The sequence below is a fragment of the Coffea arabica genome, chromosome 1e, assembly GCF_036785885.1.
Source record: "Coffea arabica cultivar ET-39 chromosome 1e, Coffea Arabica ET-39 HiFi, whole genome shotgun sequence".
Classification (NCBI taxonomy): domain Eukaryota; kingdom Viridiplantae; phylum Streptophyta; class Magnoliopsida; order Gentianales; family Rubiaceae; genus Coffea; species Coffea arabica.
In genome coordinates this window covers 46641429-46702376 of record NC_092311.1, presented here as the reverse complement: position 1 = coordinate 46702376, position 60948 = coordinate 46641429, and the positions used below count along the sequence as shown (strand labels likewise).

Here is a 60948-nt window from a genome sequence, read left to right as displayed (position 1 = left end):
CATACATAGTAGTACAAAATTTTCATCACAATTCTAAGTCCTGATGTACAACTTCAGAAATCTTTCATATTCTTTTTTTTTTCCTTGGCCAAGTTTAGGAATGTTTAGATGAAGTCAAAGGGTTCTTGGTTTCTTTCTGAGTGATCAAGTTTTTCTTTTATTTTGGGACAACAAAAAATCGATGCCATGTCTACTAGTGTCATACGAGGCATGCATAATGGATCCTGTCCTGATTAGTGATTGCCGTTTGGTAATTCGAATAACTTTTGGTATTAGAATTTAAATTGGATTCACTTGACACCAATCAGTACAAAATTACAAATAATTGGAAGGGTTCATTTGCTAAAATTAAGAAATTTATTAGTAGATCCAAAAAGTTTCACTTGAATGTACTCGTAGATTAGAGTTTACTAGTTTTTCCCTCTTCACCAAAACTAGATAGGTACTTAAAAATCTGTGGTTATACTTAGATTAACTGTTATGCAAACTCCCTGTTTCACTCTCAATGCGTTTCTTTGCTTGTTATGTTTCATCGAAATATACAATTCTGCTAATACACTTTTAATTAAACCTGAAGCCATCAATTATGAGGCATCAAGAAGCAATCTATTGCCTTTTTTACCTCCATGGGAATGTTTCACTTTACTACATGGAAATCAACGATTCCAATTCATTCAGCGTATATGCGTGAGTAATAAGAAACATAAACTTCAATCAAAGATATCTATATAAAATTTTCATGCTAACTGAATGGAGAGGATTGTCGGTTGTTTTAAAATTTTATTCCTAGTGTGGAAATGTGAGATTTAAGAAGCGAGAAGAGAGAAGAAAGACAAAACATAAAAAAATTTTAGATTCTGAAATCTTAACCTTAACCACTAGATCAAGATCTACTTGTTGACGAATGGAGAGGATTGTCAAGCACCACATACTGTCATACACATATTGAACCATACATTCACAGGTGTAGTTACCCTTAAATCCCCCCAGCTTTGCCCGTTGGTTAAATGGGGATATTATGAAGGTAGAATTTACAATTAAGCTAAAAGCACAAGAATAATGTACCAAGCCCCAACCTAGAACAAATTTCTGCTTCTTCCTTTTTTCAGTTTTTTGGTCTAACAAATCAGTCCTCTTCGTCGCCACCATGAATACATCGCTACCGTTCTACGCCATATTTCGTTGATGAGTAGCTTAATTGTTCGATATCCCAGTTCAGTTTTGAAGCCACCATCTCATGATGGGGAAAATAATCCTGAAATTCAATTTGAAAAGAAAAGAAAAGTGGTTCATTCGAACTATTTTTCATAACCGAGTCAATAGTTATGCCCCTCAAACTGTATCTTTTTTAGTTCACCCAGTCAATAAGGAAAATAACTCCAAAAGTTGCCTCTTCAATCAAAGTTTATATACAAAAGGGAAAAAAAAATACAAAGACGAATGGAAGATTAGTTATCTTGAATTTTGGCATCAATTGATTTGTTTTATCAAAAGAAAAAGAGTGCAAAACGTAGTATACATAAAAAAGTTGAATTAATCCCTTTACACTCTGATAGTGAATACACTATCGAATCTGGATGCATGCCACATGTATAAAAGCTTGAATTCATAATTCAAATTAAGCTCAATTATCATGTATCTAAGTTCAATAATATGTATACACTATTAGAGTATAGAAGATTAATTCAAATAGTTTTTTTTTTCAAAGATGAAAGATGTAAAGCTAGCCATTAGCTTATACTCGAAAGAATAAGATTAAACAACAGGAAAACAACATTAACTTCATTCTTAGTTACTAATAAGCCTAAACTTTGTATTTGATAATAGATGGGGATGAAATCACGAATTAACCTCGTAGAATACAATAATTACCTCAAGTTTATTCATTAGCTCCCGGGCAGTGGGGGCTGATACAATAATGTGCCGTGCATTAGGACTGACAAATCCTTCCTCTACTGCTTTGTCTATAAATGACAACAAGCAGTTGTAGTAACCATCCACATTTAATAATCCAACCTGCGTAATATTATGTCCCAAGTTAGACCGTTAATGATCTTGGTCCCAAGACTTCAGTTGGGCATAAAAAAAAATGCAAGTATCAATTACAAAAATTACGAATTACTTATACGATACCGGTTTATCATGGATGCCAAGTTGAGCCCAAGTTATCACTTCCAAAAGCTCTTCCAATGTTCCGTATCCACCTAAATGCGCAAAAAAGATTGGTTAATATAACGGTTGAGGACAAATAATAATTGTGAATTGCAGTTTGTGCCCAATTTAATTTGTTAGATTCATGAATAAAGCATTATATCCCATATTGATTGGTTTGATTGGTTAATATATAAGTAAAGGTCCGAAACATAATAATTTAAACTTTTGGATTAGATTTGAATTCTTGACTTACAGATTGGACTTTTTGATGGGTTCTCTTGAGGTGTTTCTCCCTAATAAGTGTTATCAGAATTTTAGATTGAGAAACTGGATTACTTATGAAAAAGTGAATTTTTTTCGAAATTGGATCGGTGAAAATTATCTTCTTGATGGTGGACCGAAATATCAAGAAGTTTGGCTGATTTTAGACCAAAAAGTCAAGGGTTGATAGGGGTTCAGAATCCAATTTGGATGTTGAAAAAAAGTAGGTCCAAAATTAGAAGAAAAGGAGACTTTAGGTGTTAAGATGGGTTTAAAGTGGATTCGAAGAAGAGTTTGTAAATTTGGATCTAATGTAAGGGTTTACTCATGAAGAGGAAATTTTGCCAGACTCGCCTACTCATGGGTAAGTGAATGCTTCTCAGAGTTGGGTGGTGAAAATTTTCTTCTTGATGGTGGACCAAAATCTCAAGGAGTTTGGCTGGTATTAGACTAAAGAGTTAAGGGTTGGTAAGGATCTAGAATCTAATATGGATGTTGAAGAAGAGTGTGTATTAGAGTTTCAAATTGCGAAAACTGGGCTACTCATGGGCAAGTAAATTCTTTTCGGAGTTGGACCAGTGAAAATTTTCTTTTTAATGGTGGATCATTTGGCTAGTTTTAGACCAAAGAGCCAAAGTTAACAAGAGTTCAGAATCCAATTTGGATATTGAAGAAGAGTGGATCCATAATTGAAAGAAAATGTGATCTTAGGTGTTAAGGTGGACTTGTATTGAGTATTAAAATGGATTTGAAAAAGACTTCGCAAATTTGGATTCAAAGTGAGGGGTTACTTATGAAGGGGGAGATTTGCGAGACTGAATTATTCATGGGCAAGTGAATTTTTTTCGGAATTGAATCGATGAAAATTCTCTTCTTGTTGGTGGATTGAAATGTCAAGGAGTTTGATTGCTGTTAAACAAAAGAGTCAAGGGTTGGTAAGGGTCCAAAATCCATTTTGGATATTGAAGAAGAGTGAGTTCATGATTGGGAGAAAATGTGACTTTAAGTGTTAAAGTGGAATTGCATTGAGTATTAAAGTGAATTCGAAAAAAAACTTGTAAATTTGGATTTAATGTGAGGGGTTACTCATGAAGGTGGAGATTTGTTAGATTCATAAGTAAAGAATTATATCCTACATTGGTTCGAGAGATGGAGAAAAAGCGATTAATATGTAAGTAAGGGTCTGAAACCTAATATCTTAAACTTTTGGATTAGAGTTGGGTTCTTGACTTACATATTAAATTCTTTGATAGGATATCTCGTGGTGTTTCTCCCTAACATAATCAATTGTAAATGAAATTTTGCTTGCCTCTTCATATTTGGGATCAAATTCATCTCTCTTCGTCCTAGTTTAATTAATTTGGTACTTTTTGAAAAAATTATTTATTTATAATTTGGTAATCAATCATTTAGTCACACAAGTTAGGACGTTTAAGGCTCTACTGAAATCTGGGCCAAGTAGGGATTCATTGGCCTGGTTTGAAAAAGGAGACGGACCGAATTTATTTGTCAGAACCACGGATGTTTGTGTGGTCCAATATCATATAGTACGTGTTTGGAAGGTTGTTCGGCCCGGTACTAAGAATCTATTTTTAACTTTTTTGATATAAATCACGGACCACATTTATAAAATTCAGAACGTTAAAATTCAGAACGTGTGGACCTCATTAGACTTGTAATCAATGTGGATATTGTCTAGCACAAAAATAAGGATTAATCTTAATTTGAATTTAAAATTTAAATTTTACACATGCCATGCATGTAATTATGATAATATATACACTGACAGTGTATATAAGATTAACTTAAAAAAATAAGATGCAGACCTAGGTTTGGCAAAGTCTTAAGATAATAGGCTATTGTCCAAAAGAACCTAGCTTAGCTGATACTTACATTGGCTATGTAATTTCGAGTTTCTTGATTAAATTCTTAAATCTTTTCCTTTCTTTCCTTTTTTTTCATAAAAAAGTTTGAGACCCCCTTTAAACTAAAAGAAAAAAAGGGAAATGATGAGCTACTGAACTAATGTAGACTTTTAGTGTCTCTCCAATGCATTCACTACTGCAAAATGGGTAGCTAAATAGATAAAAATGAGGCTTTAATTTAGAATGCAATTCAAATACTGTGCCAAACTGAACGTCTAAAGTTTTCTAAAATTTCCAATGTTTTGAAAATCGGATCTGATCGGCCAATTCAATCGGTTGAACTATGAACTGGCCAAGCCTCCGGTCCGGTTCAATTAAAAATCCAAAGAATTAACTGAACCGATCAAAATCCATCAAGAATCGGTTGAACCAGTAAAAATCGGGAGGTTCAACCGGTTTTTATTAAGTATTTAATTTCTAAAATAAATATTTTAGTTTTATTCAAAATTCTTAATACTAAAATGAATAAAAAAATATAAATCTTTGAACTGGGGTCGAATCGATTGAACCGTGAGCCAAAAAGTTTTCTGGTTCACTCTCCAATCCGAGTTTAAAAACATTGAAAATTTCTTGCATCTTCACTTTGGTGGTTTGGGACAAATCTATGTGGACTTCCAAGCCAATGTGGCACAAATAGGTGGAGCCCAAGAGATGCAACTCGATCTACCACATAGTGACATACATTAATTTTATCCTTGTATTTAAATATTTTTTCTCTGTTAACCATATCAAAAAATAGATACTCTTAACAAATTTCCACTAAGTACCAATTAGCCAAACCCTGTAAAATATGGAGAGGGATGAAAAAGTAAGAGTCCTCCATATCTTGATAATATTAATTGCCCATTGAGCAAGGAACCTTTTAAGTAGGAGTGTAGTCAAATTCGAGTATTGCACTATTCGAGCAGAAGAATTTTGAACTCAAACTCGATTCATAAGCTCAATTCAATATCTCGAACTTGATTGTTGATCGAACTATTGACCGAATTACTTGCGAACTCGAGTCGAGTAACTTAGAATATTCTGCACCTAATTTTGAGGGACAGTAGAAATACTAACCGGGTAATGCGATAAAGGCATCGGAATGTCTAGCCATCTCTGCTTTCCTCTGGTGCATATTTGCTACTGCCTTCACTTCTCCCACGGTTTCACCAGTTATCTGTACTACCATAAAATAAAAGTCCAATAAACACGACTGCTGCCGTTCACCAGCATTCGCAACAAACAAAGGGAAGTAACCAACTACCTGCAAGCCCCGCCCTCGCGCCACACAACTTGACACTGGGATAGGGATTCTAAGATAGATACAACGCCAAAATTCCACCATACTATCCACTGGTTATTTCAGTAACCATGCCATACCTTTTTTTTCCCTTCTTTTTGGTGTCAAATAGCAATCATGCCATACAAGAAGTTTTTTTGGAAGGCTGGCATAGCATAGGTATATGTTTTATGGGATATTTTATCTTGATTCTTTCCTTTTTTCTTTTTTCTTTTTTTCAATGAAAAAAATAAAATTTCTCTTTCTAGTACTTAATATTGCGTGATGCATAGGGAAAACAAAAATTCAGAAGTTGTTATGCTTCCAATCGAGTTAATATTTGCATTTTTTTTAACCAAAAAAAAAAAAAAACCAAGAATCGGTTTGTCACCAGACGGTAATTAAAAGTTTCCCCCAAAATGTTACAGCGTCCACCATGTTTTTGCAATTGTTTTCATTAAACATCCTAATGATTTATTACTTCGAAAATCCAGCCTATGTACTTTTCACTCTTGCAATAATCTGCCTGGTCTTCTTTTTTAGTCTGGCAACAATTTTACCTAGTCTTCAAATGTGTAAGTATCACCTAATAAGACAAGACCTTGTGAAATAATCAGAGTACGGGACTAGATGAAAGGCATTAAAAGTTCCATCAGAACATAAAGTATATGGTTAGGTGAAGAGATTCACATCATGAATAATGTACCGAGCATTCTAGTACACAACGTTCTCAATGTGTCAAGAAGATAGGAAACAAAAGTTGTTGATTTTTGGAGTGTTTTATTCTTCTGGTTTTTTTGGGGTCAAAGGCAATATGAGCAGCTACATGAAAGTGAGACAAAAGGATGATAAACTCAAGGCATATAATAAAGAACGGTGGACTCAGCTGTCTACATCGAGGGGTAAACTATTATTGGATAGTTAAGAGAGAATTCTGAAGCATGAGACAAAATGCAAGAGCATGCAGAACAGAGAGAATGTGGAAAATGGAAATCCATATAGCAGATAACAAAGGTGAGGTAGAAATTGAAGTGAGAGGGGATACCACAAGATGAAAAAGCTTCATAGAGAAAAAAAAAAATCAAGGGACATGCAGATAATGATGCTCCTTACTTACACAGCATGCACTTAAACATAACTATTAAGAAGATTAAGAATTAATAATACTATGGTAGGGTTCTCAACAAATAAATAAATTAATTAAGGTGACATTTGACATACCTCTCTAAGCATGAGGGTTCTGGGAATTACTCTGCAGACAAGAAAATGACAAAAAATTAGTTTTGAAGGTCATTACAACATACTGCTTCAACAAGGTCCAACCTTATCTACATTATTAAAATGCAGAATCATTTGGATTCAAAATTTTTGAAATTACAGAGCAAAAAAAAAAAAAAAAGGCTTGGAAATCTCTATTTCAGTTTCCAAGTCACTCGTCATCTCATTCTTTATTTTCTCATCACGTTAATTTCAGTTTGCATCACTATTGTGATATACTATGAAGATAACATCGAAATATATTCATACACGGGAAAATAGAGAACGTGATGGAGACTGGTACAAGGAAAGTGTAATGGGATTTGGAGCCCAGCAAATTTGAGAAGAAAAAAAAATGAAGGAAGAAGAAGTTTAGGATAGAAGGAACTTGCCCAAGAACATGGCAACCGCCATTGTAGACAGCTTGGGCAACTAAGCCCATCAAACCGATGCTTCCTCCTCCATAAACCAGCCCTATATTCCTTGACACCTTAATTTATAGTGAACCATGTAGAACATTAGAAAATTCTAAAATGAAAATGAGACTATAGGGTTAGAAAACTAGTGCATCTGGTCTGAAACTCGACAAATCAAGACAAGTGCACCAGATGAAAGAGAATCTTATGAAGACTGTGAATGTTCCTGCAAATTATGAACGATGGAAAGTCATTATTATTGCTGAAAGATGTCATGCATGCTCATGCACTTGTCCACCTACCAAGCTGCATGCTTACGTGCAGGAGTTTTTTTTGGGGGTGGATTGGGGGGGGGGGGGGGGGCGAGGGGTGTTTGGATTTTGGGGCTTTAGAATACGAGAAGAGAAACTACGTCTGCAACCAGTCATGGAAACGGCCGACAGAAACACGAAGCTGTAAAAACTAGAGAGTTCCAAAGAAGTTTTTGGAAACACGGCTAGAAACAGAGGAAAAACAGAGCAGAGATATCACTTCAAGAAAGCAGTGCTGTTATGGCAACATACCAATTCCTCGCCCAGCTCAGTGGCAGCGTCTTTGTAGGAAGTCTTCTTACCAGAACTACTTCCACAAAAGACGCATATCTTATTGAATTTTGATTGCTTCCTTTCCTTCATTTTCTCCACCTCTGTCTCTTTCCCTACTTCCATCTCTCTTCAGATCTGTTGGCAGCCTCTCTTCTTCTTCTTGGCTAACATTCGCCCGTTGCCTTACTGTTGTAAAAGAGCCAAAAGTAAAATTTAACGCCCTACTTCTTGGAGAAAATTTTTGCAAAAAAAAAAAAAAAAGAAATAGCCCCCCACCGCTCTCCTCCTTTTAGTATAGTACGGCCAAAGGAAATGTCTAAAATTTATGTTCTTTTCATATTGTATCTGGACGGCATTTGACTTGTGTTTTTGTGCCTTATATTGAAGCTAATATTCAGAAGCATAATACGGTAAATTTGCATTTAACTGTCGTAAAAAAGCCAATAGTCTCGGGGTTGAAAAAAATCAACTACTACTATTTTTGTCCGTGATGCTAACGTAATTTCTCTCCATCCAGTTGTGAAGGGTCGCTGAGTTTTTCTTTTGATACACAACAGGAACAGAAAAAATGCGAGATTCAATTGACAGTTTGATACAATAAAGCACTGAAGATGCTATACAATTGTCATGAGGAAGTATACTGTAAAAGCGTCTATGTTGGGAAGCATTCTTTTGAAATTTGTGCTCATCTATCTTCATTTAATTGGTTCTCTTTAGCCTTGTGAAATTTTTCTTAGTCAAAATTGCCATATTTTGGTCGCTTTAGCTATGTAAAATTAGAAAAAAAAAAAAAAGAAAAGAAAAACAAGATTCAGAAGTGTAGTATTAGCTGGTGATCTCCTGTTGTTAGTTATTTAAAAAAGAAGACAATGACTTGTGTCCAAGCCCCATGTGGTAATCGTTTCTAGATGGTTTCATTTGATTGGAGGGCAGCAAAGAAAAAAGCATCATTAAAGTTTCTGATATGAACTTCCAAATTGGACTCACTCGGGTAGCTTAGGCTGTTCCTAGCAGAACAGAACTTAATATGTAAATGTCATTCTAGCAAATGAAACTAACAATAATTGAAAAAGCAAATTATCCGGTTGGCCATTAAACTTTTGCGATCATCGAGTTTTGGTCACTCAACTTTTAAAGATCTGGTTTTGGCCACTAAATTATATAAAGGTAGGAAATGAGACCATTCTGTTACATTTAACCGTTAAGTTCTTTGATTTGTCCGTTAGCGCGGTTTTCAAAACAAAAGGCAGGGTCTTTTTAGGAAGTTCAAAATAACACTTCTTCTTCTTCTTCTTGCATAAACCTAAACAAGACAGATTCACCCGAGAAACCACAAGAGAGAAGGAAATGGAAGCTTGGAGAGCGGAACTCCGGCGATCGACATAATGCAGTATAACATTTGGGGCTCAAGGCCCATGAACTTGTTCGCATCTGCTATAGGGACTACTTCTCTAGATCAAAGACATCATCGTCATCATCAGCTGGATTCAAGACCCTGCCTTCAAAATAGCATTGAAGGTGAACGATGTCTGGATCTGATTATCTTCCCGAAACCTTAAGCAAGTCCTATTCATCCTCTCTCCTCGATCACGACTATCCATTCTATCGCTTCAAATCTTCTTTCTTATCCTCATTTCCCTCCGATCCATGCCTCTATAAATCCGCCTCCTTGAGTAAGCTCAACGCCCGTGCTCCCGAATTCATTCCTCATATCTCGATTTCGTCCGCCGCTGCTCCTTCGTCTTCGCCGTGTCACTTGTCACCCTCTGTATCTTCCCCCTCCTTGTCTTCCTTGTCGTCTTCCTGCAGGAACTTGCTGTCCTTGGTTCAGTCAGAGTAGCAGAGCGATCTCGCCGCTACTTTCGTCGTTCCCCACCCTCATGGAGTTCCCTCCTGGCTACATCATGTGTTTAATTCCAACCGGGCTTAGGGTTTCGCACTAAAAAACGCTAAATCGCAGCGATTAGATTACACCAGATCAAGGCAGTGGGTGTGCAATCAGTGGTAGGGTCCGATGGTGACTTCTACCATCCACCAGATGGTGAGATCGAGCAAGGGTCTGAGAGAAGAAAAGCTCTCCGGTAAAAAAAAACAAAAAAACAAAAACACACATAGAGACCGCGGATTTTTGAAGTTATATAAACTAGTCCCCTCTGCTCTGCCAGGTGCGTTCATATTCCAATCTCACCTTTTCATTCGTCCCGGAAGCTTTTCCGTCAACTTTGATTCCTATCCAGCCAAACAAACCTCCCACAAGGACATTTCTGATTTCTGAAGCTGAAGTTGGAATACAAACCAAAAAAAAAAAGGGAAATCAAATAATGGCAGAGGAGGAAGCTTGCTTATTCGCCATGCACCTGGCTAGTGCATCCGTACTTCCTATGGTACTCAAATTAGCCATCGAACTTGACCTCCTGGAGCTTATAGCCACGGCCTGGATGGCAGTCTTGGCATTTGCAGGTACAGCGAAGAATTTGACACTCGGAAATCTACTGGTGGCGTTGGAGGAGTGATGTCTGCGGTGGATGAAAAGGGCCTGACGAAGATTTGAGGAGGGGGAGGAAGAAGAGCAACAATTTTTGAGAGAAGCATTGAATGCTATTTTGAACTTCCTAAAAAGACCCTGCCTTTTGTCTTGAAAATCGCGCTAACGGACAGATCAAAGAACTTAACGGTCAAATGTAACAGAATGGTCTCATTTCCTACCTTTATATAATTTAGTGGCCAAAACCAGATCTTTAAAAGTTGAGTGACCAAAACTCGATGATCGCAAAAGTTTAATGGCCAACCAGATAATTTGCTCTAATTGAAAAAGAAATGGATAAGTTCTTGCTGTGGGAAGACTTCTGAACCTCAACAGTCCACACGGTTTCTCCGATTATTGGGCCTGTTTGGAAGTGAGTTTTTTGGCCAAGTTTTTTAGCTACAAGTTTTTTAACAACTTTAGCTACAGGAACCCAAAAAAACTTATCAAAATTTTTAACCTACACACTTCAAATATCTAATACTCAAAAAACTTCTATCTTTCTTCTTCTTTTCCCCCCACCCCATCCACCGTACCTTCATCGCCGGCCACCACCTCCGCTGCCGTTTCCGGCCGGCCGGCGCCGGCGTTCCCAAATTTTTTTTCCCTTCCTTTCTCCCTCCCTCTCTCCTTCCCTCCCCTCCCTGGCCAAATTCCCCCAACCTATGCAGCAGCAGCAGTTACTTTCCTCGGTGACAGGGGAACAGGGAAACAGGCAAGGGGGATGGCGGGAAACGGGAAACGGGAAGGGGAACAGGGGAGGGGGAAACGGGAGGGGGTGGCGGGGCAGAGGGGGTGGCGTGCAGAGGGGAGGGGGAAGGGCAGAGGGGGGTGGCGGGGGGAGGAGGTTGGCAGGGCAGCGGGAGAAGGGGAAGGGGCAAGGCAGAGGAGGTGGCGGGGGGAGGGGGTGGCAGGGCAGCGGGGGAAAGGGAAGGGCAGGCGGGGGAGGGGGTGGCATGCAGAGGGGAGGGGAAGGGGTAGAGGGCGAAGGGCTGGCGGGGGGAAGGGGTGGCATGCAGAATGGAGGGGGAGGGGGAAGGGGGCTGGCGGGGAAAATGCAGAGGAGAGGAGAAGGGGAAAGGGAGGGGTGGCGCAGCAGCGGGGGAAGGGCTGGCGGGGGGAGGGGGTGGCGTGCAGAGTGGAGGGGGAGGGGGAAGGGGGCTGGGGGGGAAATGCAGAGGAGAGGAGAAGGGGAAGGGGAGGGGTGGCGGGAGCGTGAAGGAAGAAGAAGAAGAAGAAGAAGAAAGAGAGGAAAGAAAATAAAAAGAAAGAGAAAGAAAAAAAGAAAGAAAGAAAAAAAAAGAAAAAGGAAAAAAAGAAAAAGAAAGAGAAAGAAAGAAAAAAAAAAAGGAAAAAAAATTCACCTTACAAAAACTTTTACAAAATTTTTTATCTTACAAAAACTTCTACAAAAAATATTTTCACCTTACAAAAACTTCTACAAAATTTTTTCAAAAACTTCTACAGTGCACTACAGTAAAGTTTTAGACAAACTCCTAAAAAACTCAGGTTCCAAACAGGCCCATTATTCTCTTTATCGATGTTTCCAATAACGCAAGTTCCTTCCAAGAGGACGACATGTACGGCATTTACACAGGAATCAAAGTACTAATTAGAAAAAAGTAAATGATACATGAGTAACACATGTGTCATATATTTAACGGTGATAGTGTATACACTGACAGTGTATACAAGATTAATCTTTCAAAAAATTCTTTACTTTAACGCTTCCAATTGGTGGTAAAAATTGTAGTTAAGCTAATTATAATTAAACTAATTAATCAATAAGCCTCCCTAATCTATCTATTTATCAGTTGAGATATTCTAGACGTTTTCTAAAATTAATAGTTTGGTATGTGTTTTACAATTTTTCTAATGCTTTAAAAATTTTAAGCTCATCACTTAACATTCTTCAATATCAAATGTGTTATGTTATATAAGGCTAACATGTCCAATTTTCATATAATTTCACTCTTTGAATTCTCTAATGATTTTCATAATCCGAATTCTAATTTAATTTGCTTTCATATTCAACAAATCAATTAAACTCTATCCCAATATTATGTTCTGTTCAAATAGTACAATCGACAGACTTATTAGTTAATACTTATTTTTACATATTTCAAATATTACTACCAAATCTAATCTACTTGTAAATCTAACAAAATCTAATCTATATTCAAATTAACAAAGCGGTTAAGTTCTATCCAAATCTTATTACTTTAAATACTGCATTAATTTAAAATAATTGGTTGAAAAATATAAGCATGTTTACAAACACGATCCAATCGCTAAGATGGAAATCCCCTTTTCCTCCCTGCTTCTTAAATATTTATAAACATAATAATGTACTAGGAGGGTTTGAAGTTATGGAGATTGTCAAATTGTTATAATAAAATAATCTAATTTAATATTTCAAATATTCAACTTATTCTTGATTTTTATTTTCTAATGAATTAAAAAAATAACTAAACCAATTTATAGTAGGTACCTTTTATGGAAAGTTTAATAAATTACAACAGATTTTGGTTTTCATCTTGATTTTAACAAATTCAATAATTGCATCCCATGTTCAAACATGGGAATAAAGCAAGTACTTATATTTTAAAGTATATATGCAAGGGCCCTGAAAAAGAGTTGTAGCTACAATTGTTGGAAATTAAATATTAGAGAAAAATATGCCTACATCTTTTAAGCATAATCATAGATTTAGATAAGAATTAATATTTATACGAGCATAAAAAATTTCATGTACTCTTAGTTTTTTTGCATTCATTGTAAGTATTTTAGGTAATTTTTGGTTAACTATTATATCTTTATTTTAAATTTTAATTAATTTTAAAAATTTACAATTCCTGTGCATAGCACTGATTATAAAGCTAGTCAATCCTTATTTGCATTTTCAATGTTCCAAATTTCGAAGGAGAAAATGCACAATTACTAGAAGCATTTTGTTGGAAACATTTCTAAGGCACCAAATGCCTTCTGCTTTTAGAGAAGACTAGCTTTATGACCTTCAACGGGTCACCCCTACAAATTTCTGAACAGCAGTGGAAATCAGAACATCTTTGTTGACGTTGTTGTAGGCTTGTAGCATCAGCAAACAATACAATCATCTCCATTCCAGGCAAAGAACAGCCTACCAAGAATCTAATCCATGGTCAACCAAAGTCCCTGTCCCCTGCAAGGTTACACCACCATAAAATTCCAAGCTCGAACACGTCCTCTGTCCTCCATTACCTTTGTTCTTCTTTACGAAAATTAGAAACACTACTATCTCATGTTCACCGTGCAAGTCCTTGTTATCTGGGTACATATTTCATGAAATTTGCTTTATTGTCATTATTGATAAAGATTACATCACTTGTCAAACAAACTTCTATTGACTGAATTGAGTGAGAGTAAAATAATTTTAAAATTTCTGTCGAAAGATCAACTTATACAAAACTTCACAGCACACAATGATATGTATTCTAGCAAGTTTTTTAGCAATGAAGATTAAGATCTTAAGAATTAGAAGAACAAAAACTTCCGAGCTTAAATTTCATCAAGTGTGAATCGATTTTACCTTTATGTTAATTCGTCTCCTATATCTCAAGTGTAAGTGTTAGTTGTTTTCTCCACTCCCTTCAAGCTTAAAATGATGACAATCATCAATTGTGTGACTAGGTAAATTGGATAATCAGATTGGTCTTATGACAAGATGTCTTCATCATATATGATGGTGCATTATATAATTTCAGAAATTTTTTTAAATATATGTTCTTTAAATCATTGATTAACACGTACGTGTTCCCACCCCAGGAAAGGGAGGGTTGCTTGCCTTACTATTTCTTGCAAGAAAGCAGTGTAATGGCATCCCCCCACTAATTTATGCTTTTCTTGTCTTCTCACTTTCTTGCCAATGATAGACAAACACACATCAGGAAAATGATCCAATCTTCTTTCACCAAAATGTCCTGATGATAAAAGTCTACATGTTTATGAAACGCCACTTTCATGAAAGATTCGTATCACCAGCATCGAATTTTTTATCCTTCATTTTTAATAAATCAACTTGGACAAAATCTTTTTCTTCTCAGAGAAACTTACAAGTCTAAGAAAAAACATTTTGATTGTTGACCGTTGTGAGAAATAAATAAAACTACAGAGTATAGAGTTTACACGACATATGAATACCCATGAAAAGTATTCGATTGGATGGTAAGATGAAAGGAATTATAAGTGGTAAGTTCTGAATTCAAAACTTTTCACAAAAAAACAAAAACTCGTGGTCCTTTTTCATTTTTTCCTAAAGCTCAAAGCATCCAAGATTAGGAATCTATCCATTTTCTGTAGACGTGGATTTATCATTACACCAGCAAAGGTCCCCTCAAAATTTAAAGCTGATCTTGATTTTTTCATGGCATTAGGAATCAAAATCTAAAGCATTTTCTGGCTTTAGTTAGCCAGAAAAACCTCTCGTTTTACACCTAAGGTAAGGGTAGTACCTTTTCCATTTTTCACGAGAAGTTGCACGGTCTGTCATGAAATTCATGTTCCAACTGATGCAACATTTATCTTTTCTTTTGCAAATCGAATCTTACCTATCCAAAATACATCTATTGAATTAACACAAAAATCTGAAAACATCACTAGGTTTTTCAAATGACGCTAATTTACAAATTAATAAGAACATTAACCTAAATTTCAGGGGCGTCGAATTCAAATCCTCCATTCCTTCTACAACGGGGAAAAAAGAGCTAGAACTTGTGATTGAGCGCATAAATCAGTACGTTGTGTGAAGAAATTTTTCTTTTTTCTTTTTTGATAAAAAACAAATTTCATTAACAGATTGCTGAAAATCATCTAATACAATTTTATCTGTGTCGCTGCTTTAATGATAGATTAAACATACACTACAGCATCATATGCAGAAAAGTTAAGTGAACATGCTTTGTTGTAAGACAAAACGATGATTAATTTGACCAAGTCCTCGAATATCAATGCCAAACAACACGTTTAAGTCAAATGAAATTTTATAACACAAGTTGCCATGACTTCATCCGAATACTCCTCGCTTATAGAAAAGCGTCTTTAACACTACTAGAAAGCGGGATTAAGCTGAGCTAGAATACTAATTAAAGAACAAATTTAACTCATGAAATTTGGAAAGAGTGATTTTTCGTGAAGCTAAATTGTGATCAGTCACCATGAGATATTGTACCAGCTTACAGCAAAAAAACGAAATTTCTTTAATTTGAACACTTTTCACGTGAAAGTTAAAAGATCTTTGGTGACAAAAAACAAAATACAGAATAATGTGCAGCTTCGATACGTATGTTTCAGCAGCTCATCTGGAAATGAAGGTGAATGAACGATGATCCGAAGCTGCAATGGCTTTCCGTAGCAGGAAATGACGGAATATTCGGCCCAAGTGATGGCTCCAACGTAAGACTCCTAAAACCAACTTGCAGTTGTGTGGTGTAATAACCTCGACTTGTTTGATCATCCACCGATCAGTATGGAATTGGCAGTTGGTTTCTTTTGCTGCTGCTGCGGCCAGCCAGTTCTTGCATCTCAACCTCTGATTAAGACTATTCAGCAGGACCAGGACCAGGAGCAGGACCACCTGCATCCCACTTTTATTCCTTGTGTTCATTCATTGAACGCTTCAGCATTTCAAATGGAAATCTAATTAATTTAGGGATCAAACCAAAATTCAAGTGTGCTTTTTTTACTATTCAAGAAATGAAGGAAAGTCGATAGAGTTGCATTTTTTTAGATCTGTTTATCATGTTTTTTCGAATTTATTGTATATGTTAAATTGCATATCTGTAATTTCTAGTACAGTTGTAACCTGCCATTAGTAGAGCAGTGATGTAAATCAAATCGTTTCAACAATTTATTAATGAAATTTGCTTTTTATCCAAAAAAAAAAAAAAGTGGGAAACCCGATAGAGTTGTGAACTAATTTATGGTTGGGATATGATGTGTACCAATAATATATTCCTTGGCGGAAAAGAAAATAGTTGAACTAAAATTTGTAGATAGATGTGCAAATTTCTTTTGAACATATAGTTAATCCACACCGACAGATGCATAAAAATTCACTTTCGCCAATAGACATAATAGAGACTTTTTGTCGTACTTCAGCAGAGTGTATATAATATAAGAGCTTTCTTGAGGTCTGGATTTTCTTAAGCTTCGTCACATCTTTCTACAGCGAAGTACTTCTTAAAGGGGGGTGAGGAGGGTATTTCCAGTTCGGCAGAGCTGGGGTCCCGCCCTATGTCTCTTAGGCTCCGACCACCTCGGCCGTTCTCCATCGCGAAAGGACTTCGGCTTAATTACAGCCTCGGCTAAGGTTTTCCTTCACTTAGCCGAGGTCAATTATGACCAGACAACCGGAGTTGTGAAACATGAGCTCTGACACCTCTGACACCTCTGACACTTCTGGCAAAGCTGCTCTGACACGCGCCGACTGACACAGCTGTCCCGGCGCACCTTTCTGCAGGGTCCATTAAGTCACTTTGATACGCTGACTCTGCCAGATCTCTAGGGACCTGTGCAAGCAGTCCCTCTCTCCTGTCCATCCTCTATAAATACTCAAGACTTCTACTGAGAAGGGGACGGCCAAATTTCTGGTAACATTAGCCATATTGCTCTTTAAAATACCGAACTAACTTAAGCTTCGGAGTTACACCGGGGACTTTAGTCCCTCTTACAATTTGAGCAGGTGACCTCGTCTGAGTCAACCACCTAGGATCAGAGGTCTTCTCCAGCTCGGGTGATCCACTCCAGCAGGACAAAAACGACCTCCTCAGGGGGTATGTGGTGGGAGAAGGGGAGGGGGGGGGGGAGTTTAACTATTTCTCGGACAAACGTAAAATCAAGGTGAGAATGTCCTGCGGATTGCCAACTTAATTTTGACGTTAATGTTCATTATGATCATTAAATCCCGAGTAATCATTAATCAACTTCTGTTTTTAGTCCGCAGCCGTTGAGTAATTTCTCTTAATTTTCACCAGTGAATTTCTTTTCCAATGCTTGAATGGCCAATTTTGACTAAAATCCAACGTGAGAAGAGAAAGTTGTAGAAAAACGAGACTAAATTCAATTCTTTTGGATCACTCAATTAAGAACATCATTACATTGCATGAGAATCTTTGAAGTATTAGTGATTGAATTCAACCCTTATTATTGCTTAATTGTACGGCGCTAAGACTCACTCACCATCATTTCTAGATACAAACATAACATTATTGATTACGAGACAAAATCTGCCAGTGAAACTTACCCAAATTACTTCTCTGGTACTACTAACTTTAGCATGACAAGATGAGAATGAGTGGGTCCTAATATGAAATACCAAACGAATCTCTGTAATTTCTTTATTTGACTGACAGATAATTTAGGAAGAGAGACGAATCTTTGTATTTTTCAGTGACAGATAATATTGGAAGAGTTCATCTACAAAAATGCAAGTTTAAAAAATCACTTCATGTCCATGCAAAGGGTACACTAATTTTTTTAAAAGAGTGTTTAATGAGCATTCGTTCATGAACTTAATTCACACATAACTTACTACTATTTAAATACACACATTACAATCATTACTCTTCTTTATATTTATACGCTTTCACTAATTTTAATTATTATTTTTTTTTTTTTGCATTTATGCACTTTTTCTAATTAATTTTATTTTTTAAAAAAATTTAACACCTAAAATACATTTTGACGAGTGTTTATCAGACATCAGTCAGGCAAACCTTTTAAAAATTTGAACAGCTGAATTACAGTTTAACAAATATTCATAAAGTACCCGTCAGACAAACCCAATTTATAAAAGGATGACATTTCCCACTACTCTTTTCCTTTCTTTTTTTAATCCTTAAATTTTTTTCATAACTATTTTTGCTATCATCATTGGTTTATTTGACTTGACTTTGTTTTGGATTATTTGTCAGTAAATTAGTTAGCCACAACAAATCCGGGGTGCAATAATTTGTTTCAAATCTATATGACTCATTTCTTGAATTTTCGCAGGTAGAATTCCAATTTGAGCATCTAAATTTGGTGATTGGAGAGCGTACACGGCTCAACCGAGATTTCTGAGATTAATATTTATTTACTTGATTTGCGGTCCCTTCTACCTTTAGTTAAGAATAACAATTAATTGAGACCCCAAAAGAAACTTGTTCTCGAGGAGAATTTGAAGTTTTAATTATATATATAAATACCTTTTTGGATGAAATATTAAAACAACTAATTATTAGGAGCGGCATGAACGAAACAAATTTCTAAAAATAGAGTATTATTTTCTTTTAGAGGAAGAGGGGTGGATCTAAGAAGTAGGAAGGGAAAGTTGAACGGGTAGAAGAAATTGAATTCAGAATCTCTAATTTCTAAATTATCAACTTTAAGTCATTATATTAAAACCTCCTCGGAATAATAATAATAATAATAATAAACAACGAATCAAACATGTCATGCATCACAATGCCTGTGGTTCTGACTTGTGGGTGGCTATTGCTCTAAGCATTACCGGCATTTACTTGATTGCATCTGGTCGACTCAGACTTCCCCACAGCCCATGAGTCAGTTTGGTCTACGGGCCAATGGACTGAACCCAACTTGAATTCCCATCATGATCCAATTTGCTCAAAGGTCCTAATTTGTGGTTTTTTTAGTATTCAAGGTTTCTGAGATTTGCTGCTGGCTCGTGTAATTCTCACAATGCAACAGGCAAATATTTTCTTACAAGCTTTATTTCCACTTTTATTCACAGCCTCAGCACAATGTACAGGTAGAAGGAGCGTTAGTAGCTCTTTCGAAGTCTTACAGAACATATTTCAAGAGTATGGAGAACAAGGTTAATGTACAGCTCACTCTTGTACCTTTATGCGCTACTATTGTCAACTTATTCCTCTTCTACAGAGAAATCAGGTTCAGCTGGTTTCTGCAGCGCACCAACTGAGCTCGAATCTGATCCTGAGTGCTTGTGAAGACCTCGTCTACTGGCCGCAAATCTTGCTGCATACACAGAGAAACCTGAACCAGGTGGAGGAGGACCATCACCGTCTGGCTGTCCATCTGATGATTCAGTTTCGGAGCTCAGGCTCTCCAGAGTCCGAAGTTCAGACAAACTCTTGCGCTTCTTGTACCTGCGCCAAGCTGCTTGGATGAAACAAGCTGCCCATGCTCGCCACTGGTGCGAGTAGAACCTGAACTTGTGCCTAAGTTGTTTACTATGCAATCTTCGAAATTGGCCTGCTACAAACTTTAGGTCCTCTGCTATGAGGGCAAAAGCCTCTACCTCGGAGATGGCTTTCACAGTGCGGGTGGAAGATGGAAGGATGACACTTGGACGCGGGTCAAGGGCCCATGTCAGCAGCTCCTCACCACAGAAATCACCCGGACCGATGCGGCATGAATTGAAGAAACCGGTACGTCCGCCATTGGTGGTGTAAGAATCAAGGTTCCCTCGAATTATGAACAGCATCTCATTAACAGGATCGCCTTCACGTACTTGACAAGTCCCTTGAGTGCAAAGAGCAGGCTTAAGCCGCTCACATATGGCATCTAACATTCTTTCATCCATTTGATCAAATAACGGCACCTGTTCATATGGTAAACCGACAATGCAAATGTCAAGTACATAAAACGATTTTAAAAGAATCTCCTCCCCTATTGTACAATTGCTTTTGTATTAATGTCCGCTATTCTTGGATCAGGAAATGACATTCAATTTTGTCCTATTTCTAGGACAATTGACAGAATTGGGCTACAGATTAACAAATTGGTAAAGATTCTAGACATGAGCCATACAATGTTTTATACAGCTCAAATGTTGAATCTGAGGTGGCTACGTGCCCTTAATGCAACCAGCAAAGTATATATGAAACTCTACACCAAATGCTGCAAAATAAGCACAAAACTAAGACTTACTCGTCGAACTAGATCATAACAAAGGTGGCGTTTAATATCTCTTCGAAGGTCCAGAGGAAGTCCTTCAAGAAGAGCCTCCTCATCAACTCCCCTTGTAGCAACCCATTTATATTGATCATACTTCCTGACGGACTGTCTCAACTCTTGAGGTAGCTGCCTGTGATGCATCCATTGCTCTGTATCAGTCCTCCTGATCCTCCATTCCTCTAATCTTACTGTTGTTGATTGGAGGTATGTCTGCCAGTGAAGGTATATCAGCATTTTAAAGTTCATAAAGGGAAAATCCATAAAGTGGTTTAAGAAACTAAACTCTAAACGGAATTTCTATCATGAATTAACCAAGAAAATGCATGTGTCCACGATAGATAGTTTGGCCTAGAGGACTTTATACGGCTACAGGTAAAAAGGTTGAGCAATCATGTAAAGAATTGAAGTAATTGAGCTGAGTGAAACCTTAATTAAACTCCAGCCCTTTTTATCCTCAAATACATGCATAGACTCTCATAGCACAAGAAGTTGAATGAACCCAATAACATATTAATTAAATAGAGAAACTTACTTGCATGTTGCCAATAAGCAAGGCAAAGAGGACTAGGCCAAGTGTTGCGACAACAATTGCAAAAAGTATTTCTCCAACATATGTGCTTGTAGAAAGATTTTGCCCTAGCGAACTGGATATAACCACAAGAGTTCGGGAACCAAATCAACATGATGACCATATCACAAATTATCAAAGAATGATGTCTCATATGCATTGAACAGATTGACAAATATAGCAGATTAGCAAAGAATCTCACCTTAGGTTCTTCAAGCCCCACCAAAGGCAGTAAAAGTACTTATGGAAGAACTTTGCAGATGTAACATCAACCGTTACTGCATCTCCATATATACCAAATGGATAAGCACTGCTGTTCGGATCACATTGGGTTGTGATGTTGCTCGACTGGAACCAGGCAGTTCTACCAGGTTCCTTAAGCCACCTGCAATCTAAATACTCATCTTGGCATATATGGTTCTCGTGACTACAGGTATTAATCCAACATGATTCTTGTCTCTCAACAGACAGAAGGTACCAGCAAGCTCCCAAAACCTAAATTTAGAACAAATTGTAGATGAAATCAATGAGCCTGCTAGGCACTAATTTTCCATCTGTTGAAAGACACAAGTTCTAATATGGAACATATCCAGAAGGCCAGTAAATTTCATCATAAAATATTTGGCAATTCCAACAGCATCATGTGATCCAGTTATTATTACATGGCTTTGCCAATCCTTACTGAGAACCAAGTATATACATTTCAAGCAAACAGGATAGTAAGAAATAAATTACAGAGTGGCTATGTGGTTGAACGTCCTGAGCAAATAAAAGAGCATGCTTATTTGAGCAGTAGTGGTCCAGCTTAATAATTATTCATGGTCAATTTGAGAATACTTTCTAATTACTTACATGGCTTGCTAACATGTAGAGCATCAAATTATAAGCCGCTCCTGCCCAAGCTGTCTCAGTGACAACCCCTGTAGCCTTAACAATTTGTGTTGACAACGGAAATATGAGAAATAGTCTTGGGAGGTACTGAAAAATAAGAATGAATCTGAGGACATTCTTGGTCTTTGTCATCGTTGAACCACTTAGATTAGGAATGACAGCCCACATTAACACCTGAAATTCAATAAAAAGGTCAGTATCATCATCAATTTCCTCGAAGGATTGAAGAAGAACATTTAACATTTCAGACCTGAGGTAGGGGCAGTGCAGCAATGACATCAATCCAAAATCCTTTGCGCAAATACCTTATTGCTATCTTTGAAGAATCTATAACGAGCTCTCCTCTCCCAAAAACGCGAGAAGAAGGAGCTACATAAGCCGTACGAAACCGCACATAAATCTGAATCATGTAAAAGATATCCGCTATTGATCTTATCACTGTAAGGGCAATTTCAAGGTGACTTCCAATTTCTATGCACACATTTTCTTTTACCACAGGCAAGTAAAAGAACAGAGGGTCAACAAACAAAGAAACTAAACAAGCTACTAAGAATATCTTATTCCATCTACGAATTGTAGGTCCTCGAGGATCCAATATTTTTCTCTGTACTCTTTCATAATCCTCTGAGAAAACTCGGGACAGAACTTTAGCTCTTAAAGATTTCCCACATTTTGCTATCTCCGTCTCCCGCTTCCTAGAGCCCAGCTCTGGTAATACCGTTCCATCAATCTTGTACTTGACCTTAATCCCATTGTCTCCGTTAGCTGTTGGGTGTCTTGCGGACTCCCAATCTTCTTGGAATCTGATAGTCATGATGCCAAGTTAGACTTGTTTCTCGAGCAGTAAACTGACCTTAACAATGCCGCTATGAATTCAAATGTTTGAAACTAGAAGCATGCATAGATCACAAATCATCCGTTGATTAAGTACTGAAAAAACTCAAGTGGGAGCAATGGACCGACCTTACAGACTTGCAACTAATATAAGCCATGTGGAATGCTCAAAACCTTCCACGGCGTTCAGGATTAGAGATATTGATCTGTGAAGCATTGAAAACCAAGAGGCAAATCAATTTTAACCAGTAATGTATGACCGGAAAATGATTGCTTATGAGTCCTAAGCCACCAAAGCAAAGAAGCCCCAGCTGTAGTTTCCTTTCCTTCAGCAGAGATCATGTGAAGAAATGAAAAGGTTATGTATCAACTTGTATATGGAGTAATAACAAAAAATCCACCATCTCCTCCTAGTTGGACCAAAGGTTCAGGTCAACCATGTGACCAAGTCCCTCGAATTTCCTATATAATTCAGTCAATTCATAAACCACTTTGGAAAAAGCCTCGGATTCGAAGTCCAGTCGAAGCAAGAACCAGTCAACCAACTATGCATCATATGCATTAGCCTAAGAACATTAAATTTGCAGTTCAAATCTATCCCCAAACCGTCCCGGGTTCAAAAATCTTTAAGCTACTGTTCTAGAAGTAATGAACCGTTTAAAGTGGAAAGGAGCATAATAACTGATTTTTCCACCATTACATGACAAAACAAATTGTGGGTTCTACTATTCAAATGATAAATATTAATATGATTCAAGTTATACCAGAAAAAACATGAAAGAATTCCCATTTAAGAGAGTAAAAAATCCAATGTAGTTAACACAAAAATCACAGTTCTTCGAACCAAATGTGTCCATGAGATGTCCATATCAAGAAACAATCTTTTCTGGAAATAGAGATTAGCAACAAAATGGAATCTACTGAAGATGCTTGTAGGGTTCAATGAAAATGCTGCAAACAAATGTACAGAAAGATATACCAGCATTTTTCTGGGATATGCAGGGATGTCAAGTGGGAGGGCAATGATCTTTTTGCAAACTGCCTTTTGTTACAAAGTCTCTTTTGCATGATTTTGTTGTGTTCTTCGTAAAGTTTGCGCTTACTAACTCACCCCATGATGATGCTTTGGCGATCAGAAGGGAATAATCAATAAAGATGGATGAATCAATTTTCTCGTTTTCACACTGGTACTTTGAAAGTCAGAGGAAAATAAAAGAAAAGACAAGTTTCCAGAAGTTTATGTCATTTGATTACCATTATCAATATGCCGAATTGCCAACCATACTAGCATCATTTTCCATCCCTATAGGCTATAATGTATGAGGCTTTGCAACTGTTGGAAAAGTACAGGTTCAAAGTTTGGAGAGGAGTTAAGGAAACTTTTCTGTTCATGTTCCTTTTTCTTTTGATATCTTTTCTTTATTTTCTTTGGAAGATGAATATATTTGGGAAACTTCACAGTCTGATTAGTTTGATACTTTATTTAAAAATATTTAAATTGTTTATTCTGCTCTTATCGGGAGGTTTCGAACCCGGTGATATACTTGATAAACCTTTCAAAGAAATTTGGAGAAGAAAAGAAAAAAAATAAAAACGGATGGGAAATTGACATGAAAGAAGTCGGATGTAAATAAAGAAGTAGCTATTTATTTGGTAAGTATGTCACCATTTTAGTGTGCAGAATACACTCTGTGGTTTTGGTTTGGAATATTTCAATATTTTACTGTGTTTTTATTTACAAATAAAGTCTTTTTTTTTTTACACAAATCCTGTCTTGCACACTATATATGCACCTAAACGTTCGACTTTATACGAAAGCACGTTCATATATTTTATTTGAATCAATGCATTGGTCCATTTTTTTTTTCTTTTAAATCTGAATTATAAGAGAAACGAAGAAAAGAGCCGAAGCAAAGAAAAAATTAGAATAGTTTTTATTTTTTTGCTTTATTATTATGTTAGTATATGAAATGAGCTATTGAAAATACAATATGCCTTTGACTCACCATTAATGAGTCCACCTCCACATACTTCGAATTTAATTGTGTATAGGGCTGTTTATATATATATATATATAAAGGCTTGGTTAATTAGGTATTTAATTGTCAATAAAAGTAAAATTAAGTTGAAAAGTGTTTAAATACAAAAGATTAATGAATATGAACACACATCTAAACAATAAAGTTGGATTCTTATGCTCCATTTAGGGTTGCGGCGCATTTACCAAAAAGCTCTTTTAAGCAGTACTAGATATAATTTTTTTTTTAAAAAAAATATTTGGTAACTAATTTTTTCGTAACTTAAGTAGCCTAGTTTTAATAACTTAGAAATACATTTTTTTTGAAAAGTATTTATATCAAAAGCGTTTATTTATAACTCATACAACTCCAAACGGGACCCTAACGAATACCTATTCTACGTTTACTAAAAAGATCCTTCTAATAATTGTTTTGTCAAGTAGCGGTGTCACTTGAAGCACAACAATTTTATAAATGATCCGAGGAGTTGACTAATTTCGAGATTTGTTCTTTTTCATTTCGAGTTGATAAATGCCCATCTGGTTTATTTCCTTTTTTTTTTTTTTGGGGGTTTGTTTCTATATACATACTTTTCTGCTTGTAGATGTATTTCGTCGAAGTGTTCAAATATTTATTTGGGGTCTGCAATATGGAAACATTTCACAGTACAGACATGAACCTTGACAGACAATAGTATGGTGTGTGGACTAATCATGTCTTTGAACCGTACGTGAAAGAGTAGAGTATCATGACTTTGAACCCTCTTTGCCTTTCAATTGATAGTCAAGCCAGAACCACTCAATAATTATTAAATCAAGACTTCAAGGCGTACGTGTATCTTATTCAAGTGTATTTAATAGGCATTTATCATCCTTTTCAACGTAGACAAAGTGGGTTGGTATCAAGAAAAAAAGAGGAAGAAGATCAAGTGGACAACCTTTAAGGGATGATGTCAATGAAATGAAATCCCAAATTTAGTTTCATTATTGTTAATTTGAAAGACATAAAGAAAAAAAATTGTTAACTAATTTTGCCTAGTTTTAGTACATCAAACTTTTGGATACACTAAAATAAAGCTTCAAAGCACAAAATTACCCAACGTAAAAGTGAACTTTGAAAGTAAAATCCATTCATGTTTAGCAACTTCTCGTGATCAATTGAACAACTGAAAAGAAAAAAAGCAAAAAAGTCTGATCACGAGTGTGGAGAAAACTATAGCATCCAAACTATCACTTTTTCTTTTTTTAAAAAAAATCTTTTTGGTGCGTGGAATATGAAACCCTAATGTCCAATTCCAAAATGGTGTCCTGGTAAATCTTTACGTAGTATACGCATAGTTTTTGGAATGTTGCAAATTTATTAGTCGGTGTGTACCAAGGAAGGAAGGAGATGCATATAATTAAATACTGGTATATAGGAAAACTTCAAGCAGGGAATTGAATTAGCATGTAATACTACTATGAAGATGGTCAGCATTGAATTCCACAAGATGTACATGTCAAACCCAAGGAGACCGGATCTATCAATCTATCTTTTTGAGTTTGTTAGTCTGGAGGCCTTGACCATGACTCAGCTGCCCCCAACCCCAAGGCCCCCCTCCCCCGTTGCCTCCACCACCCATGCTCCCTATATATGCCTGACGACGGTGACTAGAAAACTTGAACCCATGGCCCCGAGAGACAAAACTCCGAGCAACTTACCATTTACAAGACTCCCTAAGTAATTGAAGTCTGAAGTCTCCGCAACCCAAGACCGAGTGGCCAACCAAACCAAACCAAACAAAAAATAAACAAAAAAAAGTGATTCTTGAGTCACTCTTTTGGTTTCGGCAAATGCTATGCCAAGACTCAACGTACATTTTGTTATTGGAGCAAGCAACCGATCCTTCAAGCAAATTCGTGACGGCTCTCAACCAATTTGCATCCATAAAAACTGCATATTCGCAGGTCATAACTGATGATAATTTGGTAACTTGGTGGATGCAAGGTTTACGAGTGGAGGCATAGAGTAAGGGGTCGCAGTGGCTTATCAAAAAAGCACTGAATTAGTAGAGTTTTTTTTTTTTATTGAAATACTTATTAAGTGCTTAATTATATTATTTAGGTGCACACTTGCACGAGTATCGTTTTATTTGATAATTTGCAATTTCTAAAACATATTTCTTTCTTTATTTAGTTCAAAATTTTTAATGAAATTGTTAAAGTCGATTTTTTTTTTGAAACAGGAAAATTGCTCTAAAAATATCAATTTTGAGTTCATGCCAAAAATGCTTTATTGGCCAAGAACTCACTAAGGAATGATACTTATCGAACATGTTAAAAATGCTTTTGTCATCCGAAAGTATTTGCTTGACAAAAGTATCGCAATTCCAAACGAGTCCTGAGTCTGCACTAGTATTTGCCGGGCAGGGCAAAGTGTAGACATGAAGAATAAAAATAAGAGCAAGTGTAATGATGGATAAAATTATGGCTTCCCTGCAGAACCGCAATTGTCAAAGCAATTAGTTTAATACCATCAACTTTAAAAAAGAAAAACTAATTGTTAGCTGGCACAGGCAGGCCTCGGTTCGACAAAGGCGGCCAGATTTCCGCAAGTCCACGATGGAAAATTAAAGCTTCGTGGCCCCTACAACGACCGCGGAAGTGCATGCCCGTCGGGCTAAAGAAATAGTCTTGACGTACTTAAAATGGAAGTCGACCTTTTCTTCAATTTAGATTTGTCATAGAAACACAAGAAGCCATTGCTCAATGACAAGAATACACGTATGCAAGAAAAAGAATACATGCACTAAATTGTTCCGAAGATGGTCAGTCTTTTTCCTCTTTCTCAAAGCACCAATTTTTCATTGTTGTCTGAATAGGGAATAAATAAGCAACTCTTTATTCCCAGTGCCTTACTTTCATGGTAGTACTAGTTTTGGATATAAATTTATCGTTGATTGATATCAAAGAGTTATTAATCATTGAAAACTCGAAATAGATGTGGCTGTCTGGCATATTAATTATTTGGTATTTGGTCTGGGGCGGACCATTCACTTTAAACTCTGCGGAGAGCAAAACCATCCAAATCCATAACAGTTAGAGTTAGCCAGCTCTGTGCCATTTCTCATATTTGCATTGACAAATACGATGTCAATGAATTGGTACCTACCTAGTCGGAGGTTATTCGTATTCATATTTGGATCTGAGCCCACTCCATCATATCATCCATGGATGGATGATAGCCATTCACACACTGGGGAACCAATTGCAACAACATTAACGATGCATGGTATAAGCTGGCTTAGAAGTTAGCTAGAACCCCTTTAACTGTCTAGGCAGCCTTGATATGTGGTTGGCTGAAATAAGCTGGCTTAGAAGTTAGCTAGAACCCCTTTTACCTGTCTAGGCAGCCTTGATGTGTTGTTGGCTGTTGCCAGTATTAGTACTATTAAAGTAGAACAACCACATGATTACAACTACACAAGTTTGATCAACTTGGAGTTTTGTACATATTTGCAGATGTTGCTATGATTTGCACGAATGCATGTGGATATATCAGATTAGGTTTGGATCTGAAACTCAACCAAACATAATCTCATCTTGTCCTAAGCCACAACACAATTTTCCTAATGGTAAGTCCCAAGAGAACTAATTAATAACAGCGGGTACAGAAGCCTGATGGAAGACCAAGAATGTCTTTACACTGCCTCAGTTATACTGGATTCAAATGGGGAGCTCTCAAATTCATCCTACACATGCTCAAAAGAAGACTCAATATAGATATTTCTGATTAAATGAAGCAAGAAAATATATAAGAGGAGCAATCGTCAGAATTAGCACCAAACAACTGCTCAAAATTTCAGGCCAACCACTTGTTATGAACTTTCAAGCAAGCCACAAAATTGTTGGCCCAACAAAAAAGAAATTGGAAAATGTATTTATATATGTACTAAGCGAAAGTACTAATACTCCTTATTCCTCAGAAGCAGATAGAGGTTCTCTCAAACTTGACCGCATGATCTTTGCAAGCTTTGAACAGGCATCAAGGCATAGCTCCATTGCCTTCACAAAGAAAAAGAGTACGTTAGCTTCCTACGCTCTACTTAGCAATCAAAGGTATAAACTATTAATGAATTCTTATGCCTTGTTATCTGGCACAAGGGACAGAGCAAGCACAGCCCCCGTTAGCATACATACCGAGCCTCATAGCTTACCTCACTAATCTTTGGGGTTGACCATTCTCCCGTAAGAGTAAGTTGAGTGATCTCATTACGTGAAGGCATGCAACTAATCATAAAGCTCCCATCTTGGGGGCTTTCTTCTTCTAAAATAGGATCAATGACAAGGTTTTTTCCAAGGCAGGACTATAAACAGGAAAACAAAGCAATTTAGTTAACGCACCACACAAGAATCACATCTACTATGAATACTTCACCAATGGCAGATGCAGTATCATAATAGTTCATAGAAACGATTACTAAAGGAAATTCTTTGATAGCAGATGCAGTATGATAATATATTTTCCCCAAATAGCCCACCACTGCAGGTAAACTGTTTGCATAGCAAACATATTGCTAATGTTGGATGGATGGCAGATAGATAACAACCTGAACACCGTGCATCAATTGTTATGGGAAAACTTCTTCAAGGACAAGGTAAAAGGCCACACTGAAAAAGTGTCGCAAGCATATGGATAAAGGAGCCTGAAGTCTTGGCTATAAGTCATAACAATTAGCAAATAATTAGGATCCAAAAATAAATCCATTTGGAGGTGTTTTAGGTTGTAAATAAAAAGCTTCTCACATATACTTGGACAATTTTACATGAAGCTAATAAAAAGGAGGAACAGCAAAAGATGGTCGTGTATAACATTGTCTTTCTCGTAAGATTAGCCATAGGGAAATATCAACCTACATAACAAAACAGATCACGCCTAAAGAACAGGCAACACAGCCTCAAAGAAAAATTTTCACGAAATACACAAAACACATGTTTTCAGAGGAAATATCTCACCAACCTCATTTCCCTCCACTGTGCTATCACAACGCTGCCATCCAGAGCATACAGAAAATTGACAGGATTCAAGAGGTGAAAATTGTTTCCTAACATAACATGATTATCTAGGTGATGACAAATGCAATAGGTAGAAACAGGATAACAACACTGATCACGATCCACTCTCCTACCCTATGTGGTATAGTATCAACAAAATCAGTTTTATAGCCAGTGCTGGAGGCCAAACCATGGTAGATATTTGGTATCATCTAGTCTAAAACCTTGCCATAAGAGTGCATTTCTCGTATCATACCACAGAAACAGCGGCAACCAAGTCATACAACAAGATCCCGGCATCCGCTAGAGCAAGACTGGCACATGAGATAATCACAGGAAGATCACCTGCCAATACCGCACATCAGTTCCAAGTCTACGACATCACAGACTTACTCCGTAGGCACAACGTAGAACTCAAACTTACTGCCACCAGATTCCAAAACCAAAGCAAAAACATCTACAGTTGTCTTAGGAAAAGATTCCAATATTATAGCACCCTCCAGAGCTTTATACAGCATTGATGATAATTCTTTGCTATCAGATCCCTAATGCATAAGAAGCCTTATTTTAGTTATAGAGAAAATTCTTAAGGAAAGATGTAAAACAGAAGGAAAAGTTCATGACACTATAAGGGTTCTAGATAGCTCTAAAGTTTACCTGGTTGCGGTGGACAGTAGCAAAAGTTGTGTAGCTGACATTACAATTCAACCGACCTACATCGCTGTACATCATTGCTTTCTTACTCTCCCTTGGCCCAAATCTAACAATGGCCAGAAAAATTTAGTCATAATCTGATAGCAAAACCAACTTCCAGATGTAGAACAGGATGCAAGAAAACACTCAGAAGCCGGTTCCGTGAAAATTGATGAACAAATAATTATGTTGCTTTTTCCTTATTTTCACTCTTCACACACCTTTGATTCAGAACGGAAGAATAGAAAGAGAAAATCAAGGATGGCAAGAACTATTTTGGAGGAAGTTTAATACTAAACTTCTTCATCCTTTTCATTTTTTCTTCTCTACCTAGACAACTAGAAACACCCTAAGCAAAGGCCTAAACCATTTAATGAAATAACCCTCAGATACAACGGTACCAGTATTTGAATTGTAGCAGAGAATCTGCTGCTTACTTAAGTCATACAATAAAATGAAATAAAAGAACATCTGCCAATTAAGCTACATACTCACACTGACACTATGACCTTGGTGTTTCCAAACTCCGCATAAGCAGATCCAGAGGCAGAATTGACTGCATTTGTCCTTAGAACTGTAAGTCACAAACATCTGAGTGATCAATTAATGATCAGTGATACAATAGCTTAAGAAGGCACACAGAAGATGGTCAAACAATTTGATCATGCTACAATGTACACAGTCGCAGAATATGTTGTCCAGAAAATGGCTCGTTAAACCAGACCAGATCACAAAAAGACAGTGATTTTCTCCAGTCTGCCTACCTTTCAACAATCTAAGCCCTGATCAGAGTTGATCACAAGATTTTTTCCCAAGATTTATTCCCAAGTCAATTGATCAGAGTTGGGCTTGAGACTCCCTATTCTAAAACATTTTTTCTCCTTCAATAGAGCCATACCTTATCTTAGGTACTACTCATAATTCATTTTCATATAGATGTCAGAAAAATGAACAAGTACCTTGATTATAAATTTTTACTACACGCGTAGCCCAAAAGGAACAAAAAGATGTTAGGGTCACAGCCAACCAAGCCATGGAACATTGCAAGTTAAGTACCAGCAATACTTGCAAAAGAAGGCGAACATGGACTAGCATCAGTTTCAGTGGTACCAAAAGTAAAAAAGTTTAAAAAAAAAAAAATACTTGAAGTAAAGGTTTATCAGTTTTGGAAACAGTGGGTAACTTGTACTGTACCATATATCTGTGTAAGGAAACAAGAATATTTAAGTAATCAAATCTCAAATGTAGTAGAGGAATTGGAAAATTACACGACCACACACCAAAAACAATAAGATCTTGGCATTCATGGAAAGAACTAAGGGTACATCTCCACCTAGCGATACATCTTTCCAATTTAAGATCCTCCAATGATATCCCACAACAGTCCCATCAGACCAGCATCCCACAACATGGTATTCAAAGATAAACAGAAAACCTTAAATACAAATATAGGATGCTCTCTTCTATTATCAAAGAAGTAAATGCAGTTAAATAAGGGCCAAAACTTTTCTTTCCCAGTCTCCAAAACAAGGTGCTTTTAAACACCACATGTGTAACATGCATAATAAAAAGGGCATTTCAACCACGTGGCATGAGAATATCCTTCACCATGGGCCCCTTCGACATAGAGGAATCTAATCATCAACCATTACAAATTTTAACAGGCTCCTTCCTCAATTGACTTTCGAAGCACGCTTAACATGCTGCAAATTCATCAGAAGCCAAATTAGGTGACTCTAGACATAATACTCTTGGTTTGCACTCTAAGCCCTCAGTTGTATGAATTGCCTTGCTGTCTTTCCAGAAACTTATGCATTACTTGCAACCATCCATGTTTTGTTTATGGTCATTCCCTCGCATAACCTCTGTAACTATAATGACGTGATCCCCTTAAATTGCCTTGACCATAAAAGATAAAGTCTATGGACTCTACGAACTACTGACAGATGAAACACAATCAGTAGCACCATCAGCTTCCAGATGTAGAAGTCAATCAACTACAATCAAGTTTTTCTCATATAATCCGTGCAACGCCAATAATTCAACATAATTTTAATCGCATCAAGAATGGCACAATCCCGATAAGGACCTTAACTATCTACATTAAGGTATTACACAAGCAAAACACAATAAACACATAGGTGTACTTTTCTAAATACCAAGATTTAAGACAAACGCCCTTCTATCACATGCACCAAAATTCAGTCTTTGTTGCTAAAACCGGGTTTTTCACAGCACTAAATAAACTGGTTGTTTTCAAGCACCCATCTTTCCAATCCAAAATAAATTCTAGTGATTGAAAGAAAATCATTCATTCAAATTCACCGCACGGGGAGAACGGAGTAATAGATCAGTTGAAGATATTCAAGCGCAAAAACATGACATGCAACAGAGTTCTATCCTAAACATGGATTAATCAGAGCCAAAACTCAGAATATAACAGACAGTATATAATCAGTGTACAACATACATGCAGGCCTGCACTCGTGGAAGTGACGGCCATCAGAGCGAACCCAATTGGCATCATCAGCGAAAATGGGGGGCTTTTTCTTGCCCTTGACCGTCGTCAGCGATGGAGAGTAGGTCGCCGGAGTAGCTCCACCTTTTCCAGCCATCCTTTTTCGAGCAAAAATTACCAGTATTACACAATACTCCAAGGGCTATGAAAATGAAACTGACCACGTCGAATGGAGAAAGTGACCGGGGGAGTCCGGGGCTGCGGGCTTGTATATATATGTATACTGCAGTCTACAGTCTCACGCTGGAGCTTCCTTGCTCATAAATCATCGCTCAACCACCCCACCAGTCTTCAACCAGCGCAGAACTTTATAACTGGCCCTGGCGATGAATACTGGGCCTTGGATGGAAAACCAAAAAATGGGCTTCCCAGATTTTGGGCTTTTTCTTTTTTTTCTTATTTTCGTTTTCTAAAATCTTGAAGAAGGCCTGCTTCAACGCCCAAAATACACAGGGCGACAATTAGCAAATAATCTTGGTAACCTCTAAATTTTTATGAATAATCGAGTTTTGACAACTCAACTATTAATAGTATGTTTTTATCTACTGAATTATTAAAAATATAAATTTTGGATCATTCCATCTGATTTTACCGTTAACTTTGTCAGATCCAACTATTTATAGTATGTCTCGTAAATCGTGTGAACCCTTACATCCGGCAGAATCAATGGTGGAATCAGATAAAATGACCTAAAATTTACACATTTAATAATTCAGTGGATAAAAACATACTTTTAATAGTTGAATGGCAAAATCTTGACTATTCAAAAAGTTCAGTGGCTATCTAGATAATTTGCTTGTGAAACAATTGGGAAATTAGGGAATTAGACGTTAGTGCATGGGATTCTTGGTGCTACGTTACACATGAATAATTTTTTTTTTTTTTTTTTTTTTTGGATTCGAAGAAGACTTACAAGGGGGAAAAAAAGGAGAGAGGGCTCAAAGTCATAATCGTCTGTTATAGTCCCCTGAGGTATGTATTGAGAACATGGTCACATGATATGGTATGAAAAAGCATTTGATGAGTGATGTGGTCTGTGACCAGAGATAATTAGACGCGAGAGTTGGTATTGCGTTAATCAAATAAGGAGCTGCTAAAACCTATTCTTCACGAAAATTGAATTGGTAAATAAGTTTGAAGGCTTGAAGCACATGCTTGTTGAAGAACATAATGATGAGCTCGGTACATAAGCTGATTGAGATCAAGAACTTTGTTCATGAAAGAAATTAATTTGCATGGACCATTAAAAAAAATAACTCATGACGATTCTCTATTCCTAACTAGAGAAGGATATTGATCTTTTACCATTGCATGAAAAACTTGAAGAAAAATTGAAGTATAAATTTCAATAGGTACACCATGAATAACCATCAACAGAATGATCAAAAGATAATGAGCCATTTTCCACATCTGGGGAGGTAAGTGTAGGTTTGAAACTTGAGGGGAGCTATACGAAATTGTCCCAAATAATTTCTATGTTTTTAAGCGTTCACCTTGTCTTGGTGGGCTAGGTGCAGTTAGCTTCCTAATGCAATTTTTCTCTTAGCATTCAAGTTAATCCTCTCTCTTCCCTTTTCTCAATTTCTTGCCCCTTGAATCATGACAAGACTGTTGAGCGGAAAAAAAAAAAAGGTGCCATAACAAGTAAGAGACGCTCTTAAATACCTGTTCTTTTGTACTACTGAGTATGCCTTAAACGCTTATTTCTCACAAATTATTGGCTATGTAGCCTTAAGAGCCAATTTTCCCTTGTTTAAGTATCATGGCTTTTGTGCATTTTTCTATCTTCCTTTGTTTCAGTTTTAGTCATCTTTTTTTTTTTGGTTCAAAACAAAAAAGCCCGATGTAGTGTACTTAATACACAGAAAAGCCTCCCGTAGTTTCAAAACATACAAAATGGCACCTCATGTTTTGAACTAAATTATAAACCAACAGAATTCGTTAAACTTAACGAAAATGACAGTCTCGACTGTTAAACTTACCGGATTTCGTTAAATATAACAAATTTTGTTGGTTTACAATTTAATTCAAAATATGAGGTGTCGTTTTGTATGTTTTAAAACCACAGGAGGCTTTTTGTGTATTAGGTATACTACATGGAACTTTTTTGTTTTTAACCCTTTTTTTTTTTCTGGGATGAAACCTCCAAGTCCATGGACTAACACATTCACTGGGATAATGTTCAATACAAAAGAAGAGGGACATCATGATTCCCTACATTCTGATTCATTTCTTTCTTCAAGAACAATGAAAGTCTTATCATGAAGTGTTAAAGGAAAGATAAACTAACAAACATACAAAGGTGTGGCACAATAATGCATAAAACTAATGTGGTGACACTGATTTCAGGATAAGAAATTAATGTAGTCAAATTCCTTAGACATCAAAAGCAAGCATTGCAATCTCTAGGGAGGTGGAGGCCATGGCTCAAAGAGTGGAGGGCAGCAACATGACAACAAACCACAGCAGGATAGAAACCAGAGGCTGCAAAATAAAAATAATGAATAGAAATCGTTAAAGCTAAACTTCAGCTTCAATTTTCTCTAATTAATTCTTCTAAGAAAAGGGAGAAAAGCTTACAATGATTCAAGACATCCACCGAACTGAGGAGGTTGAGGTGGTGATGGTGATAGAAGTGGTGCTTGACTCGGTGGAGGGTCTGAGGGTGGTGGATCCATGATTCTAGTGCATGAAGTCCAGTTAAGGAAAAATACACTTCTTTTTGGAAGAATCTATCAGTCTTTCTTTTATATTAGAGCGCCCCTATCCAGCTACCTTTCAAAGGCAGAATTAATTGGTTTGTGAAATTGTATCCTCCAACTAACAGTTGCTGCTTATGGATCATTAATATGAAGAAACAGAGATAATTCCTTGGCAGCTGGTCAGGGAGTTATATTTCTCACCTGCCCATTGTACGTGCTAACATCCCAAGCTTTGAGTTTTGTTAGGGATTAAGCACATTTCCCTTTCATCAATTGCTGAAACTACACTTGTAAATGATCTTGAATAACAAATCGTATACTGGTGAAAGTTGTCTTTAGCTATGATCTTTGAAAAATATAACTGCGCTAATTGTAAGGAACTTAATATGGAGGAGGATCTACAATCCAAACCATAGCTGCTGCACTTTTTTTTTTTTTGGGGTGAAAGGAAGGAGTCAACTAGGTGAAATGAGGGTTGACAAGTAGAAGTATGCACGTGTGATCGCTCAATCTGAGGTCTGACCAAAACAATTATAAAATCAAATTTAATTAATTCATTGAAATGAGTTAGCCATATAAAAGCCAGCTAGCACATACGTACGTGTTAACGAACTAGTTAGCTCGAGGTTGAGAGTTAAAATCCTAGCACAAAAAGATTAGATGTAATTTTAGATCAAATATATGCATTTGTATCGATCATAAGTTAAGTTAATTGCAATTTAATACTCTAATTAGACAATAAGAAACGTTCTAAATATTACTAATGATTTTATTTTTTCAATATTGAAAGTTTTATAATTTGTTTCTATATTTAATAGTTCATAGATAATTAAAAAAACATCAATAATAGACACGTGCTATAAACAAATTATTATTTTAAGGTACAATTAACTCGTAGTTAATATTCAAGAAAATAATCATAAAATTTGTACTCTATTCACATAATTAAGTAATTACTTGTGCTCATGCTACTGTGCATTTAACCAGAACAAGAACATAAGAAGGTCAAATAATACAAAAATTAAATAATCAATACATTTCGAGTTTTGCATATCAATTAGTAAAATATTCATTTATAAATCATTATCATTATGAGTGTGTAATTTATATACGTACGAACAGTATAAGGAAAAGTTTATAATCGAAACCAAAAAAGGTTAAGAAGCCTATAACAAGTATAAAAATTCCAATAAAACAACTTTAGTTTCTCTAAAAATATATAATATGTTATTATTTTGAGATTTCACAGTAATGAATATTGGTGCACCCGCGAAACCTGGGGCGCTCCGTTCTCCTTTCTAGAAGACGGAGGAATGCTATGTGTTTGGATAGAAATTTCTTAGAATAACAATATAACACTTTCTGTGATAGGATGTGTGTGGTAAAAATACAAAAAATTAATTAAAAAAATGTTTTTAATGCAATTAAAAAATTTTAGCAAATACTTGACTATCCAAACAATATACATCATTTGCCAAGGAAAAAAAGGTTTGTAAAATAGTTAATTTGGAGCTCTTTCTCTGTTTTCCTTGGGCAAACCACTATTTTGTCCCTAGGTAAATTAGGGTTGTCAATGGAGTTGGTTCAGCCCGAATCCGATCTGTTCGGCATGAAAAATGCTCACTGAGGCTAAAATTTAATTGGGTTGTGTAGAGTTTGGACCTAAATATGCAGTCCGAACTAAATGTGAGCCGAACTTAGGCCATGCTGAGATTAGATTTGAATAAGACCCAACCTCGTGTATAAGTATAATTATATATATATATATATATATATATATATATATATATATATATATATATAATATTGTAATATCTATAATTTATAATCATATTATGACAAAATGTTAATAATTTATATATAAATTTGTAGTAATTCATAGTTATAAAATATATATTATATATAATTATATATTTAATTATGAGTCCGATTTGAATTTGAAATTCATATAATAGTATGAGTTGAATATGAACTTTTTAATTTGTGAACGAAACTCAAAAGCCTAAAGTCCGAAAACTAATATAATTTGTAGGTTGAATTTGGACTTGCCAACACTTTGCTTCAGAAAGCCCAATTGATACCCATGAGGCAAATCGCCATGCTACCCTATTCTTGTTTTTCGACCATCCCTTTCTTTGATTTATGCTCGCTTCGGGGTTTACCATCATTGCTGTGCTATCTGTTCCTTAAATTTCAGGGTGTACACTATAATGCTTTTGGGATTCCAAATTTCATCTCTTATCCTACTATTACCTTTTCTCACGTTTCGTTGATATTTTTCTATTGTGATCCGATCTTGCTTCAACTAGTATATTTATCTGTTGTGATCCAATCCTTGATATTATTAAGGCTTACGATGCTTTGAATTGGAACTTCTCGTTTTGTGCTACGCATCTTCTGGGTTTTCCTGACAAGTTGATGTGGATCAAAAAACTGTGTATCCACAGCTCATTTTGTCTCTATGGGTCCCTTGTGCATTTTTCCAAATTGAAGGGGTTTGAGGCAGCGAATCCAGTCCCCTTACGTTTTCCTGATTACAATGGAAGTGAAGTTGTCTCTCGTTCGAACAAAGTGGAATTGTCTCGCGTGAATTTTACATGAGATTTTTTCATCTTGTCAGCAGCAAGTACTACTTGAGCCTTTCAGCTTGTAATTTCTAATGAATATTCAGGAGAATTCCTCTGAGAGATCTTGCCCCTTATCTCTCATCTAGATTGAGCTTCAGGTATTGCCAATCTTTGTTACAGAAGCTGCAGAAAAAAATTCAAAGTTGGGCAAACTGGAAACCGAGTTATGCCACGACCATAGAGTGTATTGTGAGCCATAAATTGCACATGATAAAATTTCTAACCAGTAACCACAACGTTGGAGAATGGAGATCTTCTGTTATTGTACCTTCCAAGTACCACTGAAGCTAACACAATAGAAAAGCGGTTGAAACCAATACTAGTGAAAGAGCAATCCTACTTCGTCCAGAATACCTTAAAAAATGGGAAACACGTATAATCAAGAGGAAAGCTAGCCATTCGATAGAGACTGACGGCAGCAATGGAAGAAATTGCCGTGGACACCAATAATGCCCCCAAGTTTTAAAATTTTATGGACATGAAATTCAAGAGGTTTCTGTACAAGTTTGATATTACATCTATAAAGAAAAACACTTAAAGAGCGCCTCTAAAAAGTATTTACATTGAACTCTGTGAAAAAAATAAAGAAATGAATTACCAGTAAGATAATCTGACAAACATCTGATTTCCCAGGAAAAATGAAAACCAGACCGCAGTCAGAGCTCCTTACCATCAAGTGAAACAGCAAATATTTCACTATGGAGACCTACTGAAAAGCATCTGCTGTTTGTTGCAGTTTCTAACTGCAAATGCAGTTACTGGACATTGACATTTGACATACAGAATGATTCATAACGGGGTTCAGTTAAGTCCACTGCTTCATCCTCTTGCGAATGCCAACTTCTAGCACCTGATGATAGAAGAATCAATTTCTCTATGTACTCAACAGAAACAGGATCTGCTACTTTCTCATACTCTTCAAGACATGGTTTAGAGCTGATGTCTACAGCAAATGACTCTCCACCTAGATTTTTATCCAACATTATGTGCTTTATCTCCTCGTTCTCAACAGGATCAAAAGTTTGTTTGTTTATGGATCCACTTCCCTTGACACCACTAAATGAGCTCTGCATAAAATGTGAAAGATGCAAAGTAGAATGTGTCAATCTACCAAACCAGGAATTTGTTTAGGTTTTAAAAGATAGTGTGGAAGCATCAGGTTGTTGTACTGAGATTTTATGTTTCATGCATAGTCAGGGGAGTGCCATTGCTAACAAATTACGAAGAAGAAAGCATACAACATTTTAGGATATAAGAAAAGGTGGGAAAAGGTTTAAGATGGTTAGATGAATGCTTTACAAGTTGGTTTTTACATTGAGACACTCTGGTGAACAATTATAACCAAAAGCCAAAATGTTGCCTTATTGGAAATTCTTGCTGACATATTAATTTTTATTTATATGAAAGATGAATATCCTTGGTCCGCAACTAGAGTTCTACTCAATAACTGCTAATTCAAGTTGGTTTATCAACTCAATGAACCAAGCCTGAACAATGTTATGTGTGTCTGGCAAGTTCGGCCGAGCTCAGTTGAGTAAACAACCACCAATGTACATATAAAAGGGCTAAGCTACCTGAGCTCAACTAGAGCGTGGCTCAGTACAAGAAAATACTTGAGCCAAACTTGAACACGATTTTCAAGATCATTAAGACTCCAAACAAGTTTGGAAATCCTAGTCTCATTTTCGTTTAGGCTTGTCTAGACCAATAAGTTTGATGTGGTGATGGGCAAATTTCATCAAATTTGAATTCTTTCTTAGTATTTCATTCTTTCCACATCAAATTTGATAAAATGAATCAAACTGTCACTTGATGGTACATAGAGAACGATCTAATTATCATGTTAAAGTCCTAAATGTGCAAAACCTGGAGTATCATGAACCAATGTCATTTCATAGCTATACGGTAAGCATCATGAACTGTAATAGTTTCCGAGTATTGATACCTGAAATAATTGTACAGACATGTTCTTTCTCTTACATTTCTCTGGTGCAATAGTAGAAAGAATTTGGACCACTTCACTCATGGTTGGTCGAGAATCAGGATCCAATAACAGGCACTCCTTGGCTAAATAAGCCATAATCTGCATCTCTTCTTCATTGAAGGTCCCTTTCAAACGTGGGTCTGGCAACTCTGAGGTCACCCGCCTACTGTCTAGCAATTGAGGTGTCGCCTGTAATAAGGTCAAAAATGTAAAAACCAGCACCTCTAATTAAATGGATCTCATTGCATTTGGAAGCTTTAGTTTCTAACTAACTATTAACTTGCAATTTGTAGGTATAAATTTTTGGCAAGTTTTTTCCATAGATAACTTGTCCAAATTATCCATACCCATATCACAAGGCTCTCTTCCCCTTTACTATCAGATTTCTGGATGGGCTGTCGTCCACTAATCAATTCAAGTAGAACCACCCCAAAACTGAAAACGTCTGACTTAAGAGAAGCTCTTCCAACAATTGCATACTCTGGAGCAAAGTAGCCAAAAGTACCCTGCATTTTTGCTGGCGAGCTGGGACAGCTGGGAATTCCATCACTGTGAAGCTGCTTTGCCATACCAAGATCGGTGATCTGTAACAAATATTAATATGTCAACAGGTCGATTGAAAAAAAAAGAATGATTTTCGTTTGAACCAAAATCAGATATATTTAGACATTAACAATCATCAGCTTGATTAACTCCTGCATGAAAAAGAAAATTTTAGGTTGACCAAGTCTAGTTGCATGGCAATCTTTTGTATCTTGCTTTTCAATTTGCAGTGCATATTTTGACTGGTTACAGACCTTTGCTCTCCAATTCTCGTCCAAGAGTACATTTGTGGATTTGACATCTCTGTGCAATATTCTTGGTGCAGCTGCTTCATGAAGATACTCCAAGCCCCTTGCAGCTCCAAGTGCAATTGTGACACGAGTACCCCAATCCAAACAATTTCCTGAAGCCCCATCCAGACACTCTCTCAGGTTACCATTGGACATATACTCAAACACAAGCAGCCTTTCTGCATGTTTTCCTTGGCGTTCTGAGCAGTAGCCAAGCAAAGGGACCACATGACAATGATGCAGTCTTGCTATCAGTTCTATCTGCACAGAAAAATGTGTTCAAAATTTAAAACTACTGTGTATACATATTACTACATCTTATTATCTATTACCTAATCGGTTAGCATCACAGTAAATTCCACATGTGGTGATATTATTAGCAGTTTGAAGTATTACCTCTGTGAGGAATATGGATTCTGCATCAGATCCCACAAGAGTTTTCATTCGCTTTATTGCCACAACTTTACCATCCTTGAGATGGCCATGGTATACATGGCTGCTTCCTCCGACTCCAATCAAATTAGAATCAGAAAACTTGTTTGTTGCACTTTCCAATTCAGAATAGGAGAACTCTGTGATCGTTCCTTGCAATGCCCCAGACTTGTTTCTCGATAGCAATGACGGCTTAGGAAAGCATCCTAGAGAAAGCAAAGATATAGCACAAAAAAGTGAAAACGATGTCAGATGACAGAAGATCCAACTCTACCTGAATTGGTATTCTATATTGAAATTGTTACTAATTGACAATATTGCTAATCATACAATTAACTTAAGCTCCTTTAAGAAAACAACTAGAATAAAAATTTTCATTGACCTGCTGTAGATTTAACCCGGGTACTAAATAAGCCTCCGTATGTTGGAAAGTAAGAAGCCCCTTGGCTGATTAAGCTGGTAGCACTGTTACAACTTGTTTGTTTATCTGATGATTGTTTATCTGATGAGAATAATGATCGATGGGTATGCCATTTATCCTTTCGATAGATGTAGCACAATAATGAAGCTACAAAAGCTAGAGTTGTCAGTGTAATGCATATTAAGAGAATAATTATGAGAACTTTGCTGGTGATCCGCTTCTTCGAAGACTGCTCTTCAATCCAAGCCCCTTATAACACAATTAAAGAGTAATTAGTACAAATTAGATTAACTACTTTGTGAAAACTAAAACATATCAATCATAAAACCTAAATAGCATCATCAAGAATAGATAGATCCAGTTTACATCCTCTCTATTTATCCCCCCTGAAGTTTTGGGGTAAAATAGATACTCCAAATTTTCAACAACATACACAGGAAATTGAACTCTTTGCGAGAAAAATGAAGGATGTACTCTTTTCTAGTAAAGAGTGCAGAAGCTGGAATCCTTGACACTATGCAATGTTAAGGTTCTTCAATCTACTGATGCAATTGAAAGACCATTCTGTTCATAATATCATTGAGAAGAAACTAAGTGGTTTCTTGAACTTCAACACAAATACTTATTCAACAATTATAAACTTGCTGGATGGAACTCTAACAATGCATAGCCCTGTGCAAAAATAGACAGCCTTGGCATTAAAGCAACTCATAGACTGTATAGTAGTAGACTCAAGGCAGACCACAGCATAAAGAATTTCTATAGTTCTAACTCCAGGACCACCATGTATAGCTGCTTCTACAGGGGTAATCAAAGGCTGCCTCTAATATAGCATATGCTTAACATGACTGGGATAGTTTTGGTCATAAACAGAGAGACATTTCCTGCTGGCAGGACCAGAGCCAAAAGAAGTTGCTCAAAATGCTACAATGCCATTGGCTCAAGCTTGTGTACTACTCACACCTCAGGTAATTTGCCTATTTGGAGTTACACTACAGGAGGTGCTCAAGATAACTGATATGAATCAGATGACTTAGATGATTGAGGATACATTTGTACTTTATCATAATGCCAAAAAAGAACATACTGGTCATACAAAAGCTAATGTAGATGTGAAGGTTGAGTTGGCATTGCCTAAGTTCTGCTGATGGACAATTTTGTGAAGAGAAATTTGAACAGTTTGTAGTGGTTTGCTCTAATACTTCAAGATGGCTTGGAAAAGCAAAATACCAGAACTGCACTTGCATACAGAAAAACAGCTGGTGTAATTGTTTCCAGTAGCCACTTTAGGCAGACCATCTGACGCACATAGACACATCCATCTGTTTTCACCAGAGCCTCCTGTAGCTGCACTAAAACAATAGAACTCAGATCACATTTTCTAGCAAGATATTCTGGAGATATAAACATTTTTGAATTCTTGACATTAGATATACAAATTTTAGACTTCAAACCCATGTACAAAGTCCAATATCAAATGCATAAATTAGCAAAATTCTCTTTAGTTTCTGAAAACATAAATCTCCTTCCATCAAAAATTCAAACAAGGTCATTGCCATTCATTGTCTTTAGAGGTTAAGCATTCCTTTGAATTCAACTTGTCAGCACATGACAATTTCTTCAAGAAGAATAAACATGTTACGATGTATTTGAGACAATGAAACCTCACAAACGCGGGTATTCTTTATTAACATTAAAGTGTTGCTACATCTACAGATTGGTAGTTGAAGATGAAACTAACGTTAAGTATTTGACCAGTCCTCCTGTATGTTTAACAAAAGATATTTCCAAGCATAAAACATATCTCCCCCAATTCGGAACAGATGGTGATGTATTCAGGTCTAGCTATAACGCGCAAAAACAAATACTTCACTTTTTTTTTTATCATTTATCCTCTGAAAAGTCTTGCCAAATTTTACTTGTTAAAAAAAAGTTTTCGTACTGATAGGACCAGCAACATACCGGGATTGCAGTCACAGGATGAATAGCAGCTTGTGGGGACAGCAAAAGTCAGATTGCTTTGGTCATTAGTAGAACAGCTGCATGTCCAGTTGCTTGTTTCAGATGTATTTGGATATCCATCTACCACTGAGAAATGCAAAGAATGATAAGCATATCTTTTTCAGAAATGTTATCCATACAAAGACTCCTAACACATGGACCTCCCAAACAAGAAAATGTGCACTTGTCTTGCAAATTACCACCCTATCATGATAATTCAAGTACTACAAGTTACAGCAGAAAAAGAAATTAGCCTTTTAATTTCATGACAATGACATAATTGCAGAACTCTACTCGGCCTTTTTGAGTTCTCACTCAATGGATATGAAGAATTGATCAAGCAGTACTATACAGCTAAATACGAACCAGAAAAACCTTGCTGAATCCAAACCAGATTAATCAGACAAAGAAGAACTCTTTCCAGTTGTAGCCTCATTTTCCCGGTCCAACTTGCGTACTTCTTGCACTGGGAGGATGCAAGAGGAAGGATAAGATACTGAAAATTTTGTTAGTTCAGAATAATCAATTGCTTTCTGGTGAAACACCATGAAAATATTTGAATCCACAGAGAGAAAAAGAAGGAGAAAGAGATTGTTTTTCATCTGTATATATCTAAATCATCATATTTAGCATGGATACTATTTGAACAATTGATCTCAAGCAATTCTTTTCACAGATTACAGAATTCAACTAGTCTGAAAAGATGGAAAAAGAAAACTCACATTCACTTGGCACACCTTAAATTTCAAGTCAATCTCTTGATTGCCGGATGACTATGAAGCACATCTTCATTATTCTGAAAAAAATTAAATCACTAAGTTTTAAGTAGAATATCCATCACTAACTCTTGAAAAGATATGCCTTTACAGTGTCAAGAATTCAGAATCAATGCATTTATATATTACGTGTTACAGAGTGTACTCATGATATAGGAGAGGGTGGGAAGTTGAGTTTAGAGAGAGAGAGAGTAGTTATCTCAAAGAACCAATCCACATTAAGCTGATATTCACTTACTAACTTGTCCATAATCACCAACAAAATAACAGCTATCCAGTAGCTTATAAAGTATGAAATTCCACTGATATAAAGAATTTCAACCGATAGACAGAGATATAAAGCTCTAAACACTTCAAGATAGCAAGTGAAAGTTTTATATCCATGTCAAAGCAACATTTAATTAACTAAACTCATAGAGATTCAGAATTTAATGAACAAAAAGAAGAAATACTGGTCAAATCAATTAAAATTATGAACAAAAAGAAGATTTACGAACTAGATGGAGACAAAAGCCATCAACAGAGGCAAAGAAATATTTTCCAAAACAGTACATGAAAATAAACAAGCACTAAAGTCTATGTTACAGGTAGGAACAACTAAACATGGTTGGCCACCAAATACACTTTTTGCTTAACGTGCATTCTGAAACATTTTTACTGCTATCTTGCACTTTTGCAACACGTTAACAGCATTGGTTTGATCTAAGTCAGAAGCTAGTTCTACATCTACATAGTGGTTTTCTTGTAAAAGAACTTAAAATCAGGCTCTAACATTCTACATTTAAATCCTATATAGATGAAGCAAACATACTAGAGAAAACTCCCTGCAAGATGAAATACAATATTGAAAGATAAATACAATGCTTTAATTGCAAATTTCATAAAATACTCTGCTTGGAACAATTGTGTTTCCATCTCTGGAGCAATTGATTATATCTTAAAAGCAGAAGGAGATCAACAAAGCAAAAGTTGTACCACAATTGGTTTAAAACTCTCAAGCTTTTCAGACTTGAATGAGTACCATCTAGGAAGCCATCTAACATTACGCAGTCAAATAACTTGTAATGCTGTGATCACTAATGTAAAGTCGAAGCTATGGAGCAAGATCAAACTTTATCATCACAAGACTTCATAGTTGCAACACGGCATTCAAGGTTCTTTGGAAGTCGTCACTCAATGATGACCAAGCCCATCAAAGATAGAAGATACAACATAAGCGTTCGAAAAAAAGGGTATACAAAAGAGACATCTTTCAATAGATATACAAGACAAAGACTGAGGGGTTATCTGTAAAAGTCCCCTAGAAACCAGATAACAAAGAAAAGTATATGTGTTACTACTTTAATACACCTTTCTCCAGTAATCAAATGCCATGAAAGCAACTCTTTTTCAACTGTGAAAGGGACCCCTCAACAATATCACTAAAGACTAAAACATAAAACCAATAAAATAATTAAAACCTCATAATCTATTAGTATATCAAGATCCTGTAAGTTCTTATCTTTTGTCTTCAACGTTTTTAAGCTTGAAAAGGGAAAAAGATTTCAAATATTAGAACAGGCAATCATTTGTACGTATACTCCAACGGTTAGAAAAGACTTAGCTTCAAAGACATAATACTCTGTAAGGAGGGACATCAACGCACGATTGTAACTACTCCAGACTAATTTTGCGTTTTTGGTTTGATCTTTAGAGTGAGTAGATGACGTGTGAAAAAGACTTGAATTGTTTGTTTATGGCAGGGTCCTACGACCTCTAGTGTCGGCTGTAGAGTGAAACATGGCTAGACTGAGATGTTGTCCAAGGACTCTTGTTTAGCTTTTACTGTTATTATTATTATTATTATTATTATTGGATAAAAAGGTCAATGACCTGATGCCGATCATACTCCCCTGCAATAATTTGAGATAGAATAATTAACATTCAAAGGGATCCACCACCTCATCTACCACAATCCTGATAATGATAACAGCTATTAATAAAAGAACCTATACATCGTCAGCTAGTGACTCAATTCCAAGTTACTGTTGGAAAATGTGGCTGTTTTCAATTAAGGGGTTACTATCCCAGTAAAATGACCAGTTGAATAGGAACCATGAATAATTGTTGCTTAATGCAACTCTTGAAATTTTTCCTTTTACACACAGAAACACCCAAAAAACAACTAAATAATGAACAAATTGATGCACCGTAACGACCAAAGGATTCCACCTTAAACACTCATTAGAGTGACAAAGAATCATTAACTACAATCGACTTAAAAAACACAAGGAAACTGTAGAAAATGCATCTCACAACAAACTACAAAAAAGGGTGGTGGTGGTAATGGTGGTGGTGGGTGTTTTGTGGTTGGGGGGGGGGGGGGGGGGTGGGGGAGGAGGGGGAACAAACTTCAACGTAACAGAAGTTTGAGAGGATAACACAATTGAGACCGTGAATGTACAGGATTTATATTAAGGCCTGATTTGATCATGACAATACTTTTCTGCTAAATTACAATCTTTGGAACAGTATGGAATAGCATAGGAAAATGCTACACGCCGCCCCACTCCCCTCCCCAAAAAAAATGCATAGGAGGACCAACTAGGTTTAGTTAGTCAAATTCCGTTTCCGGAAGAAGAAGGACCAACTAGGAGAAAAAGGGACAAAAAGAAAAAAAAGAAAAAATGTGCTGTCGTTCATCAGTGGCCTATGCCCTTGGCAATTAAGGAGCTGAAGTCCACGACATTACTTTGGAAAGCAAACTGGATTACCAAATTAATTGCTCAAAATATCTGCAAACGAAGGCAGCTGAAACTAATTTTACTAGCAATCATTCAAGCTCTTTTATAATAGTACTTTATTAGATTGTGATCATTATGGTATCCATAATAAACCACGTTAACGTCTACCGTCACATCTTTAAAGCGCAAATTTAATGCACCACCGCTACTTTTAGACGGAAATTTCAAATCGAAAATTGATTAACGAAGCCGCATTATTATTATTAATCACACTATAAAAGAAAAGCACATTGCTAATTATTAGCCGCCACGTCACAGACCCATTGAACCCCAAAAAAAAAAAAAAGGCAACGAGCTTCGCCAATTATTCTTCAACTACTACTTTTTTTTTTTTTGTTAACAAAAATAAAGGAAAAGAAGGAGGAGGAGCAAGTAAAAATACCTCAGTCATACAAAAATGAAATTCAAGATTACGAACTTACATCCGGCGATAAAACAGAATTCGAAATCCGAAATATCAGCGCTTTCACTGTTCAATCTCTTTTACTTGCATGTGCCCACCGAAGACGAGCTCTGAGCTCAGTGCCGAAGACGTGGAGCCATAAGAGACTGAAACGAGAGCGCTTCAGTGTGTGAGTGTGTGAAAAAATTCAGCTGACGAATGGCATCAGGAAAAAATTTTTAAAAAAAAAAACTCAAGAAATATTCCAGAAAATAGAAACAGGGATAGAGAGAGAGGGAGAGAGATGAAAAATGACAGACGGAGAAGTGAAGTGTATTTATAAACGGAATGCAGAACGGAGGAATTCCATTTGGCAGCTGAAAGCCAAGTTACAGTCAGATGTCGAGAGTCGAGAGAGAAGAAGACGAAAAGAAGAGTGAGGACGTAACGGTAACGTGGTGAGATGGATTTCACTTTCTCAGCTGAGCATCCCAGTTCCCAAGGGCTGAGGTGGAGTTGAGCTAAGGGAGCGGGCGGGAGCTGCCGCTTTTGCGGTGATCTGATTTTGGGGACCCACTGGGTAATGCCACGTCGGCAAGTATTGGAGAGTCTCCCGATGGATGAGCCAAATTTTTTGGTTCTTTGAAATGATTAATTAATGGGGGCTCCTGGCGTTGGATTTTGTTGTTTCTCGAATGGATTTTGTTTTTGGACGGTCAAAAAGTGATCCCGTACCCTAAGGGGCTGGGACCGCTCTAGAGTAACACAGCAGGGACTAGTATTTTGGTACGGTACAGACTACAGAGTACATACATGCAGCCTGGAGACTGCAGAGTTGATCCGTGGTAGTGTTATTAAAAGTAGTGACCGGACCGGGTAGAAGAAGTTTCACGCAAGATCCATTGTACTTTTAGGAAAAATAACATGTATGCCCCTCAATAACTTACGAGCATTTGTATGCACCTAAAAATTGTCATTAATTCGGGAGTAGCTCCCCATGCCTAATTGGCGGGAAACAAGTTGCAAAGAGCAGGAAGAGTAGGAAAATTAGTCAGATGCAATAATCCTTGGAATAAGCAGAAATAAAACTATGTGTACTCCAATTTTAATTTGTAAATGCTTACTTGACAAAAAAATTATGATAGTTTAAATTTAATTCTTAGTTGGCATCGATGAGTAATTATATACATAAATAATTAAAAAAAATATTTTTATATAAAATTTATTTTTATGTAAATACATTTATTATAAATTTATTAAAAATTTTTGGTTTATAAGGTTATTGTAATTTAGTAGTTACAATATTTGGGATAGTTATGCATAGTTATATTGGCAAGATGTGATTAAGTAGTCAAAGCAAAAACTAATTTTTTTTAAGGATAAAATTTAAAGTTTAAAAAATGACATAAAAAAGTTTACACTAATTGAGATCCCTCTAACTTTATATATTGCATAAATAGTGGCTTTTTAACTGAAATCAAAATTATAGAAGAATTACCAGAAACATAATAGTATTTCAAGAAACTAGAATCATGACATTGTTGACCTGGTAGATTTTAATTTAAATTTAGAAATTAGATAAGCAATCTTATATGTAACATGGTGACTTTCAAATCGATATCGAATTTGTAAATGAGTAATTGTAAACATAATTAAATAGTACTCCAAGAAACTAGAATTGAGATTGTAGATAAAATAATCATAAACATAAATCACATAATGCAAATGTTTCAAAGATGGAACCTTTCAACTATTGAAATAACTAGATGGTTATCAATTTAAGCCCTAATTTCGCAACTAATTGTATTGGACATGACAAACTATAAAATCACAAATTTGACTAGTAAAATAGTGTCAAAATTTGAAACTTTTTAATATATTAACATTATCTAATGATAAGGATAACCAAATTATAGTAAAATTCAAAGTTTACTCTTAAAAAGTAAGTGCTAAATTTAAAGATTTTGTTGTGATATGGATATTGATATGGATTATCTAATGATAGCAAATCCATTGAAACATGCAAAGCAATGATATACAGATAAATATCAATTACAATCTCACGTTCAAATTAACATATTCTAGCATTTTGATCCGTAATATGCATTGATTTATATATCAATTCAAAATAATAATAAATATTTATACATTGCAGTACATGATAAGTAAATGGAAAAGATCTTCTTGACCCAATGCAACATCCCCAATTATTTTAAAGTGGTGTCTTTATCCTTTGGAAACTCGGAAGACATTTTTGTTTAGCATGCACAAGATTCATTAACTCACTTTAATCTAATGTTAGGTCCCATTTGTTCTACATTATCATGAAGTGTGTGTCTTCTATCTATTTATCTAAATAGTTTAAAGTATATCAAGTTCATATTGATTTGACATTTTTTAAACTCCCAATGATTTATTGTCGCGTAAACTTTCTTAGGTATTCTATTATAACTAGTGCTCATGCACATCCAATGTGTGTGCAATCAAAAAATATATAATATTTATGATCATATATTTTAAATAACATTTTTTATTATCAAAAAAATTTTAATCTTTTAAATATTTTCCATAAAATAATTTTATGTAAGTAGTTATAATATTTATAGGTAGTTATTTTGAAAACATATATTTAAATAGTTAAAAGTAAAAATAGTCATGAATAGTTATAGATAGTTAAAGTAAAAGTAGTTTTTATGAGGGTAAAAAGAAAGTTCATTTTTTATAGGTAAAAAAGTTAGATCCCATTTATAATTAAACAAATGCTCAAATTCATATTCATTTTTGCACTTAAACAAGCCAAATCTAACTTGAAACCATATTCATTTTTGTCAATTCATATTTATTTTTGCCACTAAAAAAAGTAAAATCTGACATTTTTATATATAAAAACTATTGCATATGAATCATGTGGTGATTTTAGACTAAAAAGTGGTTGAAACTTAGGTTGAGATCAAAATTTGTGAAATTGAATTTATAAGGAATATAAAGTTAATATTTTAAAAGTGGAAGATGAAAAAATTTATGTAACGAAATACGAAAGATATTTTGAATGATTTTTCTTAAAAGTATTTATTATTTAGTATGCAAGAATTGAATCTTTTTCAACTATAAATATTTCTTATACTAATAATTAACAAGAAACTAATTTCATAATCATAACCCAGTTGGTACCAACATGGCATGTTAAGCTCGGGATCGTAATTCTGAAAACCCGTCTAGTATGTTAAGCACCTTGTTAGTAATAACAAAACTCAGGTTTTGACGCAAAAAAGTCATTAATTCACTCAGGATTTTCGGGTTCCATCCATCATCAAGGCCAGGTTTGTTAAGCCAACCCTACAGCCGGTTGCCATATTTCAATTGGGCCCCAATTGACATGTGAAAGATGTCCACGCTGAGTTGTCTTGTAAACACTTCTTCTGCCCACGGTGGAGAATTCACTCTACTTTCGACAGTAGAAGCAACCAATTTTACACTATCAAATACGATCTTGTTTGTTCTATAGCAGTGTCAGTTGATTAAGATACCCTTTGTTCAGATCATTGGCCAATACGAACACAGGAAGAACTGATCCAGATCTGATATTATGACTCTGAATGAATGTGCTTTTTAGAGTTATATATATAAAATCTCACAATTATTTTTTTATTTTTTATTATTATTTTTTTTAACCACTAGGCCAATGGCTCAGTGCCATCAGGAGGGACCTGAGCTGCAGGTGAGGGTTCAACCCTCACCTGCAGCGAAAAAAATCTAAGGGTTGTGACATAACACTCACTTGATCTAGTTGAGTCTGTATATCCACTAGTCCCATATCACAGCCTCCTTAGGCTTCCCCTCCCCCCTAGATTAGGATAGAGTAGGTTATACAAATATATTGTTGCCGACACAAAAAAAAAAAGCTATCTATTTTTCCAGTTTCGCTAGTACCACAAAGCTTGATTCTGGGTAAAATCAAATGTGAAGTGAGCAAGCACTACAGGAATTCCCCCAAAACAGCCGCCTCGAAGGCTCAAAAACAAATTTAAGGTGCTAAGGGCTTGTTGAAAGCTGCAAATAGCCTGCGATTCTTATCTCCAAAGGCACGCAATTGTATTACGAATAATGACAGATTTTGCAGCATCCACTTTATGCTTACTCCACCAATCTAACTCATGTTATCATCCTTAATGTCAAAAAAAATAAAATAAAATCCAGGAATCCATTAAAAATTATTAGGCTTCAGAGGCGTAAAATAATACTCCTGTGATAAATGGCTTCGGGCAGGTTTTGCAAAGCAACCATCTTCATATGAGCTTAAAATCAATCAAGCTAAGATGATTTCTTTGGTCCATTGTGTAAATTCTCCCTGCCTTTCACATAGGCGCTTAGCAACAGAGAGTGCCAAAGGCAAAAGTAAATAACTCCCGAAAAAGAATTTTTTTTTCTTCTAATGTAGACACGTCCAAAGAATCAAGAGAAGATATTTATATATTGAGTGAAGAATAATAACCCGTATTCCCACAATTAGAAAAGGCTATACCCCTGCATTCCTCCCCGAGGAGAAAAGCAACAAAATCTCCTTATATACAGACCATTTAATCAAACCTTGTGAACTCTCCCTTTCCAACCAATTCTGAGAAACCAAATATACCGGCTTTCCCATTTCTTTATTCATGTACAACCAACATTGAAGTATACCCATCACCTTGTAAGCATCCAAAACTCTCTCTCTCTCTCTCTCTCTCTCTCTCTCTCTCTCTTCAAGTTAGCTCCCACCATCCCAAAACTGAAAGCAAAATGCAGAACCAAAATAACGTGCATTTTAAGGAAAATCTACACCCTTGAGGAAAGTTTTTTCCCAGCAGGGCCCAAAGAATCACCTTGGCATTGGTCGAGCAGGAAATGATCGTACTGGCCTAAGTGAACGTCGAGGAGATGGACTCCCAATTAACATCGTTTGAGACCTGCTAACCATGTCCACCATCGACGGAGTTTGGTAAGCCTGCACCAGGCTTGTACTATCTGTGGAGTCGCCGCGGGCTGTCGCCCTTTGCCACGAGTGTGAGCTTAGTCCTGACAAAACATAAGCCCTACCAGATGTTTCATAAATTTGGCGATCTGCCATTCTCTCTTGCATTTCCCTCAACTCAGCATCCAATGCAATACATAATCTATCTCCAGCTTTGTGAGAGACAGAATCTGCTAACTGTTTACGACAATGCTCCAGCACAGACACGGCAGCTGCTAAATCGCCACCCTCAGCAGCAGCTCTTGCTTCTGCCATTGCCTCTGCTGATCGGAGCCTGTTTCGCTGCTTGTCCACCTCCATTGACACCACAAGTTGTCCTGTTGTTTCAGGCCTCAGAATTTTGACCTCAGCAGCATGATTCGCAGTTACTAACTCTTTTGATACAGGGTCCTTATAAACACACTTGATCTTTACCAGTGACATCTCATCACTTGATTTATCAACTGGAATATCAGTGGTTACTAGAAAATCTCTTTCTTCATCAGCGTATAAATCTCCAACTTCAATAGAGCCAATCCTTTCATTAGATATCAAACTGGTTTTGTAACTTCCTGCTTTTATTGAACTCAATCGCAATCTGGGGTGGATGCACTCCACCTGCACTAGCAATTCCTGCACCACAACACTCAAAAGGCCACCAATACATTGAGCAAAAGCATCTTGAATCACATCTTCTGCTTCTATGAAAGAAAATGTTCCCCCAGACGTTTCAGCGACTGAATGCATTGCGACAGCATCATGATCAGCACCAAATCCAAAAGTGTGGACAGGTATGTGGCTGTAGGCACCACTACCACGATGCATGGAAACTGGGAGCAAGAATTGGTAATCAGTTCGGCTATTCGCTGCACCAGGACTGCTCAAACTGTACGTGTCTTGTCCATCAGACAGTAGCATTATACTGCTAACAGGATTTTTAGACTTACGGTCAGTCATCACCTTGGCGCCCTTCTTTAGGCCCTCAGCAATGTTTGTCCCACCATTTGAACTCAGTGAATTAACTGCTTGTAAAGCTTCTTGTCTTCCAGTGTCGGTCATCCTGCGAAGTGGAAAGACACGGCGAGCAGTGGAGGAAAAGGCTACTATTGAAAGCCTGTCAGAAGGCCCTAGATTTTGAATCACGAACCCCATAGCTCTTTTGAGCAAAGCAAGCTTTGTACCTGCCATGCTACCACTAACATCAAGCACTGTAACCAGATCAACAGGAACTCGAGAATGCTGAGGTACCATTTGTGAGCCAGATTGATCTACCCGAACTTGCTTTGGGACAATAGTATGAGGAGCTTTGAGATGTATTAGAATTGTGAAATTACTATGCCATGCTTGTTTTGAAACGGCAGACACTTCTGGATACGTTTTCAGATCAATTGCTCCAGCAGAATTGTCAGCTATTAGATCATTCAAGGATGAGTTATTTTCCATGGTTTCAGGTTGGTAATGAATGATTTCATCATCATCAAATACACTTGGCTCCGTAATCTGAAAAAGTGAAGAAACATGTCTGCTGGTATCCACTCGTGGAGGAGGCAGTCGTCTTAAAACAGTCACCCAAGGATCATTTTGGGGCAATGATACATTGTTAATCCTTGTCCTTCCACGAGTAACCTCAATAGCAGGACTCTGAAAAGGGATTTCCTTCCACTTTGCTCGGCAAATGGGACAAATTTGGTTTCCGTGTTTTACATTAGATGTGATACAATGGAAGTGAAATGAGTGAGAGCATTCAGCTGTGAAAATTGCATGGCCCTGGCCAGCTTTCATCGAGTTCAAGCATATAGCACAGTTTTTCTGCAACAAACCATGAAATGCAGGTAAAAATAGGCCCATATAAAGGATCCACAGTTATGAACTACAGTGGTACAACACTTGAATCTGAACAGATAAATGTAAATTTGTGCATCATGCTGCAATTTCATTGATCAACAGTACCCAGCAAGATTCTTGATCACATTTAAGATGCACTTACTGCTGACTGCCATTGCAAATATTTCTGAGAACAAGTGGACTCTCATGACATTAACGTCACTGATTTTCTAACAGTAAACTTGGTCCAAATTATCAACTGCAATTGAGCAGGAAGAAAAGACCTAAGGTCCTCTACCTAAATTTGATTGCTATACGCACCCATCTGTCCATGACATTGAATCAACAAAAAATGGAAGAATCTCAGCATAAATGCCAACCAATTCATATTGCTTATAAAAATTATAACAACTGATTTCCAAACTTTTCTTTTGGCTAATGTGTTACTGGGGAAAGGATTCCAAAAGCGGGAGCCCTTAGACCTAAGAATTTAAACCTCAGAAAGGACCAAAGTGCATTCAGAAACAAAAAACCCATATGCCCTAATGAATATTTTTTACGATTTCCTCAGGAAATTCAGTTCGGAGGAAGCACAAAAGGTAAAGTTTATAATAAGAATAGAAAACTTTATGACAAAGACGAACAGTCTCAACAGATGAGCTATAAAAATTTCAAAAGCGATGCAGTAACGGCACTAAAGTTCAGCCACATTTTTACAATATTAGTTTATCAAAGACAAAAGAACAGCAGATACAATATGGCTTTCCTCCTTTTTTGTGTTGATAATTCTGCCATTCCGAATTATTGCATGTCAAAGTCATTTAGCAACAAGTAAAGTAAATATTAGGCGGTCAACTCATGAAAAAGTTGGGGAAAACCCAAAACCAACTTTTCAATTTAGAGGGTAATTAATGGAGGAAAGTCTTAAGTCTGATTATGCAAGCCACCAAGGCAACAAAAAGAGGTTAAAAAAAAATTTCTCAAGCACATGTATTAATTATCAAAAGAAGTAATTTGATATCATTAGTCATGGTTAGATTTCCTTTCTTTCCCATCCCCCAACCTCACTTTTATGTAAATTATTTCCAAAAAAGTTGTCAATCAACGGTCCACGGGGCTTTTTTTGGGTTGATCTGTGCCATCAAAAGAGGTGAATAGATGGCAAACAAAATTGGTATTTGTCATGCGTGTGAAACAGTGCAGTTGCTGACCAGACAAAGCACTTTCACCTCCAAGAAGAAGAGGGAATAAAAGGAAAGATAATACTATTTCTTCCCTTTTATTGTAAGGCCAGAGGACAATGGTCCTCAAAAGATACTCCCCCACTTTATCCCCACCACATCACATTATTATTATCCCATTCCCATCGCAATTCATTTTGCCTCCATTTCGCGTAGTAGCTATTATCACCATTATCAAACCTTATTCCTCCTACCCCACGTGACAATCACAACCATCCCAGTCGACAAACTCATCAGATAAAAGTAAAAGAAGTAAAGAATATACTTACCATTTAGTAGTTAATATATTTATTAGTATATCCGAATGTTCAAATTCATCAATAACAAAACCAAGCATCCTGAGGAAAGATCAAAGATGCAATGTGAATTATATCAATCAAAAAAGATCTGATAATTCGGAGAAAATATAATTTAGCATTATTATTGCAGGCTCAAATAACAAACACTAGGCACTTTCCGCTATTTTATCCAACAAACTAAGATTTGATTAAACAAACAAGACATATACTACTCTTAACACTCAAACCTCATCTCCTATAATAAGTAGCAAACAAAAAGTCAAGATTGATTTTTTCTTTCCTACTCTTCCAGATTTGATTAAATCGCCCTCATATTTCTGCTTATACGTAATTTAACATTTACAAGCTTGTATAAACAAGTAACCATGCCACATATTAAAATGTTATGCAATATGAAGGGAACCTTGGAAGATTTGGAGGAGTGCTTAGGGAGGCGGAGGCCGGAAGAAGAAGGGACAGGCGTGGTGGGCATATCCAAGCGGCAATTAGACCCCCTGTGAGGAGTTGGAGACAACGAGACAGCGTCGGAAAATCTGCCGGCAGAAGTGGGTGCCAGCGCCAGGGCCGGCGCCGGTGAGGGTTCCTCAGTTGTTCTGGGAACATGCAGGCACATTTTCGTTCCTAAAGCCAACTTGGCTTTCCTCCATTTACTCCCCATTGATCCACCTCAAGAATCCCGCCACCTAAATCCAGAAAATATGCATAACAAACAACATATACCAAATATATCTATATCTTTCTCTCTAGGCTATCATTGGAGCAAATCTCAAATGGGTTTGCAGGAGAGGTTATGAAATGCAAATCCTGAGATGGGTTCTGATCTTTGAGCTTTTCTTGGGTCAGCTTTTGCCGTTTTCTACTTGCACACACAACACATGGTAGAACAGCTCCTCCTCTTGGTCTTGGATTTAGTGGTGTTGTATCTTTGAACACGGAACCCAATAGCTTTAATATTGGACAAAACCATTTGTTTACGACTATATAAAGTTCTCATTGGTACACCCGACAACGACCTAGTTGCAATGGGACGAATTTAGTTAATTTTCATATCCAAAAGTGAAAAATAAATAACCACCTAACAACTAGAACCAACAAGTTTTATAATCTAATAACTACTATCAATTTATTTTTTTTTTGGGTAAGAGAGGTAAATCATAAATTCATAAGTGGATGATTTTTTTGAGGTATGTATAAATTTACTTGAGACACTACTACTAATTATGTGGACAAAAAATTTAACGAAAAGGAACTCATTGGTGGATGGATGGGGGTAGCTTTGGAAAACAAGTGCTAGCTTTCTTGGGATTGGCGGCTAGGTCATAGCAGGGATATGGTTTGACCTTTGTGGGAGGCTGCAACCGTCTTACGTGGCTTCTTACCTTTTTAGACACCTTACGTTCCGCATTTGCCCTTGTTTTTTTGGGTTAATTTCCGCGAGTGCCATAAGTCTCCGTTGAATAAGATGGGTTGGTTTTAGCCGTTTTCAGGTCAGAATCAAAGTTGGTTTTGGTTTGTGGGTAAAAGACTAAAATTTGGTTGATGAAGAAATTATTACATACATATAAGTACTACTCTGACTACTAATTAGTTGATGTGCCGCTATCACACTGTTATAACTTTGGGTAAAAGTTACAGTAGTGTCTAATTTCACTTTGGGTAAACTTGAGTATCTTTGGACTATGTAAACATATTAATTAGAAAAAAAAATTCACAAAATTCTTTAAATGCGTTTTTTTCTTTTTTTTTTTGAACTACCTTTTAATCTGATCATAACTGTTGTATTCATGTTGGTTAAATGTTTAAAAAGTTAATCTTATATATACTTGAACAACACATGTACAAATCTAGATGTTAAATTCAAATTTAAACTGATTGTCATACATCCAACAGTGATAGTTTATATACTTTCAGTGTATACAAGATTAATATAATGTTTAAATGTCTAAAAAAATGGTTTTCTTAATGAGCTCGAAATGGCATCAAAGTTCTAATTTTCAGCTCGAAATTGTATTTGTCAATTCTGATTCAAAGTTAAGATCTACGAGTCCTATTATTAATTGAAAAAATGCTATTTACACTCTTATATTTGTTAATCACGCTCATGTTGTCATTCTGATCATATAGTTTTTATTTGTTAGATTATATGATAAAATAAATAATGAGAGTGCAAATAACGGAGCGTGGATAACATTTCCCTTATTAAATTTATGTGACATCTTAAATTGGACACAACATTCTTCTTTCATGTTCTCATTTGTTAAATTGTATGGCGTAAAACCACAGTCAAACCAGTAGCGGTGAGCAAAGCACAAGAAAATTGACATTTGACAAATACATATGTCCAACTTAGGCCCTAAAGAACAAAAATGGTAAAAACGTTCTTATCTCGCGATAATAACGTGTTGAAAATGATTTGCAATAATTTGGCAATTGTGCTTCATTAATAGGTAATCGACCCATGTCTTGTAACATCCCAAATTGACTACACATTAGAAAAAATGTGTTTATGCTATTTTATTTCTAATTCACTTTGACTTTTGGAGTCATTAGCTATTCAAACATAAAGAAAAACACATATGAAGCCACATGAGACTGGTAAACTAATCCAGTACAAAATGTAGGGACATTGGACCCCATGAATTAAAAACACTGGGTTTGTTTGGATAGGATATTATTTGAAATATTATTTGGAATAATTACTGTAACACTTTTTGTGATATGATGTATGTGAGATAAAAAGGTAATTGGGAAGATAAAAAACTGTATTGGAAATTGTAATGGTGATGTCAGCAAATATATTTGGCCAAATATCCTACTGTCCAAACAAACCAAGTTGCTTTCCAAATGACTTAGGCACTGTTTGTCTTGAAGGAATTCGAGGGAAAGAAAAGGAAAGGAGATGATGGGACAAAGATTTGTGATGTTTGAATTAATTTTTGAGTAGAGAAAGGTATTGGGAGGGATAAAATTTAATTATTTTTGTCAACCTGTTTTCTGTCCAAAAATCGGTAGAAACAGAGGGAAATGACATTAAGATCACTGAAAATTTTCTAAAAAATCTATTATGCATTTATAAACTGAACTTTTAAATTATGGATAAAAAGGTAACTAATGCATGATAGTTTCCTTTCCTTTTCTTATGTAATCCAAACAAGATGGACCGACTCTGATCTCCTCTGCTCTCTCTTTTCTGTTGCACTTGAATCCTCTCATTTCCTTTCTTTCAAGCCAAACGGTGCCTTAATTAGTTGTATTAACCTTAAACGTAAAGGAAGACCACGATAACTTGCCGTCTGTGCTGTTCGCTCCTTTCTTCAGTAGCTGATAGGAAACGGGAAAACAACCGTTATCATGAAATTAATGATTTGTCTATTATTCAAGACCCATTGAATGCTTTTTTTTTTTATTTATGAAAACAACCAAAAAAAAGGTATGACTAAATTCAGTAATCCTTGATTTTCATATAGAAAAGACAGATAAAAATGTTATTCCAATATTTGAATTTGATCCTGCAATAAAATTTTTTAACATACCTTGCAAGAAGTTTTCAATTAAGGACTATTTTTGGTATTCTTGTAGCTAATGGGTATCCGTTACTAACAATTGATTCTATTTCTCCTTGATTTCAACACTAAACTCAGCTCATTTGCATGAGATGCCGATTTGTTCAAAATTCAAGCTAGGGGGTATCTCCCATGTTTGGAATTTTATTTGATCACCCGAATGATATGCAAAAGAACAATAATATTGACATTATTGGTTCGACCATATTCTACTAAATCAAGGCCGCCTACTGCCCTTGGCATGACCCTATTGAATAGAACAACCAAAAGAAGAAGTTCATACGAGCACGAAATGTTTCTTACTTAATTAATTAATCAACAGTTAATCAACATATTATACGAATTAAAGATATTATAGTCTTGTTCAAGAAAGACGACTTCTCGAAGATCAACTGCTCTTTCATACGCATGAATTAATCCTGCATGCGCTTGGTGATCTGTTGAGTTGAGAAAAGTCATCTCTCATCACAGCAGTGCTTTTGCCAAAAGAATCAAAGCATGTGGTTGCTGCTATTTCTTCTCAGCAGTTAGCAGCAGCACAGGATCAGAGCCCCCAATCAATTACTAGTAGTTGACTACCGATATTAATTTGGATGAGAAGATGATGATGGAGTCATTTTCAAGAATGCTCAATGCCCTTTTGAACAAATTATTTTTGGTATTTGCTTTGACTTAAATCACCAGGTCCCTCTTCATCATGATGGATGACAGTTGGTTTACATCAGTAGTTGAGGAGTGGTATTGGTTTGGTGAGGATAGGGTGCGAGTGAACGTTGGTTGCAGTTTTGGTAAATTCCATTCGAGCAAAGATTTTTGCTCATTATCAAGAAAAGAAGAACGGAAACGTGTTACATAAATTCTTCTCGTTGCAACCACTATTCTACGCTTGTAATGGCTGTCTTCTTCAGTTCCAATCTTATGAACCTTTTTTTTTTTTTTTCCCTTATCAGTAGACATATATGTTTTCACAAATTATTGATGGCATGAAATTCCTTGCAAATGCCACCGCTTTGAGGGCATTGCCACTTCTAAATTTCATGACAATTTAATACTTTGAATATTTTATGTTTCATCAGCCATTATATGACGCAATGATAACTGTACAAGGTATTTCATGGCTATTGCAATCTTAGAGATTTGTGAAATTTTATACGATCTGCAGTTCATATTAATCTAAAGTTTAATTGCTGTAAAGG

The 60948-nt window shown here is 36.3% G+C and overlaps 5 protein-coding genes and 1 long non-coding RNA gene across 23 annotated transcripts; all 6 read right to left on the bottom strand.

The window, feature by feature from the left end:
• Positions 1–848: 848 nt before the first annotated feature.
• LOC113707730 (cytokinin riboside 5'-monophosphate phosphoribohydrolase LOG1-like) lies at positions 849–8207 on the bottom strand. Of its 2 annotated transcripts, XM_072058759.1 has the most exons (8): positions 8135–8207; positions 7838–8044; positions 7251–7348; positions 6823–6853; positions 5400–5499; positions 2134–2204; positions 1873–2016; positions 849–1255 (listed from the first exon to the last, which is right to left on the bottom strand). In XM_072058759.1, exons 2-8 carry the CDS (start codon positions 7979–7981, stop codon positions 1160–1162), a joined length of 684 nt encoding a protein of 227 aa, XP_071914860.1. In that variant the 5' UTR covers positions 7982–8044; positions 8135–8207; the 3' UTR covers positions 849–1159. The 2 variants fall into 2 exon arrangements, with proteins under 2 accessions (XP_071914860.1, XP_071914859.1); XM_072058758.1 differs by lacking the exon at positions 8135–8207 and having other exon boundaries at positions 7838–8117.
• A 10894-nt stretch (positions 8208–19101) lies between these two features.
• Positions 19102–23942, bottom strand: LOC113707701 (protein CNGC15b-like). 2 transcript variants are annotated; one of them, XM_027229992.2, is made up of 8 exons: positions 23612–23942; positions 22762–22838; positions 22049–22601; positions 21760–21972; positions 21110–21402; positions 20872–20983; positions 20313–20549; positions 19102–19983 (listed from the first exon to the last, which is right to left on the bottom strand). In XM_027229992.2, the coding sequence occupies exons 2-8, from the start codon at positions 22788–22790 to the stop codon at positions 19285–19287; spliced, it is 2136 nt and encodes a 711-aa protein (XP_027085793.2). In that variant the 5' UTR covers positions 22791–22838; positions 23612–23942; the 3' UTR covers positions 19102–19284. The 2 variants fall into 2 exon arrangements, with proteins under 2 accessions (XP_027085793.2, XP_071914857.1); XM_072058756.1 differs by lacking the exon at positions 23612–23942 and having other exon boundaries at positions 22762–23276.
• Positions 23943–28396: 4454 nt separating this feature from the next.
• LOC140010996 (exosome complex component RRP41-like) lies at positions 28397–33232 on the bottom strand. 5 transcript variants are annotated; one of them, XM_072058744.1, is made up of 7 exons: positions 32847–33227; positions 30872–30950; positions 30341–30443; positions 30108–30228; positions 29940–30028; positions 28829–28995; positions 28397–28693 (listed from the first exon to the last, which is right to left on the bottom strand). In XM_072058744.1, the coding sequence occupies exons 1-7, from the start codon at positions 32989–32991 to the stop codon at positions 28633–28635; spliced, it is 765 nt and encodes a 254-aa protein (XP_071914845.1). In that variant the 5' UTR covers positions 32992–33227; the 3' UTR covers positions 28397–28632. The 5 variants fall into 5 exon arrangements, 4 of the variants coding, with proteins under 4 accessions (XP_071914845.1, XP_071914840.1, XP_071914848.1 ...); XM_072058739.1 differs by having other exon boundaries at positions 28846–28995; positions 32847–33207; XM_072058747.1 differs by lacking the exon at positions 28397–28693 and adding an exon at positions 29239–29346 and having other exon boundaries at positions 28856–28995; positions 32847–33232.
• A 1848-nt stretch (positions 33233–35080) lies between these two features.
• LOC113689640 (uncharacterized) lies at positions 35081–35908 on the bottom strand. The gene is made up of 2 exons (XR_003448194.2): positions 35475–35908; positions 35081–35378 (listed from the first exon to the last, which is right to left on the bottom strand). It is a non-coding gene; the product is annotated as an uncharacterized lncRNA (long non-coding RNA).
• A 2737-nt stretch (positions 35909–38645) lies between these two features.
• On the bottom strand, positions 38646–48367 carry LOC113707657 (receptor-like serine/threonine-protein kinase NCRK). Of its 11 annotated transcripts, XM_072058706.1 has the most exons (12): positions 48156–48359; positions 47876–48002; positions 44617–44690; positions 44261–44360; positions 43856–43981; positions 43124–43240; positions 41855–42142; positions 41437–41678; positions 41005–41301; positions 40555–40791; positions 40169–40396; positions 38646–39290 (listed from the first exon to the last, which is right to left on the bottom strand). In XM_072058706.1, the coding sequence occupies exons 4-12, from the start codon at positions 44328–44330 to the stop codon at positions 38979–38981; spliced, it is 1917 nt and encodes a 638-aa protein (XP_071914807.1). In that variant the 5' UTR covers positions 44331–44360; positions 44617–44690; positions 47876–48002; positions 48156–48359; the 3' UTR covers positions 38646–38978. The 11 variants fall into 11 exon arrangements, with proteins under 11 accessions (XP_071914807.1, XP_071914824.1, XP_071914830.1 ...); XM_072058723.1 differs by having other exon boundaries at positions 38646–39073; positions 40204–40396; positions 47876–48367; XM_072058729.1 differs by having other exon boundaries at positions 38646–39073; positions 47876–48365.
• Positions 48368–52284: 3917 nt separating this feature from the next.
• LOC113707635 (E3 ubiquitin-protein ligase WAV3) lies at positions 52285–57153 on the bottom strand. 2 transcript variants are annotated; one of them, XM_072058699.1, is made up of 3 exons: positions 56593–56722; positions 56160–56228; positions 52285–54634 (listed from the first exon to the last, which is right to left on the bottom strand). In XM_072058699.1, exons 2-3 carry the CDS (start codon positions 56160–56162, stop codon positions 52694–52696), a joined length of 1944 nt encoding a protein of 647 aa, XP_071914800.1. In that variant the 5' UTR covers positions 56163–56228; positions 56593–56722; the 3' UTR covers positions 52285–52693. The 2 variants fall into 2 exon arrangements, with proteins under 2 accessions (XP_071914800.1, XP_027085701.1); XM_027229900.2 differs by lacking the exon at positions 56160–56228 and having other exon boundaries at positions 56593–57153.
• Positions 57154–60948: the final 3795 nt, after the last annotated feature.

What these genes read in the sequence shown, in the direction of transcription:
- LOC113707730 (XM_072058759.1), bottom strand. Translation starts at nt 7,981, where the DNA reads ATGGAAGTAGGGAAAGAGACAGAGGTGGAGAAAATGAAGGAAAGGAAG. An exon ending in CTGAGCTGGGCGAGGAATTG is followed by an intron (nt 7,349 to 7,837) that starts GTATGTTGCCAT and finishes CTATAAATTAAG; the next exon opens with GTGTCAAGGAATATAGGGCT. An exon ending in GAACCCTCATGCTTAGAGAG is followed by an intron (nt 5,500 to 6,822) that starts GTATGTCAAATG and finishes ATGGTAGTACAG; the next exon opens with ATAACTGGTGAAACCGTGGG.
- LOC113707701 (XM_027229992.2), bottom strand. Translation starts at nt 22,790, where the DNA reads ATGGCTTATATTAGTTGCAAGTCTGTAAG. An exon ending in TCTACATGTTAGCAAGCCAT is followed by an intron (nt 21,403 to 21,759) that starts GTAAGTAATTAG and finishes TTCTAAATTTAG; the next exon opens with GTTTTGGGAGCTTGCTGGTA. An exon ending in TGGGGCTTGAAGAACCTAAG is followed by an intron (nt 20,984 to 21,109) that starts GTGAGATTCTTT and finishes GGTTATATCCAG; the next exon opens with TTCGCTAGGGCAAAATCTTT.
- LOC140010996 (XM_072058739.1), bottom strand. Translation starts at nt 32,991, where the DNA reads ATGGCTGGAAAAGGTGGAGCTACTCCGGCGACCTACTCTCCATCGCTG. An exon ending in ACCAAGGTCATAGTGTCAGT is followed by an intron (nt 30,444 to 30,871) that starts GTGAGTATGTAG and finishes GGCCATTGTTAG; the next exon opens with ATTTGGGCCAAGGGAGAGTA. An exon ending in GGTTTTGGAATCTGGTGGCA is followed by an intron (nt 30,029 to 30,107) that starts GTAAGTTTGAGT and finishes CGGTATTGGCAG; the next exon opens with GTGATCTTCCTGTGATTATC.
- LOC113707657 (XM_027229958.2), bottom strand. Translation starts at nt 44,330, where the DNA reads ATGAGGCTACAACTGGAAAGAGTTCTTCTTTGTCTGATTAATCTGGTT. An exon ending in GATTCAGCAAGGTTTTTCTG is followed by an intron (nt 43,982 to 44,260) that starts GTTCGTATTTAG and finishes TGCATTTCTCAG; the next exon opens with TGGTAGATGGATATCCAAAT. An exon ending in ATCCTGTGACTGCAATCCCG is followed by an intron (nt 43,241 to 43,855) that starts GTATGTTGCTGG and finishes GTTTTAGTGCAG; the next exon opens with CTACAGGAGGCTCTGGTGAA.
- LOC113707635 (XM_027229900.2), bottom strand. Translation starts at nt 56,847, where the DNA reads ATGGGGAGTAAATGGAGGAAAGCCAAGTTGGCTTTAGGAACGAAAATG. An exon ending in ACTCCTCCAAATCTTCCAAG is followed by an intron (nt 54,635 to 56,592) that starts GTTCCCTTCATA and finishes GGTTTGTTGCAG; the next exon opens with AAAAACTGTGCTATATGCTT.